The sequence below is a fragment of the Scomber japonicus genome, chromosome 12, assembly GCF_027409825.1.
Source record: "Scomber japonicus isolate fScoJap1 chromosome 12, fScoJap1.pri, whole genome shotgun sequence".
Lineage (NCBI taxonomy): Eukaryota > Metazoa > Chordata > Actinopteri > Scombriformes > Scombridae > Scomber > Scomber japonicus.
Window position 1 is genome coordinate 35,949,429 of NC_070589.1, and position 65,000 is coordinate 36,014,428.

Below are 65,000 nucleotides of genomic sequence, written 5' to 3' on the forward strand. Positions count from 1 at the left end.
ATTCTCACTTTTAGCCCTGTACTGGCCCTCTTTTTATTTCTCTTACACTGCTCAGTGAAAGAAACCCTAACCCTAACCCAGCGTAAAGACCTGTGACTCAGTGTGAATTAGGTTAACCTGGACAAACAGTGTCTCCTGTGTTTCCGGCTGCAGAGGTGAATGCACTCTCACTGTTGGCTCAGTTCTCTTTTTTGACTGATTATCAGACTGTCACTGCTCCTGTCACTCAGGTCAGACCTGTAATGAACTCAAAGTGTTTGTAGAGCTGATCTGATTTTAGGTTCACCTCCGTTCACTGGAAGACAATCATCAGGACATTTTGTCCCAATGATAGTTTCAGCATGTGAGACCTCGACACATTCATTTCAAATACCTTCAGTTAAATGACATGTATGTGACTGATTGATTAGCAGTTTGGAGACAATGAAGACATCCAAACACAGCAGAGAGAAACTGTATCATCAGCAGGAATTTACTTTGTTCAGACAAACATTTCACTAATTTAAATGGAACATAAAAGCTGCAATGCATGTTGGGTAAATCAGTCTAGCATCATCTTCATCTGGTCCAATCAGAGTTCATCCACAGTCCAGCAGCTGATGGTGGAGAAGAGAGAGAGAGACTTAGAAAGAGAGAGAGAGAGAGAGAGAGAGAGAGACTTAGAAAGAGAGAGAGAGAGAGAGAGAGAGAGAGAGACTTAGAAAGAGAGAGAGAGAGAGAGAGAGACAGAGAGAGAGAGAGAGAGAGAGAGAGAGACTTAGAAAGAGAGAGAGAGAGAGAGAGAGAGACAGAGAGAGAGACAGAGAGAGAGAGAGAGAGAGAGAGAGAGAGAGAGGATGTCAGGACGTGTCCAGGAACCAGTCAGCTATGAACCCTGTTCTGGTCTGTGAGGAACAACAACAATAATAATAATGATAAAAATGATTGTTAGTGATCAACCTGTTTAAAAATGTAAACTCTGGGTTCTTAGAGTCATTTCATTCATATTTGATAACCCAGTAAATACTGGTGTCTATCCCAGCATGCACCAGGTGAGAGGAAGTACAGGTCGCCAGCCAATCACAGTGTAGATGATGTGAGTGACAGCAGGTCTGCAGCTGTGACATCACTTTTATAAATGAGTAGTTATATTTGAGTATATTATTATATGTATACTATATATTATATATTATATCTATATATAATGTGAGTAGTTATATTTGAGTATATTATTATATGTATACTATATATTATATATTATATCTTTATATAATGTGAGTCGTTATATTTGAGTATATTATTATATGTATACTATATATTATATATTATATCTTTATATAATGTGAGTAGTTATATTTGAGTATATTATTATATGTATACTATATATTATATAATGTGAGTCGCTTCTGTACCCATAATGCATTGTGTTTGCTGTCACACACGCCTCAGCAGCTGTCTTTGTGTTTCTTAAATCAACTTATCGACTCAGCAATGAGTTTGTAGGTCAGTGAACAAACAGAGCGTTGCCGTGCCAACCGGTTCTGGCTGTCCCGGTTCTCCTCCGGCATCGTTGGCCGCGCGGTCCGGCTCCGGCAGCCAATCAGAGGGCAGAAGTGGAGGAGCCTATCAGTCCAGTTTTGAGCGGTGAACAAAGAACCGAGTGTCGGGTTTCTACATCACTGTCTCTCTTTGAAGACCCTAACCCTAACCCTCACTTAAAGACCCTAACCCTAACCCTAACTTAAAGACCCTAACCCTCACTTAAAGACCCTAACCCTCACTTAAAGACCCTAACCCTAACTTAAAGACCCTAACCCTAACCCTCACTTAAAGACCCTAACCCTAACCCTAACTTAAAGACCCTAACCCTCACTTAAAGACCCTAACCCTAACTTAAAGACCCTAACCCTAACCCTAACTTAAAGACCCTAACCCTAACCCTAACCCTAACTTAAAGACCCTAACCCTAACTTAAAGACCCTAACCCTGGGTTGGAGTTCAAATGGACAACAGTGAAGTTAAAGGGACAAATACAAATAAATAGTCTGTTGGAAACATTTCATGTATTTTTTATTACAATGAAGAAATGACCCAAACAAGTTTCTTTCTTTCAGCAGCAAATAATTTAACATGGTTCGTTACACACGGCTCGTTAACACTTCAGAGTCGACTGTTAGTTACACACGGCTCGTTAACACTTCAGAGTCGACTGTTAGTTACACACGGCTCGTTAACACTTCAGAGTCGACTGTTAGTTACACACGGCTCGTTAACACTTCAGAGTCGACTGTTAGTTACACACGGCTCGTTAACACTTCAGAGTCGACTGTTAGTTACACACGGCTCGTTAACACTTCAGAGTCGACTGTTAGTTACACACGGCTCGTTAACACTTCAGAGTCGACTGTTAGTTACACACGGCTCGTTAACAGAGTCGACTGTTAGTTACACACGGCTCGTTAACACTTCAGAGTCGACTGTTAGTTACACACGGCTCGTTAACACTTCAGAGTCGACTGTTAGTTACACACGGCTCGTTAACACTTCAGAGTCGACTGTTAGTTACACACGGCTCGTTAACACTTCAGAGTCGACTGTTAGTTACACACGGCTCGTTAACACTTCAGAGTCCACTGTTAGTTACACACGGCTCGTTAACAGAGTCGACTGTTAGTTACACACGGCTCGTTAACAGAGTCGACTGTTAGTTACACACGGCTCGTTAACAGAGTCGACTGTTAGTTACACACGGCTCGTTAACACTTCAGAGTCGACTGTTAGTTACACACGGCTCGTTAACACTTCAGAGTCGACTGTTAGTTACACACAGCTCGTTAACAGAGTCGACTGTTAGTTACACACGGCTCGTTAACACTTCAGAGTCGACTGTTAGTTACACACGGCTCGTTAACACTTCAGAGTCGACTGTTAGTTACACACGGCTCGTTAACACTTCAGAGTCGACTGTTAGTTACACACGGCTCGTTAACACTTCAGAGTCGACTGTTAGTTACACACGGCTCGTTAACACTTCAGAGTCGACTGTTAGTTACACACGGCTCGTTAACACTTCAGAGTCGACTGTTAGTTACACACGGCTCGTTAACAGAGTCGACTGTTAGTTACACACGGCTCGTTAACACTTCAGAGTCGACTGTTAGTTACACACGGCTCGTTAACAGAGTCGACTGTTAGTTACACACGGCTCGTTAACACTTCAGAGTCGACTGTTAGTTACACACGGCTCGTTAACACTTCAGAGTCGACTGTTAGTTACACACGGCTCGTTAACACTTCAGAGTCGACTGTTAGTTACGCACGGCTCGTTAACACTTCAGAGTCGACTGTTAGTTACACACGGCTCGTTAACACTTCAGAGTCGACTGTTAGTTACACACGGTTCGTTAACACTTCAGAGTCGACTGTCTTTGGCTGAATCTCAATCTGCTGAACTGCAAGGAACCTCGGTTACTGTACACATATCAATATTTTCCTTCTTTAATTATAATAATAATATTATTAATAATAATATAATAATAATAATAATAATAATAATTATAATAATAATATAATTATAATAATAATAATAATAATAATAATAATAATATAATAATAATAATAATAATAATAATAATAATAATATAATTATAATATAATAATATAAATATAATAATATAATAATAATATAATAATAATAATAATATAATAATATAATTGATAAAGTTTGGCTCCTGCTGCTAGAACACGTTTAGCAGACATTTTGACACTAAGTTTGAACCTTCAGTAAACAGTAGACATGTTTTACAAATGAAAACAAATGAAAACAGACAGATGAAGAAAGTTTGACATTAAAATATTAAAGGACATCTATTGCATAGTATTCTCAGGCCGTTCCAATGTGGAAAAGAGTCTGTCCCTGCAAGAAATACAATGCTTTGTCCACTAAACATAAATATGTTATCCAGCTCTTCTCTTCCAGGGAAAGTGCTGAAGTCCTGTTTCCCTGCAGGAAGCAGGTCCAGGAGGAGTTCCTGATGTTCAGCGTTTATAAGCAGCAGTTTATGAGCAGCCGCACTCGTCCACGATCATGTTCTGGATGTCTTTCTTGATGATCTTCTGCTCCTCGTTGTAGTAGAGCATGGACATAGCGCGCAGCCTCGTGGGCACGCAGCAGGACCGCATGTTCTGAAACGGACCGTAGCCTCGGATCCGGAACTGATTGATGACGGTTGAATGGAAGGACAGGGACGAGCCGCCGATGCTCGCCATGTGATCCGGACAGTCGCCTTCACAGTAGTTGGCATGGTAACCAGACGGCGCTATAATCCAATCGCTCCAGCCGATGTCTTTGAAGTTAACGTAAAACTGCCGTTTGCAACAGACGTGGATTTTACCGTCACATTCCAGACTTCGTTTGACCCTCTGCTGAGCCTCCGCGGCTCGCAGCGCCACCATGAGGAACGGCCAGTGAGATTGTTCCCGCTCTTTAGCTCGCTCGCCGGTCGGAGGCGTCAGGATAGGCACGACTCCCGCCTCAGCGCACAGCGGACAGGACACCCGCAGGCTGAGCGATCTGCCGCCACGGTCCAACAGAGTCTGGACGCTGCGCGGGACGGCGAGCGTGTGCCAGCCGCTGCGACGAGTGTCCACCATCTTCTCTGAAACAGACTCGTCATCCTCGTCGTGAAGCTGAAGCAACACTTTGCTTTTCACCCGGTTCCCATTCGACAACTTCAGAAAGAGCCAGATGTTAGCTTGTTCCACCACCGCAGAGCTGCTGCCCTCTTTTGAAAGGTCAAAGGTCACGGTGTTTGGAGAATGTCCTGCAGAACAAAACAGACAGAGAGCATGTTAGCATGTTAGCATGTTAGCATGTTAGCATGTTAGCATGTTAGCTTGAATGATCCTGAGAATGAACAGAGAAACGTTTCCTTTAAGTTTAAATGTAGGTCAGTTCGTCCTGTTGAAAACACTGTGACCCCCCCCCCCCCCCCACACACACACACACACACACACACACAGTGTCGTGTGAATGAATGGACAAAAGAAATGTCATTAACAATAAAAGCATGAATGGAGCCGCTGCCTCTAAATAAACTCAGCAGCAACATAAGCAGAGACGCCCCCCCCCCCCCCCCCCCCCAACCCCCCCCCCCCCAACTACCACCACCATGTTCCTCTCTGTCCCCTCCTGCAGAATAATTACTGAGGCCCATATTTGTCTGAATGAAGAGATTATTCACGGCCTGAGACCCCTCGGTATGCCCCCCCCTCCCCCCCCATCGTTACTGTGCCGAGTCTTTGAGGCTTTTTTAATTACAGACTATTTATAACACGAAGCCGTTACGAACATTTATGTAAGCAAACACGAGTTGGTTCAAACTTTGAAGAAGCTCCTCATGTATAACATATATAACATGTATAACGTGTATAACATATATAACATGTATAACATATATAACATGTATAACATGTATAACATGTATAACATATATAACATGTATAACATGTATAACATATATAACATGTATAACATGTATAACATATATAACATGTATAACATGTATAACATGTATAACATGTATAACATGTATAACATATATAACATGTATAACATGTATAACATATATAACATGTATAACATGTATAACATGTATAACATGTATAACATGTATAACATGTATAACATGTATAACATATATAACATATATAACATGTATAACGTGTATAACGTATATAACATGTATAACGTGTATAACATGTATAACATATATAACATGTATAACGTGTATAACGTATATAACATGTATAACGTGTATAACATGTATAACATGTATAACATGTATAACGTGTATAACATATATAACATGTATAACATGTATAACATATATAACATGTATAACATGTATAACATATATAACATGTATAACATGTATAACATGTATAACATGTATAACATGTATAACATGTATAACATGTATAACATGTATAACATATATAACATGTATAACATGTATAACATATATAACATGTATAACATGTATAACGTATATAACATGTATAACGTGTATAACATATATAACATGTATAACATGTATAACATATATAACATATATAACATATATAACATGTATAACATGTATAACGTGTATAACATATATAACATGTATAACATGTATAACATATATAACATATATAACATGTATAACATGTATAACATGTATAACATGTATAACATATATAACATATATAACATGTATAACGTGTATAACGTATATAACATGTATAACGTGTATAACATGTATAACATGTATAACATGTATAACGTGTATAACATATATAACATGTATAACATGTATAACATATATAACATGTATAACATGTATAACATGTATAACATGTATAACATGTATAACATATATAACATGTATAACATGTATAACATGTATAACATGTATAACATGTATAACATATATAACATGTATAACATGTATAACATGTATAACATGTATAACATGTATAACATGTATAACATATATAACATATATAACATGTATAACATGTATAACATGTATAACATGTATAACATGTATAACATATATAACATATATAACATGTATAACATGTATAACATGTATAACATATATAACATATATAACATGTATAACATGTATAACATATATAACGTGTATAACATGTATAACATGTATAACATATATAACATATATAACATGTATAACATATATAACATATATAACATGTATAACGTGTATAACATGTATAACATATATAACATGTATAACATGTATAACATATATAACATATATAACGTGTATAACATGTATAACATATATAACATGTATAACATGTATAACATGTATAACATATATAACATGTATAACATATATAACATATATAACATGTATAACATATATAACATGTATAACATGTATAACATGTATAACATATATAACATATATAACATATATAACATGTATAACATATATAACATGTATAACATGTATAACATGTATAACATGTATAACATATATAACGTGTATAACATGTATAACATGTATAACATGTATAACATGTATAACATATATAACATGTATAACATGTATAACATGTATAACATATATAACATATATAACATATATAACATGTATAACATGTATAACATGTATAACATGTATAACATGTATAACATGTATAACATGTATAACATATATAACGTGTATAACATGTATAACATATATAACGTGTATAACATGTATAACATGTATAACATGTATAACATGTATAACATATATAACGTGTATAACATGTATAACATATATAACATGTATAACATGTATAACATATATAACATGTATAACATGTATAACATGTATAACATGTATAACGTGTATAACATGTATAACATATATAACATATATAACATATATAACATATATAACATGTATAACGTGTATAACATGTATAACATGTATAACATGTATAACGTGTATAACATGTATAACATGTATAACATGTATAACATGTATAACATGTATAACATATATAACATATATAACATATATAACATGTATAACATATATAACATATATAACATATATAACATATATAACATGTATAACATGTATAACATGTATAACATGTATAACATGTATAACATGTATAACATATATAACATGTATAACATGTATAACATATATAACATGTATAACATGTATAACATGTATAACATGTATAACGTGTATAACATGTATAACATATATAACATATATAACATATATAACATATATAACATGTATAACGTGTATAACATGTATAACGTGTATAACATGTATAACATGTATAACATGTATAACATATATAACATGTATAACATATATAACATATATAACATATATAACATGTATAACATATATAACATGTATAACATATATAACATATATAACATATATAACATATATAACATATATAACATGTATAACATGTATAACATGTATAACATGTATAACGTGTATAACATGTATAACATATATAACATGTATAACATGTATAACATATATAACATGTATAACATATATAACATATATAACATATATAACATGTATAACGTGTATAACATGTATAACGTGTATAACATGTATAACATGTATAACATATATAACATGTATAACATATATAACATATATAACATGTATAACATGTATAACATATATAACATATATAACATATATAACATATATAACATGTATAACGTGTATAACATGTATAACGTGTATAACATATATAACATATATAACATGTATAACATGTATAACATATATAACATATATAACATATATAACATGTATAACATATATAAAATTTATAACGTGTATAACATGTATAACGTGTATAACATGTATAACATGTATAACATGTATAACATGTATAACGTGTATAACGTGTATAACATGTATAACGTGTATAACATGTATAACATATATAACATATATAACATGTATAACATATATAACATGTATAACATGTATAACATATATAACATATATAACATGTATAACATGTATAACATGTATAACATATATAACATATATAACATGTATAACATGTATAACATATATAAAATTTATAACGTGTATAACATGTATAACGTGTATAACATGTATAACATGTATAACATATATAACGTGTATAACATGTATAACATGTATAACATGTATAACATGTATAACATGTATAACATGTATAACATGTATAACATATATAACATATATAACATGTATAACATGTATAACATGTATAACATATATAACATATATAACATGTATAACATGTATAACATATATAAAATTTATAACGTGTATAACATGTATAACGTGTATAACATGTATAACATGTATAACATGTATAACGTGTATAACGTGTATAACATGTATAACATGTATAACATGTATAACGTGTATAACATGTATAACATGTATAACATGTATAACATATATAACATGTATAACATGTATAACATGTATAACATGTATAACATATATAACATATATAACATATATAACATGTATAACATATATAACATGTATAACATGTATAACATATATAACATATATAACATGTATAACATGTATAACATATATAACATATATAACATATATAACATGTATAACATGTATAACATGTATAACATATATAACATGTATAACATGTATAACATGTATAACATGTATAACATATATAACATATATAACATATATAACATGTATAACATATATAACATATATAACATATATAACATGTATAACGTGTATAACATGTATAACATGTATAACATGTATAACGTGTATAACATATATAACATATATAACATGTATAACATATATAACATATATAACATATATAACATGTATAACGTGTATAACATGTATAACGTGTATAACATGTATAACATGTATAACATATATAACATGTATAACATATATAACATATATAACATGTATAACATGTATAACATATATAACATATATAACATATATAACATATATAACATGTATAACGTGTATAACATGTATAACGTGTATAACATATATAACATATATAACATGTATAACATGTATAACATATATAACATATATAACATATATAACATGTATAACATATATAAAATTTATAACGTGTATAACATGTATAACGTGTATAACATGTATAACATGTATAACATGTATAACATGTATAACATGTATAACATGTATAACGTGTATAACGTGTATAACATGTATAACATGTATAACATGTATAACATGTATAACATGTATAACATGTATAACATGTATAACATGTATAACATATATAACATGTATAACATGTATAACATGTATAACATATATAACATATATAACATGTATAACATGTATAACATATATAAAATTTATAACGTGTATAACATGTATAACGTGTATAACATGTATAACATGTATAACATGTATAACGTGTATAACGTGTATAACATGTATAACATGTATAACATGTATAACGTGTATAACATGTATAACATGTATAACATGTATAACATATATAACATATATAACATGTATAACATATATAACATATATAACATATATAACATATATAACATATATAACATGTATAACGTGTATAACATGTATAACGTGTATAACATGTATAACATGTATAACATATATAACATATATAACATATATAACATGTATAACATATATAACATATATAACATATATAACATGTATAACGTGTATAACATGTATAACATGTATAACATGTATAACGTGTATAACATATATAACATGTATAACATATATAACATGTATAACATATATAACATGTATAACATATATAACATGTATAACATATATAACATGTATAACATATATAACATGTATAACATATATAACATATATAACATATATAACATGTATAACGTGTATAACATATATAACATGTATAACATATATAACATATATAACATATATAACATGTATAACATATATAACATGTATAACATATATAACATGTATAACATATATAACATGTATAACATATATAACATATATAACATGTATAACGTGTATAACATGTATAACGTGTATAACATGTATAACATGTATAACATGTATAACGTGTATAACATATATAACATATATAACATGTATAACGTGTATAACATGTATAACGTGTATAACATATATAACATATATAACATGTATAACGTGTATAACATGTATAACGTGTATAACATATATAACATGTATAACATATATAACATGTATAACGTGTATAACATATATAACATGTATAACATATATAACATATATAACATATATAACATGTATAACATGTATAACATGTATAACATGTATAACATATATAACATATATAACATGTATAACATATATAACATATATAACATGTATAACATGTATAACATGTATAACATGTATAACATGTATAACGTGTATAACATGTATAACGTGTATAACATGTATAACGTGTATAACGTGTATAACATGTATAACGTGTATAACATGTATAACATATATAACATATATAACATGTATAACATGTATAACATATATAACATATATAACATGTATAACGTGTATAACATGTATAACGTGTATAACATGTATAACATGTATAACATATATAACATATATAACATGTATAACATATATAACATATATAACATGTATAACGTGTATAACATGTATAACGTGTATAACATGTATAACATGTATAACGTGTATAACATGTATAACGTGTATAACATGTATAACGTGTATAACATGTATAACATGTATAACATGTATAACATGTATAACATGTATAACGTGTATAACATGTATAACATGTTATACACGTTATACATGTTATACATGTTATACATGTATAACATGTATAACATGTATAACATGTTATACATGTTATACATGTATAACATATATAACATGTTATACATGTATAACATGTATAACATGTATAACGTGTATAACATGTTATACATGTTATACATGTATAACATATATAACATGTATAACATGTTCATCATCACTGAGATATAAACACATAAAGACCTCAGCGTGATAGAAACTTTAGTTCTGTTATATATTTATAATTTACTTTATTAACCAGCTTACTGATGCTTTCATTCAATAATAAAATAAATCTGTCATTCATCTGAACCCCACACACACACACACACACACACACACACACACACACACACACACACACACACACACACACACACACACACACACACACACACACACACACACACACACACACAGACACACACACATATACACACACACACACACACACACACACACAGACACACACATACACACACACACAGAGCTCCAGCTGGTTTCACATTGTTCCATATACATATTATATTATATTATATTATATCTTATATATATTATATACATATTATATTATATTATATATTATATTATATCTTTATCTCTTATATACATATTATATTATATTATATTATATTATATTATATTCATTATATATTATATCTTATATATCTTATAAACATATTATATTATATTATATCTTATATATCTTATAAACATATTATATTATATTATATCTTATATATATTATAAACATATTATATTAAATGTTTTTGTGATAAACATTTACGAGCAGTGCTCTGAGTAAGAACAGAAGTGAAGGGTTAGGGTTCGGTGAGAAAGGAAGAAGATCGATTTATTTATCTGACTGTAAACAAACTTTGAACTTTTGGGATTTTTCTGAATGAACTGATAACAGAGCGGCGCCTGAAACCCTGCGGTCAGAGGCAGTCGAGTGTGACTCTACTGTCTCTAACACTAACCCTAACCCTGAACACACCATGAACACACCTGAAGACACCTGAACACACCTGAACACACCTGAACACACCTGAACACACCTGAACACACCCAGAGGCGGTCCTGGCCAGTTTTGCGCCCTGGGCGGACCGACTATCGGCGCCCCTCCCCACAAATCCTTCATCACACAAAAAATAAGATAAATAAATGTAATATAGTATATAAACACCAAAGTAAATTACACACATCCGTCATCATACAAATGAATAAAATAAAATAAATAAATGAAAAATACTAATAATTAACATAATCTGACTTTCACCCTTTTTACAACTGGCATTAAAATGTTTTCTGGGTGATTAGATTGCTATCAGGGAGTTCTTAACCACATGAAAGTGCAGGTGTATAGTTATTTATTTATTGCATTTTCACATAACCCAATAACTTACATGTAGCTATAACAGGTCTGTATTAATTTTATAAATGTATTATTATTTATTTGGAAGCAGCAGTTTGTGTTGTGTGGCCTGGGATCATAATCATCACAGGTCAGTCTATCCCCCGCCCCCCTCCCCCCTTTGCTTTTCCGCTGAGAGTGAGACTCACAACCACAACCTGCTCATAGCCTCTGCACTCGCAAGTTGAGGGCGCGCTTTTCTTTTTTTTGAGGACGGACTTTTTTTTCCTTTTTTTTTTTTTTTTTTGAGGGCGCTCGTGCGCCCCCAAGTAGATTGCGCCCTGGGCGGTTGCCCACATTGCCCATAGCAAAAACCGCCACTGAACACACCTGAACACACCATGAACACACCTGAACAGACCTGAAGACACCATGAACACACCTGAACACACCTGAACACACCTGAACACCTGAACACCTGAACACCTGAACACACCTGAACACACCTGAACACACCTGAAGACACCTGAACACACCTGAACACACCATGAACACACCTGAACACACCATGAACACACCTGAATACACCTGAACACACCATGAACACACCTGAACACACCATGAACACACCTGAACACACCTGAACACACCTGAACACACCTGAACACACCATGAACACACCTGAACACACCATGAACACACCTGAACACACCTGAAGACACCTGAACACACCATGAACACACCTGAACACACCTGAACACACCTGAACAGACCTGAACACACCATGAACACACCTGAACACACCATGAACACACCTGAACACACCATGAACACACCTGAACACACCATGAACACACCATGAACACACCTGAACACACCTGAACACACCATGAACACCTGAACACACCTGAACACACCATGAACACACCTGAACACACCTGAACACATGAACACACCTGAACACACCATGAACACACCTGAACACACCTGAACACACCTGAACACACCATGAACACACCATGAACACACCTGAACACACCTGAACACACCATGAACACACCATGAACACACCTGAACACACCTGAACACACCATGAACACACCATGAACACACCTGAACACACCTGAACACACCTGAACACACCTGAACACACCATGAACACACCTGAACACACCTGAACACACCATGAACACACCTGAACACACCTGAACACACCATGAACACACCTGAACACCTGAACACACCTGAACACACCTGAACACACCTGAACACACCTGAACACACCTGAACACACCTGAACACCTGAACACACCATGAACACACCTGAACACACCATGAACACACATGAACACACCTGAACACCTGAACACACCTGAACACACCTGAAGACACCTGAACACACCTGAACACACCTGAACACACCATGAACACACCTGAACACACCATGAACACACCTGAACACACCTGAACACACCTGAACACACCATGAACACCTGAACACCTGAACACACCTGAACACACCTGAACACACCTGAACACCTGAACACACCTGAACACACCTGAACACACCTGAACACACCTGAACACACCATGAACACACCTGAACACACCATGAACACACCTGAACACACCTGAAGACACCTGAACACACCATGAACACACCTGAACACACCTGAACACACCTGAACAGACCTGAACACACCATGAACACACCTGAACACACCATGAACACACATGAACACACCTGAACACCTGAACACACCATGAACACACCATGAACACACCTGAACACACATGAACAGACCTGAACACACCTGAACACACCTGAACACCTGAACACACCATGAACACCTGAACACACCTGAACACACCTGAACACACCTGAACACACCATGAACACACCTGAACACACCTGAACACACCATGAACACACCTGAAGACACCATGAACACCTGAACACACCTGAACACACCTGAACACACCTGAACACACCTGAACACACCTGAACACACCATGAACACACCTGAACACACCTGAACACATCTGAAGACATGATGATGTCACAGACTTACCTGGTTCTGCAAAGGTGATGATTTCAGATGGTGGCTCAGGTGGCATCGGGGCCCCGGGACCCCGGCCCTCCTCCTGGATCTCCACACTGCCGTCCTCGGCCACGCGGCCCACATGAAGCTTCTTGAGGGCGTTGAGCAGCGCAGGTCGAGGAACCGGCTGCGTGATGTTGGGCCGGGCGCTCAGATGCAGCATGTTGAGAATGTGATGCTTCACCGCCTCCACCATGTCGGTCTGTCCTGACGAAGAGGAAGAGTTCTTCCTCATCAGTGCCACAGAGCAAGACGGACACTCAGAGGACAGCGCCTCCTCCTGGAGCCCCGCGGGCGCGGTGAAAGACACCGTCGGAGACGCGTCAACCTGAAAACCGACAGCCAGACAGAAGAACACGGTGAGCAGAGACGCCGAAGACATGACGGCGTCTGAGAGTCTGTGATGCTGCTTCTGATCCGGTTTCTGTAGAATCTGTCTCTGATGTCTCAGCTGAGTCAGCAAGTGTAACAAAAACACATCAAAGTTATTAATCCTCACAGAGGAGCACTGAGTAGGCTGGTTCTCTGGTTCTCTGGTTCCTCTCTGGTTCCTCTCTGGTTCTCTGGTTCCTCTCTGGTTCTCTGGTTCCTCTCTGATTCTCTGGTTCCTCTCTGGTTCTCTGGTTCCTCTCTGGTTCCTCTCTGGTTCCTCTCTGGTTCTCTGGTTCCTCTCTGGTTCTCTGCGTCTCTGGGTCTCTGGTTCCTCTCTAGTTCTCTGGGTCTCTAGATCTCTGGGTCTCTGGTTCTCTGGTTTTCAGTGTGGTCCTGATGTAGTGCAGGTGATCTGGTTCTGTCAGGTCCTCCAGGCTTGATTAACGGGGGCCTCTCGGGTCTCTCTGCTTCCCTCTCGGCTCTCTTACTGTAATTATACCTCCTGCCTGTTTAATCCCTCCCTCCATCCACAGAGGTATTCCCTGTGACTCACTGATATCACACACACACACACACACACACACACACACACACACACACACACACACACACAAAAACTAAAATACACACACACACATTCACATACATACAAACACACTCACATACTCACACACACACACACACTCACCTACACACTCACACACACACACACACACTCACACACACACACACACACACACACACACACACACACACACACACACACTCACATACAAAGAAACTCACATACACACGTGCACACTCACAGTGAGTAAAGTCCTCTCAGAATATCTCAGGACTGTTTGTGGTGTTTCCTCCTGAACGAACGTCACGACAGAGGAGGAGGTGGAAGGAGGGAAGAGGAGGAAGAGTGTGTCCCTGATTCATTCCTACCACACACACACACACACACACACACACACACACACACACACAAACACACACACACACACACACACACACACATACACACACTGAGTCAGCACAGCATCATCACCTCACGTGGAGGAGAGACTCTGTCGGTGTGAAATTAATTTTTAAGCTAAAAAAAAGATTTGTTGTTACAACCAGTCCTGCGTAGAGCAGATGGAGTGCACTCAGACTGCTGTCACACACACACATGCACACACACACATGCACACATTGCCACATCACACCAGCACACCATGCCCCCTGCTGGTGGGATTCAGGTGTAACAGCGTCCTCCTCACCTGAGCTGTGGCCTCTGGTTCAGCTGTCAGTGAACTTTCTCCATCATCAAAATCTAAATAACTTTCACATAATAATGCAGAATATTAAATATTAAAGGGTAATATATAAATATATACATATAAATATATATAAATATATGTATATATATATACATATATATATATATATATATGTATATATATATATATATATATATATGTATATATATATATATATATACATATATATATATATATATATATGTATATATATATACATATATATATATATATATATACATATATATATATATATATATGTATATATATACATATATATATATATATATATATATACATATATATAATTATACAAGTAAAATGTTTAAAAGAAGAGTTAAAGCAGCATAAGCATCCATTTCCTGTCTCTTATCCGGGTCTCATCAGGCTGAGCAGTGAAACCCAGAACTCCTTCTCCCCAGCTCTGCTCATCAGCTCCTCCTGGAGGATCCAAGCTGTTCCCAGACCAGCAGAGATATGTAATCCCTCCAGTGTGTTCTGGGTCTCCTCCCAGCTGGACCTGGAACTCCTCTAAAGGGGGGAGTCCAGGAGGATCCTGACCAGGAGCCCAAACCACCTCAGCTGCCTCCTTTCCATGTGAAGGAGCAGCGGCTCTACTCCTAGCCTCCCTCGGATGTCTGAACTCCTGACCCGATCTCTAAGGCTGAGCCCAGACTCTCTCTGCCTGGATCCAGCATCTCATTGTTTGGGTCACTACCCAAAGCTGGTGAGCAGAGGTGAGGGTTGGGACGTAGACTGACTGCTGAACTGGGACCTGCACCTTCAGGCTCAGCTCTTCCTCCACCAGAACGGTCCGGTACAACACCCGCACCTCCAGATACTTAAATTCCTCTACTTGGGGCAGCAACCCACCCCCCACCCCCCACCAACCCTGAGGGGGCAGTCCACCTCTTTCCAGCAGAGTACCATGGTCTCAGATTTGGAGGTGCTGACTCTCATCCTGACCACTTCACCTGTAGAGTCCAACAGAACAACATCAACCACAAAAAGTAGAGATGTGATTCTGAGGTCCCCAAACTGGACTCTCTCCCCCCGGCTGCACCTTGAGACTCTGTCCATGAAGATCACAAACAGGATCAGAGACCAGGGACAGCCCTGATGGAGCCCAACACCCACTGAGACCAGGTCTGACTTACTGCAGAGGATGTGAACACAGCTCTCACAGCGGTTGTATAGGGACCCAATGGCTGGCAGCAGAGACCCTGGTACCCCAAACTCCCACAAGGTCCCCCGAGGGATACGGTCCTAAGACTCCAGGTCCTGGGCTGAGCCCTGCTTCCCCTTCCTGAGTCTCCTGACAGTTTGTCAGAAATTCTTTGAGGCTGACTGAAAGTCCTTCTCCATGTTCTTCCTGAACTCCTCCCACACCCGTCACCCAGCCAGGCCCTAAAGGCTCCTTCGCCGCTCTGAGCAGCCACCTCCTGAACATGGTCCACTCTGAACCCCCCTCCCACTACTGGTTTAGGTTTCCCAGGTCTGTCCGGCAGCTTTCCCCCCCAACTGATATACCTCAGCACCAGGTGGTGATCAGCTGACAGCTCTGCTCCTCTCTTCACCAGAGTGTCCGAGACATACGGCCACAGGTCTAATGACACCACTACAAAGTGGATCATGGACCTTTGTCCTAAGGTGTTCTGGTAGCAGGTCCACTTCTGACCCTCCTGATGCTGGATCCTGGTGTTGTTATGATCCATGGCTAGCACACAAGTCCAACAACAATAAACCACTCAGGTTCAGATGGGGCAGGGTTAGATAAGACCACTTACACCGTGAACACCCCGAAGAGCGGTGAAAAGTGGACTCTCTATTTTAACTTGTGCCGAAGTGCAGCGAGAGGAAACCTGCAGCCAATCAATACACAGACTCATCTGACGTGTCGAGGTATGTTTCAAGAAATGTTTCCCGCCCGAAACACATTTAATAATGGAAGAGTTAGGGTTAGGGTTAACCCTTCATGTGACTGGGTTAGGGTTAGGGTTAACCCTTCATGTGACTGGGTTAGGGTTAACCCTTCATGTGACTGGGTTAGGGTTAACCCTTCATGTGACTGGGTTAGGGTTAGGGTTAACCCTTCATGTGACTGGGTTAGGGTTAACCCTTCATGTGACTGGGTTAGGGTTAGGGTTAACCCTTCATGTGACTGGGTTAGGGTTAGGGTTAACCCTTCATGTGACTGGGTTAGGGTTAACCCTTCATGTGACTACTGTACAACACGTTGGACAGTTTAGAGATACAGAAACAGAAGCCGTATCTGCTCTGAGATGTTATTATAATCACATGTGGGTCAATATTCAAACCCAGCTCACACACAGACGGGCAGAGCAGCCACGTATCACTCCACGGTGTTTAATCTCTTATCAAGCATATTATTTAGAAGAATTCCTTTTCCATTGAAAACATAAAGTTTAGTGGGATGAGAGGGTTAGGGTTAGTGGGATTTGGCAATTTATCTCACTTTACAGAACATCAGATATGTCAGCAATGTTTTTGGTTCACATCGGTAGTTTATTACTGCAGCGCTATTCTGAGTATCAGTATCATTATAATTATAATTATTAGTATATTTATCAGTATCATTATAATTATTAGTATATTTATCAGTATCATTATCAGTAGGAACCTTTTGAGGTGAAACTGAAAAAAACGAAAACTTATTTCAACAGATTAAATTTGTTTATTTGAATGTTTTTAAACACAGACTGAAGTAATGATTTATTTAAACATTAAAATTAAAATGTCAGGTTTAAGTTATTTGAAGAAACGTTCCTGCTGTTATCATCAGTTTACATCACTTCCTGTTGTTTAGTCAACATTTCAGGAAAAAAGTCCAAAAATAGCTTCTGAATAATCTGATCAGCTGATCAGCTGATCAGCTGAGACAGTAAACAGCCTCCAGCATGACGTCATATGTTTAATATATATATATATATATATATGTTAAATGTGTTTATAGTTGAACTCTTTCAATTAGAAGAAAAACATGAAAACAGAGGATTGAAAGGATTCAATCAGCTGACTGAGTGAGCCCCGCCCCCTGCGCACACACACACACACACACACACACACACACACACACACACACTCCTCCCCCTCCTCGGCTCTCTCTCGGTGTTAATCCGCCTCTCTCTCTCTCTGCAGTCATCATGGCGGAAATTAAAACGGGAATCTTCGCTAAGAATGTTCAGAAAAGACTGAACCGCGCTCAGGAGAAGGTAAGAGGAGCTGCTGATGAAGCTGAGGGTGAAGATGATGATGATGATGATGATGAAGCTGAGGGTGAAGCTGAGGGTGAAGATGATGGTGGTGGTGATGGGGGAGGACAGATGGAGGAGTAACGGAGGATGAGCAGGCCGCTGCTTTTCTCTTTTCCTCTTATTGCTTTATTTATGATTATCAGAGCCGGTGACGTCATGATCTTGCCAAAAATCATCACATAAAAACACCAAAATCATTAGATAGTGACGCAGCGCTCTGATTGGCTGACGCATAACGACGGTGGATTAACGTTGACTGTAACACCTCGACATGACGTCATGTGTGCGGTGAAACAGGTCGCGTGTCTTTCACTTTTTAAAACAACATGACGCCAAGGTCGCGAGGGGGGGGGGGGGGGCGGGGATACCCCCTCTGCGGCTTCATGACGTCATTTCTGACGCCTGCCAGTTATTCTTAGGAGAAGCCTTCTGGACTATAGATTATATATATACTCTCTATATATACATTAATTTATATATATATATACTCATATATATATATATATATATATATATATATATATGCTGTCCATGGTGCTGAAACATTAGCTGGTTCTGTTAGAACAGTGAGAGCTGTCCATGGTGCTGAAACATTAGCTGGTTCTGTTAGAACAGTGAGAGCTGTCCAAGGTGCTGAAACATTAGCTGGTTCTGTTAGAACAGTGAGAGCTGTCCATGGTGCTGAAACATTAGCTGGTTCTGTTAGAACAGTGAGAGCTGTCCATGGTGCTGAAACATTAGCTGGTTCTGTTAAAAGAGCAGAAGATTGGATCAATCTGTTGTGTTAATAAAGTAAAAAACAGCTCCAGGTTTTTGTTAAAGTTTCGTCTTCATAATAAAAACATGCTCATGTTGATGTTCAGGAACATTCAGTCACAGTCTGCTTAAGTACAACGTTTTATGAAAAACTGTAAATGTAAATGTACAAAGGAGAAACATGTCATCAGTTATAAATGAATGTTATTTTCAGGTGCTGCAGAAGCTGGGTAAAGCAGATGAGACCAAAGATGAGCAGTTTGAACAAGTGGTTGTTAACTTCAGGAGGCAGGAGGTGAGAGAACACAGCATCACACATTTAAACCTGACTCACTGGAGCAGGTTCGGCTTAGATCAGCACTGACACATTCACATGCTGACCAGGTGATGATGGCACTGGATGAAGATTCAAAGTTCTGACAATTTATCCTAAAGGGAGATGAATATCTGAACCAAATTATATAGCAATATATAATATATGACCATCTGATAGTTGATGAGATCAGTCTGAAGCAGCTAACTAGCTGCTAGCTGCTAGCATGATCCTGCTGACAGGTCCAAACACTTGTTAGTTTAGTTTCTTTTTAACTGAGTCAGTTTACAGTGATGTTTCACTAGTCAGTCCACTTTTAGGTGAGAAGACTTAATGTTACATCTTTAACCAAAAATCAACATGAAACTCCTCCAGTAACCATTAATGTGTTGCTTCTCTGTCAGTCTGAAGGCTCGCGGTTGCAAAGAGAGATGAAGTCCTACATGTCTTCAATTAAAGGTGAGACTTTATTAAAACACATGCACATACATCATATATATATGTATATATACACACACACACATATATATATATATATATGAACATATACACATATTAACGTGTATTTACATTATATATATATATATATACACATATTAACGTGTATTTACATTATATATATATATATATATACACATTAGGGCTGTCAAAGTTAACGCGTTACCTTTAACACCGTTCTAAATACACACGTATTATTATATGATATTATTATATTATTATATTATTATATTATTATATTATTATATTATATTATTATATTATATAATTATAACAGCGTCCACTCGTCCATCAGACGCAGACGATGTGAAGTTTTCATTCAGCTGCTCGGCCACAGAAACTCATCCCATGAAGCTCCGGCTCAGTTTCTGTGCTCATGTTAATGTCAGAGGAAGTTTGAACTCCGTTACTTTACCCACAATGCACCTCACTGACCCTCTCTGTGACTTTACGTGGTCTGTAGTTCCTGAACGCCTCATTAACACCACAAACAGCTGACTGTGGATATATACACATATTTGTAGCTAATATTTGATTTATTAACATGTGGCTGTCCTTATAGTTGCCATGACAACGTCCATCGGTACACTTTGTTGTTGCAGGGATGCAGCAGGCCTCCATCAACCTGACACAGTCTCTGCATGAAGTCTATGAACCAGACTGGCACGGCAAAGATGACGTCATGACCATTGGGAAGGTGAGAGTCACAGGATGACACCTGAATGCATCACACAAACGTAACAGGACACCTGAACACAGCACCGTGTGTTTAATGTTAGTAAATGATTGATTGGATGTCATGAGCTCGCCTGGAGAAGTAACATCAATGAAGGAAAAATAAATGAGATGTGAAGGAACGCCAGCTGTGATGTCACCTCTCAGGATCATTGGAAACTGTTAAATTGGTAAAATGTTATTTTCTATGTACTGTAAGAAGGGGTTAGTGCTGGAAACTCACTTCCTGTTGCTGTAGGCAATACTACACATTAAATATGAGACATCTGGACAGCCTCTAAATCTAAGTGTGATGATGTTTGTCACATACTGCTGACCATTTTTAGGGGTGCCAGAGTACCCCTAAAAATGGTCTAAAATAGCCCCTGCTGCTGACTTCCTGTTGCCAGTCATTAAAGCAGTAATACTTTAGTGAAGAATAAACATTTTTATAAAAATCAGATTTTGCACACAGAAGTTAAATGTCACTTCCTGCCTCCCAAATTTCGTAAATCTATGCCAAATTTAAAGGTGGGGGAGCGCCCTGGTGGTTGAGCGGTTTGAGGGCATGCTACATAATCACAGCGTCCCTGTTTTGAATCCACGGACCTTTGCTGCAGGTCACTCCCCTCTCTCTCCCTGTTTCCTGTCAGCCTCTATGACAGTTACTGTTTGAATAAAGGCAAAAAAGTCCAAAATAAATCTTTAAACATTTTTTTAAAATGTGAGCCGTCCTTGAGCCATTTTAACCCAAGACCCGTACCACATATCAAGTTACACCTCTGCTGATGCATGTGAAAAGTTCTGGGAGTCTTTGAGCACCCCTAGCACAAAACACTAAAAGTAATTATGGGGCGCTATAGTGTCAACTGGCCACACTCATGCCAATACTTGGTGAGTCTTTGCACATCTCAAAGGTCTCAAATGGATTCATAAGATCAGAATTGACAGACGAAAGCCACAATGGCTGACTTCCTGTCAGTACAAAACATTCATAATGTCCAAAGTGATGATGTGTAGAGAGGATGAGGAAGTGGAGGAAGGCCTTCCTGCCACTGATTGGTGGAGGCAGACACAGAACACACAATGCAGAGCGTGAGTTTTAGAAGTTTTGATGTGGTGTGTGTTTTCCTGCAGGACTGTGATGCATTGTGGGAAGATTTCCACAACAAACTGGTGGACTCGACACTGCTGAACCTGGACGAGTACCTGCTGCAGTTTCCAGACCTGAAGGTAACACACAGTTTGTCATTGGAACTGAAACTTTGACATGTTGATGGACCGAAAGCTCAAACAAAGTGACTTTTCAGACTCGCGTGGCCAAAAGAAGTCGGAAACTTATCGACTACGACAGCGCTCGGCATCATGTGGAAACTCTGCAGACTTCTGGGATGAAGAACGACCGAAAGATGATGAAGGTTAGTTGACTTGTCTTTGGTTAAAAGTGTTGAGTGTTGGAGCTCCATATGTTAAAGGCCCAGATGAATAAATGAACCGATTGCTTCTGTTGAACTGTTGAGTCAATCATCATGTGATGACTGCAGGCCTGGGTTAGGGTTAGGGTCAGGCCTGCAGAAAGACGCCTTATGTTGATTGATGAAGACAAATCGAGACAAATCTAACGAGAAGTGCCAAAACTAGACAAACCATCCACAGACCTAACGAGGGAACAGGTGTGAGGACGGGATGAGCAGGTGTGAAGGGAACAAATAAGGAAAACAGAGCAAACCAAAGACTCAAAGGACTAAACAGAAGTACCATGAGTCCCACAACTATGAGTCCAGTACAGATGCATGAGTGTACGTATATTTGATATAACCTTACATTATATTTAATATGACAACTTATTAATGGTATTTTTTATTACATCATCACACAGTCACTTATTCAGAGGAGGGAGTTTTAAGCTGCTGTTCAATGATCCAGTGGCTGTGGACACCTTATTCACAGAAACTGTGTAAAATATTTAGCTGTTTTAGGAGGCAGGTGTCACCTGTACAGGTGTATTATGTGACCTTGATGTGTGTGCAGGCAGAGGACGAGTTGAAAAAGGCCCAGAGAGTGTTTGACGAGCTGAATGTTGGTCTGCAGGATGAACTGCCAACTCTGTGGGACAGGTGAGTCGGATTATACACACACTGGATCTGTTATTGCTGGATATGAAAGATGCATGGGCAATGCACAGTTTGATTACATGTTGCTATGGAAACATGGCTCTTTGTGTTTGATGCTGAATGATTCAAACAGCCCTCTCTGACTAATCAGCTGACACCATGAAGTCATTACACATTTCTCAATAATTCATTGAAAGTCAAATGTAATAAATTACCTCTGTGCTGAAGCCGCGGAGGCCTCAGGTGCTCTCATCACTTCAGACTGTTCAGAGACTCAGTTAAGAATATTTTAAAGACGATGGGATCAGCAGCTCTAACACTTTGTCTTTCTGCAGCCGGGTCGGATTCTACATCAGCACTTACAAAAGTGTGACGAGTCTGGAGGCAAAGTTTCACCGTGAGATTTCTCTGGTGAGGAGGGGAAGGGGTCAAAAAGCTGTTTCTACACACTTTGTCATATAATTATTAACAGATGACAATGCTGCTGTGAGTTGAATATTAAATAATCCAGACATCAGCTGTTTACACAGTGTGAAGGTCATGTGACCGATGGACTGCAGTTTCATGTACAGCTCAATAAAAGTGAGAAAGTGTTTTCACTGATCAATCCTTGTAATCTGAATTAATCTGACCTTTTCTCCAGGTGTGTAGGCAGCTGTATGAGGTGATGACCAAACTTGCTGAGCAGCACTCTGACAAAATGTTCACCATCCAAGGAGCACCGAGGTCAGTACGAGCTTTCACTGCAGGCGTTAAAATATTTTAATTATAAATTTTAAATGAACAACATCCACACAGACCTACAGGTAGGAAAATCAATATATAGTCCACGAAACAGCTCGTCCACATCTAAAAGAACATGATGTGAACATGAGAGAAGTGTTCATACAGTTAGGTCTGTAAAGTTTTATTATTTGGCTGTTAACTAAAACTATATAATGAATCTAGGTTTCAGCTTTAAGTTCAGGGTATTCACATCCAAGTTGGAGAAAGGGTTTAGGAAGCTCTTTAATATGTACAACCCTCTTTTTGAGGGGACCATAAAGAATTGGACAACTGATTTAATAGTTGTTTCATGGACAGGTGTGGAGTTCCTTTATTTCATTATAAATTAAAGAAGTTGATTCCAGGTGTGTAGCTGTTCCTGTGGAGCTACAACAATCTAAAGAGCTCCCAATGCAGGTGAATCCCTAACCTTAACCCATCCAACCACCTGAGAGATCTGAAGAACATTAAGGACCCTAACCCTAACCCATCCAACCACCTGAGAGGTCTGAAGAACATTAAGGACCCTAACCCATCCAACCACCTGAGAGGTCTGAAGAACATTAAGGACCCTAACCCATCCAACCACCTGAGAGGTCTGAAGAACATTAAGGACCCTAACCCTAACCCATCCAAGCACCTGAGAGGTCTGAAGAACATTAAGGACCCTAACCCATCCAAGCACCTGAGAGGTCTGAAGAACATTAAGGACCCTAACCCATCCAACCACCTGAGAGGTCTGAAGAACATTAAGGACCCTAACCCTAACCCATCCAACCACCTGAGAGGTCTGAAGAACATTAAGGACCCTAACCCATCCAACCACCTGAGAGGTCTGAAGAACATTAAGGACCCTAACCCATCCAACCACCTGAGAGGTCTGAAGAACATTAAGGACCCTAACCCATCCAACCACCTGAGAGATCTGAAGAACATTAAGGACCCTAACCCATCCAACCACCTGAGAGGTCTGAAGAACATTAAGAACCCTAACCCTAACCCATCCAACCACCTGAGAGGTCTGAAGAACATTAAGGACCCTAACCCATCCAACCACCTGAGAGATCTGAAGAACATTAAGGACCCTAACCCATCCAACCACCTGAGAGGTCTGAAGAACATTAAGGACCCTAACCCTAACCCATCCAACCACCTGAGAGGTCTGAAGAACATTAAGGACCCTAACCCTAACCCATCCAACCACCTGAGAGGTCTGAAGAACATTAAGGACCCTAACCCATCCAACCACCTGAGAGGTCTGAAGAACATTAAGGACCCTAACCCATCCAACCACCTGAGAGGTCTGAAGAACATTAAGGACCCTAACCCATCCAACCACCTGAGAGGTCTGAAGAACATTAAGGACCCTAACCCATCCAACCACCTGAGAGATCTGAAGAACATTAAGGACCCTAACCCTAACCCATCCAACCACCTGAGAGGTCTGAAGAACATTAAGGACCCTAACCCTAACCCATCCAACCACCTGAGAGATCTGAAGAACATTAAGGACCCTAACCCTAACCCATCCAACCACCTGAGAGATCTGAAGAACATTAAGGACCCTAACCCATCCAACCACCTGAGAGATCTGAAGAACATTAAGGACCCTAACCCTAACCCATCCAACCACCTGAGAGGTCTGAAGAACATTAAGGACCCTAACCCTAGTCCTTTAATGTACAGGTTTTAGTAGAGAGAGACAGGAAACTGGAGGCAGAGAGGATGGAAAAACACGCAGGATAGGACCGCTCGGTGCGGGATTCGAACCGGGGTCGCCTTATTTTAACATTTTGAAACCATATTTTTGTCCAACCCTTTGAAGTAAAGCTGAATCGGTGTGCAGCAGCCTCGGAGGGTTCGGGAGTTTCTTTCTCCAACTAATAATTTCCTGACTTTCTGTATTCATTTGGTCTCTATCTGTCCCCTCAGTGATTCGGGACCTCTGCGGCTTGCTAGAACACCATCACCACCAGAAGACGAGAGTCCACCTGAGAGTCCAGATGCAAGCTCCAATCACATGCTCCGCCCCGTCTCACCTGGACCTCCACGGCCCAAATCCCCAATACAGGTAGATCTAACTCTGACCCGATCCAGATCCCCAATACAGGTAGATCTAACCCTGACCCGATCCAGATCCCCAATACAGGTAGATCTAACTCTGACCCGATCCAGATCCCCAATACAGGTAGATCTAACCCTGACCCGATCCAAATCCCCAATACAGGTAGATCTAACCCTGACCCGATCCAAATCCCCAATACAGGTAGATCTAACTCTGACCCAGTCCAGATCCCCAATACAGGTAGATCTAACCCTGACCCGATCCAAATCCCCAATACAGGTAGATCTAACCCTGACCCGATCCAGATCCCCAATACAGGTAGATCTAACCCTAATTGTCCATGGTCTGCATTTTTGAAGGGTCTCATTTTCAAACAGGAATGAAGCGGAAAGTTAAACCAGGACTAAAACCAGTCCTCCAGAAACACACAGTAACAATATCAAATATATATTTAAACTACAAGTCGGGACAAGGCTCAAACACAACGTGCGTGTGTTGCCGCTGTTAAAATGAATTTGTGTTATCGTGATCCTTGTCACTGTAGCTGTGGCAGTGTCAGATTGTAGCTCAGTGTCAGATTGTAGCTCAGTGTCAGATTGTAGTGAGCTCAGTGTCAGATTGTAGCTCAGTGTCAGATTGTAGCTCAGTGTCAGATTGTAGTTCAGTGTCAGATTGTAGCTCAGTGTCAGATTGTAGCTCAGTGTCAGATTGTAGCTCAGTGTCAGATTGTAGCTCAGTGTCAGATTGTAGCTCAGTGTCAGATTGTAGTGAGCTCTCTCACTCAAATAGCTTTTTCCATTGAAGTGTCTTTAAAAAGCATAGTTTATTTTTTATGTCATCAAACTGTTCATCAACTGGAAACTTCACAGTAACTTTCTGTGGCTGTTTTTCTTTGCTGCACACTTATGTCTGTTCATTGGTGAGTGAATATGTAACAGCAGTTTCTTGTCCTTTGTCTGTGTTACTGTATGTGTTGATTGAGTGAATATATAACACCAGGTCTGTGAAAGCAGAATATTGCCTTGTGTCTTCTGATCTTCAATAGCATTTACATGTTTGTCAAATGTATTTGGACAAATATGCGTCTATATGTGAAGACATACAGTTTTTTTCTAGAGCATTGGTTCCCAGTCAGTTCCATTTGTTGACAATTATATTAATATTAGATAACTGTTTATGATGAGTTGGACTAACTCCTGATTCTATAGTGAGTTAAAAATAACCAAATGACAGCAGTTAAAAATGTCAGTCTTCATAACACTGGAGCAGTTTATATGTGGCCAGTGGTGACAGACAGAGCAATATAGTTCAACCATGTTTTATGAGTCTACTGTATCCAAACAACCAGAAGAGAGACTATCAGCATTCGCTCTAAAGTCCACTGGATTCGGCTGCATCAAGACTGTTGGACCCTCTGCTGTGTCCAATGTTAACTACAGCACAGCAGAGGACCCAGGTGTTCAAGAAGGACTTTATTGGCAAACAGCAGGAGCTTGGGGAATGGCCAGGCAAGGCTCTGTGAGGAGGTGCAGTAGAACCAGAGTCCAGGACAGATGGAGGACCGTGGGGGGGGGGGGGGGAGGGGGGACTGAGCAAGCTGCGTCTTGGCAGTCTGGATGTGACAGTGCTGAAGTTCAGTTGGAAGGCTTGATTGTAGGAGTGGATGCAGCTGCTCCGTCTCCAGCACATCGGTCTTATATCGGATAATCACGAACAGGGAGAGGTAGAAAAACAGTTAACATGCGTCACAAGTGGACAGCAGCAAATATAAGTGTAAAGGATCACCGAGACGCATTGCGATCCAATCACTCTAACCACTTGCTGAGGTGGTGTGGGAGGCACCACATATCTTTTGTAGTGTAAACAGTAACGGTCCTGATGCGTCCTAGACCAGGTCGTAACAAGAAAATACGTTATCAGTACAGGACGTGGTGGTTGTTCTGGTTGCAACGTACCAGCGGTTGATGTGATGTAGTCAGCAATAAAATCTGGACAAAGGTGATCAGCTGGAGACGCATAACAGATACAGATGTGAACAGAAATGTGTCTCAGCTGTTCACCTGTGATCAGATCACCTGAGACGCAGGTTAATGACTGTTTTAAACAGATATAAATGTAGACTGGTGTAACCAGTTCAGAAACCATTTCAAAAGGTGCTGATGCCATGAGCTGAACAGGACTTAACTGAAAGTGAACCAATGACAGTCAGCTGGTTGAGTTGGAAATGAGAAAAGAAAAAGAGCGATGAATATGTAAATCAATAGAGAAAGCATTAAGCTAGTGTTCACTTCATCTGACCCAACCTGCCACAGCATGCCTCACTGTAATGCCGATCGAGTGATTATTTAATGATCACAATATTATTACAAGTTTAGAGATATATTAACATTTCAAATCTGTGATCACAAGAAAAACTTGTCCTCTCAAGTCTACTTTCACGCAGCACAATGACGATATAGATAGAAGAGTTTCACAGTGCTTAAAGTATTGATAACTGTCTTAATCAGCTGCAGACGGGTTGTCAATATTCTTTTACAGTACAAACTGCAAACTACAGTATAGAAGTGTCTGCTTTGCTTCTAAAAGAGTTAATTGGACAAATGTGATGAACAGGACAGAGTCCTGATGGAGTCCTAACGCAGCCAGGTCCAGTGGACAGAAACTGTTTGAACAGCTGGACTCCATCTTGGGAACCAGTGTTGTAGAATATATCATCCTCCATCATGTTGTAGTTGTATATGTTGAAGACCATCAAACAAAACTCTGATGCTTCCTGGAAGCATCTCCAGCCTGTTGTAACACTGACCTGTCATGTGTCTCCGTCCTGCTCGTGTCTGGTGCGGTGTCATGGTAAGTAACCACGTCACAGTTGACTGGCGGTGGTGAACCTCTGCAGCAGACTTAGATTTATGAGATTTATTTAGTCTTGGTTGGCTAAGACATTTTTAGTGGATTAGTGATGTTTTATTAAAGTGCACAATTAGAAACTATTTTTGATAACTAATTGTGATAATTATTATAATTTGATCAATAATTTCCATCAATTATAAAAACATGTTACTCACCAACTTCATCGCTGGTGACATCACAGCGACGACAGAGGAGGAATTACCTGAGTTAAAAGTCTTAATAACCACAAAGTCACAACAAAATGTACATTCATGACAGTTTTAGTAAAATGTTTATAGCACCTAACAATCTGCTCATGTCATAGTGATGTCATCATAGCTGCTGATGTCAGCAATGAAATTGTTGAGTATGAATTTGCTCATAATAACGACTGGTTGATTATCTGCAGCCAAGTTTTCATTAGAGAAGTACCGGATGTAAAGAAGTCTCCTGAATCTAGTTCATTGATTAGTTGATGAAATCTATCAACATTAGTCCACTAAGAATTTCTTGAGTCAGTAGTATTGATTAGCTGACTGATTTTTTTCTAGTTGTCAAATAAATAGTTCATTAATAGAAATATATATGTATATATGTATATATATATATATATATATATATATAGTATGTTCATAGAAAAAGGTCAAGGAAAAATACATTGGAAATAAAGCCATTGAGAGTTATCATGTTTCTAAAGTGAACACATACAGTTGTGGTTTAATAATGATATACTGGAACATGGTTGTACAGTATGAGACATGTCTCCTTTAAGATAACATGTTGTATCATTGTCTACATGCTCTTTGATGGAGAGCACAACCAGTGAAATGATCAGAAAAGCTGATTACATCTGCTCATGGTTGTGTTTTGGCAGCTTAAAAAGGGACCCCCTGTGCCCCCCCCACCAAAGGCCACCCCCACCAAGGAGGTGGCAGAGGAACAGATCATTGACCTGTTTGGAGGAGAATTCTTACCAGCACCTTCACCATCGCAGGTCTGTGAACAATAACAAGTTCCAACAGCTAACAGCTTGTTCTAGCCCTAACCCTAACCCTAACCCTGCTTACCTATCAACCATTTGTGTTATGCTTTTGTCCACAGCCCAATGAAAGACCAGGAGAATCTCTTCTCGACATGGACTTTGACGCTTTTCAGCCTGATGAAAGTGTCTCACCGATACCACAGGTACTGTTCTTTGATTCATTCTGAAACCTACATTTTCTAAGCTTTCTGTCCCTGTTATTACCACCAGGGACTGTAGGATCGTATCTGTATAAACTTTTCTTGACCATACTAACCATATTATCAACGTGTGTTCTGGCCTGCAGACAGCTGTGCCTTGGGATATGTGGTCGGTGAGTACTGTCCTCTGTCTTGATCAAAAAAAGCTGTTTAATAATTAGTTTAATAATTTTACACTATTGGTCACGATCATCCTCCAAATTTACACCCAAACTATAATGGTAAAACCCTCTTTATGGGGTGAATGGGGAATTCAAAAAAATGTGTTTTAAATTAAACACTTAGTGTCTGCACGTTTGAAGCATTTTAAATGTCTTTCTGTTTATTTTTCAAGGCAAATGCCCAACCAGCGGAGCCTGTAAGTCAACACTGTTACATGTCATCATCACTATTTGTTTCACTGGTGAAGAGTGAGTGCTGTGTTTTAGTTCAGTCTGCAGGACATTGATGATTCACTTCATTTATACAGCTGAACTGGCTGCACAGAGATAACACTGGTCATGAGATGAGTGTTTGCTTTTGATTTCAAAATATATTTGAATGACTTAAATACATTCACAAGTAGATGCACATCTTTTTTTTCTTTTGTAGTTCTGTTGGTCATATTTTTCATTTTTAGCCACGTTTTACTTAACCAGGAATTTACATTGAACAGGTCCTCCTGGAAGCACGTACCTTCACTCTGTTAATTAATCTAAGCGCAGGTCAAAGTCTGTCTTTGTACATCAGTCTCTGTTTTCTTAAACCATTCATATTAACTACACAAAAATACTTCATGCACTGGCCTTCCAGTCGAATTCCTTATTGTGGGTTTGGAGTCGGGGGTTGTCAAACTTTAATTCCCTGAATCTTCCAAACAGGCTGCAGACACTGGCTTTGTCGCTGACTGGTCTGCTGACTTTGGCTCAGTAACAGCAAACGGAGATGCTGCCTCAGGAGCTGAGGCCCCTGCTGCCCCTGGGGCCTCTGCTGCAGGGCCAGAGGGGGCGGAGGGCGAGGCACAGAGTGGGGCTCAGGGCTGGCCCCAGGGAGATGCCTGCCAGCCAGGTGGAGACGCAACTACACCTCCTCAACCGGAGGACAGTGAGGCAGCCATAGCACCTGAAGATGAGGTTAGCAGCTGGGACCTCAATCCTGTAACTTACCCCAACCTCCATCCCTCTGCAGTCGGAGGTGATGAAGCTGAGACAGAGCAGGCAGATTCAGGGGGAGACATAGCAGGGCAGGAAGACCGCAGGAAGTCCACACCAGGACTTATTTTCACCAACGAGTACGGTGAACAGATTCAGGACAGCACTGAGGATAGAGTGGAGAAGTTGTCCAGGTCTCCAGATGGGTCTGGGTCTGAGTATGAGACTGCTGAGGAATGGGGTGATGGAGGTCAGGGGGGGGGCTGGACAAGTGCTGATGATGAACTTTCATATGAAGATCCTCCCCATTGGGAGGATGCTACAAAAGGTAGAACTGATGGTGAGGCATCAGATCAGCCACAAACCGTATCAGCAGACATGACAAATCCCCCCGAAACACAGGGAGGTACGTTTGATTCTGACCCCTTTGCTGAAACACAGGGAGGTACGTTTGATTCTGACCCCTTTGCTGAAACACAGGGAGGAGGTGCGTTTGATTCTGACCCCTTTGCTGAAACACAGGGAGGTACGTTTGATTCTGACCCCTTTGCTGAAACACAGGGAGGTACGTTTGATTCTGACCCCTTTGCTGAAACACAGGGAGGTACGTTTGATTCTGACCCCTTTGCTGAAACACAGGGAGGAGGTACGTTTGATTCTGACCCCTTTGCTGAAACACAGGGAGGAGGTGCGTTTGATTCTGACCCCTTTGCTGAAACACAGGGAGGAGGTACGTTTGATTCTGACCCCTTTGCTGAAACACAGGGAGGAGGTGCGTTTGATTCTGACCCCTTTGCTGAAACACAGGGAGGAGGTGCGTTTGATTCTGACCCCTTTGCTGAAACACAGGGAGGAGGTGCGTTTGATTCTGACCCCTTTGCTGAAACACAGTTTGGAGACAGAGTGGGTGGTGTTAAATGTGATCCATTTTCTGAGACCTCAGGAGAAGGTGATCTTGTGTCCACCAGTGATGGAGGAACTGGGTGGGATACAGATCCGTTTGCCAACAGTCTCCCAGCAGCGTCTGCAGATACTGAGGGTCCTGCCACAAACACCACGTCTTGGCAGGAAGTCAGTAATGATATTGGCTTCAACTCTTCTGTCACTCAAGAAAACTCTGCGTCCTTCTCTGGCACAGCAGCACAAGGAGTTAAAGATGTAAACGTTCCCAGAATTCCCAAAGAACCAGAAAATTCAGACATGTCCGAAGATGAGGCTGCAAACCGGAGATTTGGAAAGTTGTACCAAGAGCTAGATACAGAAAAGGAAGAGGTACTTAACTTCCTCCCCTTCTCAGTGTGATATATTAGCATAGAGTAGACTAGAAATCTGTATTTACCCTCCCACAGATTGAGCAACCCTACCTGGATCCCAACCTGAGCTCCTCCAGCCTCTCCTCTTGCTTGCTTGTTCATCCCATAAACCATTTTCACATCAAATCAAATCCATCCATTTCAGACTCGTCTTACCTTCGGGACTCTAATACTAATTTGTGTCTTTGCAATTTAATTTAGGTGAACAAAGAATTTAACGGATTTTCACAGGTAATTGTTTCATTTCATCTAAAAAGTTTTTGCAGAGTTGTTTGGTATTTATTGTGGTTTAGCTCAATACTTCTAATCAAAGCCAGGGCAGAGATTTTTATCGTCACAGTCACTTTCAGTTTTTTCCAGCTGCAAGTTTCAAACAATCTTTCAAATCTAACTCTTACTGACCAAGACTGCAAGTCGGACTTTTTACTTACAGTTTTACTTTTGAGCAGAACAAAGACAGAATGGACAGAGAAACAAATACATCACTGTGCTAAATAAGCTTAGAACTGTCATTACTATATATATTCAGTTTCTTAAGTGTTAGAAACCCAAAGCTGTGGAGGTGACGTCACTCTCCATCACCAACTTTAATAATGAATTGGATGACTTTTCCAATGACTCATTTCAGGCTTTACTATTCTAGTAATTTCTGAATAAGACTGAATATGAAAGATCTGTTAGTAAGTAACCCTAACCCTAACCCTAACCCAGTTTTGAGTTTTAATTTTATAGTTTTATGTGAAGTTTATCAGCATACAGTCTGAAATGTACTCTCACCTTCCAAAGTCTATGAGAAATTCTGCCCCATGTGATAATTTCAGAAAAATTACAGCATAGGTCAAAAATTCAGCCAGCGAAACGATCTGTTGGGTTGTGCATGATGCAATCGACCTGTTCAATCATTTCATTATTAGGATGTGTTGGCTAATTTAGGACAGAGTTGTGGTTTCATTTGGTCCTGTGTATCTAAACATATTCAGTCACTGATGAGGTTTTAGGTGCTGAAACATACCGGCACTCACTGCATCATTATATCATCAAACATCAAAAGTTCTGGCTTTAATTATTTTCCTTCTCTTCTGTAAATAATTGTGTTTTTAGGTCTTGATTGCCAGTTCTGACTCTTCTCTATTTTTAATACATGCACACTGAAGGATGCAGCTGCCCCATCCTTTTTTGCTGATTTTGATAAGATGGTAAGTTAATTTTCTTAATGAAGTGCATATCATGTCACATTAAAGTTATATGATGTTGGATGGTGTTTTCATGTTTTTTTCTGTTGAGCAGTTCTATCCATTAATCTCATACTTGTGTAAAGATTTTTAAACATTTCTGTTCAGTGTACTTCTTTCAGTTTGATCTGCATTTTTTAACTAAAACAACTAAATATAACTTTCCTCTGATTGTACCAAACTAATATATGTATATTCTACTTGCTCATCCTTTATAAATGTGACTGTCCTCCCAATAAAAGCAACACAACAGGTCATCATGTAAGTCACCCAAAAATGATGTATAGCTGTATAGTTATGTCTGAGTGACAACTGCCGTCTAGTAGTGGTGCAGTTCAGATGATAAAAAGTGGAGAAATGTCCTCATTCAGAGATGGGGGGTGAACGGAGGCATTAACCCAACAGGTGCCAGATTAAAAGGTTCTCCTACACGTATTGTACTGGAGGTCAAATTACCTGTTTCAGTTGTTTTAATTTGGAGGACTTGTTGCTATAAATGTTCTGTAATAATGTAAATCTAATTCTGATATCAGCTCTGTTTCATTCTGCTGTGAGTTCTTTGTTGTGTCATTTTCCATCTGGTATCAGTTTGTATCAGACACTGCTGTCAACATGTTTGTACCATGTGGGAGAAACTAGCTGAAAAAAGCTTCATCAGTGGTTGATGTAGACAAGTGACAGCTCGTGTCATGAAATCAGAGCCTGTAACTGAATTTAATGCAAATGTCAGTGTCAGCCGACCAACTATATAACTGTTAAAAGGACTGATCGCTGTCTTTGTTTGCACATTTGGCAAAAGAACGAAGCCTCTGAGACACGAGCTACTGCTCTAACAGAGCCTGCGGCGCAACAACAGGAGTCTGCAGCTCCGCCTCCTGGAGAGGTGGAGGAGCCTGCAGCTCCCCGTGCTGAAGAGGTGGAGGAGCCTGCAGCTCCTTCTGCTGAAGAGGCAACTGAACAGGTGGAAGAGCCTGCGGCTCCCCCTGCTGGAGAGGTGGAGGAGCCTGCGGCTCCCCCTGCTGGAGAGGTGGAGGAACCTGCGGCTCCCCCTGCTGGAGAGGTGGAGGAGCCTGCGGCTCCCCCTGCTGGAGAGGTGGAGGAACCTGCGGCTCCCCCTGCTGGAGAGGTGGAGGAGCCTGCGGCTCCCCCTGCTGGAGAGGAAGACACTGCAAAAAGCTGTATTAGTCCAAAGGAGGAAAAGTTTGCTGTGAGTTTTTGATCACAATACCTCATTGCATCATCATCATCATCATCATCACCATCATCATCACCATCATCATCATCATCATCACCACCACCATCATCATCACCATCATCATCATCACCACCATCATCACCATCATCACCATCATCACCATCATCATCATCATCATCACCACCACCATCATCATCACCATCATCATCATCATCATCATCATCATCATCACCATCATCACCATCATCACCATCATCATCATCATCATCATCATCATCATCACCATCATCACCACCATCATCATCATCATCATCATCATCATCATCACCATCATCACCACCATCATCATCACCATCATCATCATCATCACCATCATCACCACCATCATCATCATCATCATCACCACCATCATCATCATCATCATCATCACCATCATCATCACCATCATCATCACCACCATCATCACCACCATCATCATTATCACCATCATCACCATCATCATCATCATCACCACCATCATCATCACCACCATCATCACCACCATCATCACCATCATCATCATCATCACCACCATCATCATCATCACCACCATCATCACCATCACCATCATCATCATCACCATCATCATCACCACCATCATCACCACCATCATCACCATCATCATCACCACCATCATCATCATCACCACCATCATCACCATCACCATCATCATCATCATCACCATCAGATCATGTTACCAGTAGCTTTAATGAACGTTTAGATGTTTTTAGGTATTTTTGAGTAAAATGTTCTGTAGGGTTAGGGTACCAGAGGGTTAGGGTTAGGGTACCAGAGGGTTAGGGTTAGGGTTAGGGTACCAGAGGGTTAGGGTTAGGGTACCAGAGGGTTAGGGTTGGGGTACCAGAGGGTTGGGGTACCAGAGGGTTAGGGTTGGGGTACCAGAGGGTTAGGGTTAGGGTACCAGAGGGTTAGGGTACCAGAGGGTTAGGGTACCAGAGGGTTAGGGTTGGGGTACCAGAGGGTTGGGGTACCAGAGGGTTAGGGTTGGGGTACCAGAGGGTTGGGGTACCAGAGGGTTAGGGTTGGGGTACCAGAGGGTTAGGGTACCAGAGGGTTAGGGTTGGGGTACCAGAGGGTTGGGGTACCAGAGGGTTAGGGTTGGGGTACCAGAGGGTAGGGTTAGGGTTTGTCACCAGTAATTGAACAATTGAATTAGAATGATAAAAGTCCCATTGCAAATAAAATATATATATTTTAGATTTAATTCTATGAACAACATTTGTATTACTCCATCTGTTGTTTGGGCTTTCTGAGGAGCTCGTGGATATTTTCTGGTTAATTTGAGAATATATTTTACACTATTTATACTAAACTAATATATATATATATATATATATATATATATATATATATATATATATATATATATCTGTTTAACAAAGGGTTAGGGTTAGGTTAGCTTCACAGATACCAGCAGCAGTGTAACTGATTATGTTTGAATTACCTGGTCATCATGTTGTGACACTGACTATAAAGGTTTCAGTATTTGAGCAGCATTTTAACAGTCAAAACAAATTTAACAGCACTGAATGATTTAAGTTTTGGTCCAAGTCAACATGCTTTGATTTCATGAAATCCATTTTCATTGGAGTAAATATGTTTCATCAGTAGATTAAAAAGAATAACTCCACATTAAAAAGATCATGGTTTAATGTAATTAATGATGTGTAAATGCTAAGTTTAGTCCTTGTTGAAAAAGTCATCATTGTTACCCTCAGATGCCCAAAATGTAGTCGACATATATTTAATCTGTAAAAATAATCAGTGCCCTAACCCGAACCCTATTTTCTTTCTGTCTGCACACAGACTCCTTCAGCTGAAGAGGCCAAAACATCTCCAGCTGAGGCTGCTCCATCGGTAAATATCACCAAGCATTCATCAAAGACCATAAATGATAATTATTTAGTTATTAAATCAGATAATATTCTGGCTAGATTAGCACTGACTAATAGATATAATTGATCATAGTAGTGATTTTAATTGTAGTCCTTCATATATGAATGTGAATGAGTAACAACTGGATCATATCAAAATGCTTCCTGTAGTGAATTATTACATTTTAGAAAGAGTCAGACCAGATATGTAATCTAACAAATGTTGTATACTTGTTTTGTGTACGCAGGAATCAGCTCCAGAGGAAAGGAAGGAGAGTCCTGTGGATGAAGCTTCGGTAAATATGCACATGATATAGATACTGTAAAACGGTAAAAAGGTGAATATGTGTAAAAGGTTTTGTGAAAATGACCAGAAGTGATGATACAATCAATAAATACTAATTTATTGATTGTATCATCACTTCTGGTGGTCGAGTGGTTGGAGTCTGCCCTTCTCCCTGTTTCAGTATCTCTGCCAGTTATTGTCTAAATAAAGGCAAAAAGGTTCATATTCAGGATCATCAAACACAAACTAACTTCTTTGAACCTCAGTTATTTCTGCATCAGTTTACTGAGAGCTGCTTGATTGTATGTTTCAAACTAGTTTGCTTATTTTGGGCTCCAGTTTTACTTTTATTGCTTCTTTTTGTGCAGAGGCTGCAAGCTTAATGTTTCAACTGTAAATTTCTTATTCTAGAGTTTTGTTGTTAATAGACCTACAGTACTGATGTATCAGCAAGTTATTTATCATTGGATAACCCCTCTATCCGTTTCATCTTTTGTTCATAGATTATTGAATAATATATCAAATGTGAGCACAAAATTGTTGTAAATGTAAAACTGCTATTATCATATTAATCCTAAAGGAATATTCTTTTTTGTATTAAAGAGAGAAAGTGAAGGTTATTAACATGAGGGCTAAAGGCTGTTTGTCTTCTGTAGGAAAAGATGCCAATCCCATCTGTGGTAATTGAGCCTGCTTCCAGTAATGAAGGTGATGATGACCGTGATGCTGACATCATCTCTCCCACCGCCATCAGTGATAACGGTGTGACTGCTACAAACCAAACCATCAAACACATGAGCCCATCAGGTGGAGTCTCAGGACTTCCTGACGACTTTCTGTACAAGGTGGGACCTTCTTGAGATAACTCATGGTGGCACACTTGATAAATGTGTTTTTGATTAAATGCTTAACTCTTTGCTCAAGAGGGATGCAATTTGCATTCAATGTCACAATCTCAAAATCCTAACTCTGTCAAAACAGAATGTGCCGTTGATCTTTTTACAGCTTCAGCTTACAGTATCCACACCTGTGTGTCAGCAGGGCTGATGAAACTTCATGTAAACACAGAAAATGTAACATTACAAAGTCAGAATGATCAAACACATTGATCCTTGCTGGCTGATACAAGACATCACAGTCAGCACATCAATCAGAGTGATCAAATACATTAAAATCAGTACATGTTGGGACATAAGGACTCAGAATATCCAATCAACTTCCCTGACAATATTTTCATTTCATTCACATATTATAATGTATCATTCATTCATAGATGGAGATTTCTGAATAGTCTAATTTGTCCCAAACTAACCCTAATTTAAAAAGGGTTGGTATGTCCACTGTGTTGTTGGTGCAGTGCTGATAGTGTTCTTCTTCCTGTAGGTGGAGACGGTCCATGACTTTGAGGCTGCAAATTCTGATGAGCTAGAATTGAAGAAAGGTGATGTGGTGTTGGTGGTTCCCACTGCTTCAGTAGAAGATCAGGTAAGCAAAGTCACTGACATATTATTGTCACTAATGTAAGGCCGCCGCCATCCTGGAAAGCCAGAGTTAAAAGAGCAGTTGTTAACACAACAGATCTATGACCATGAGTGTATGGTACCAGTGTTGCAATAGTTGTGATCCAACACTACATTCAATGAGGTCAGTGACGTGAACTCAGGCAGGTAATCATGTGTTTTTCTTTTGCTGCTGTTGCAGGATGCTGGCTGGCTCACAGGGATCAAAGAAAATGACTGGTTAACACTGGGGGCTAGCGCTGAAAAAGGACTTTTCCCAGATAACTTTACGCAGCGCTTGGACTAAGAAGACTCTTCAGCTGGTGGGAAAAATAAGCATAAGTGAGAGACATGGGTGCACAAGTCATCCAGTTAGCATGTAGCCAACCCCTTTTTCTGAAAAAACAAACCTGAACCTGCTGCAGTGGTCTGTTGGACAACGATAGGCTTCCTCTGGTAGAGATAAAACTTTTCCGTCTACAGAAACTAATTAACACTCGTACTATTCCCAGCATTACAGAAAATGAATAAGCATGATGTGATAGTATGGTCTACCCTTATCTGAAAATAAGATGTTTTTTTGAAAGCAAATAAAATATGATGTTTGGTTTATAGGGAATATTCCAATTTGTACATGTTCACACCTACAAAAGCAGGAACTTGTTTCTGAAGAAAAAAAACAGCAAAAAAAGAAACAACTGTACCTTCTGTAAGTGTGTTGTGCTGATTTTGTTGCTCTGCTGTGGAATATACCAGAATTTCTAGTGCTGTGGTCTGTTTGAATGTTATTGACTATAACATAAAACTCTTGAGTTTGTTCGTTTTTTCAGATGTGTTATCACTGTTATCACTATTTGTGTGTTTCTGTAAATCATGAGTGTGTGTGGGAAGTTTTGTTTGGCATATGTGGTGAAGAAATAAGTAATTGATGGGTGTTGCTGTGGTTTTGCCAAAAGAAATATTGACATGTGTTATCTTATCATTGGGGCACAAACTGTGCATGTCAAGCATGAAAATCTAAAATATTTATAATAGTAAAAGTTTCAAGACAAGCAAATAAAGTATTTCCCTGCTATTGAAAATATCTTTCTGTAACTAATATGTCATATAAAATCTTATTTTCAAGACGCCAAGCCATCCAGAGGCGGTTTAATCTTATCAGCTATTTATTTTGGAATGCACAATGACAGAGAAGGTATTAACAAATCCAATATGCAATCTATGTTGTTGGCATATATCAGGTCTCTGTATTACAACAGTTTGTAAATCAGCAAGTATGATGTAATTTTTTAAAATAGTGAAGTTAAACCTCAGTGTAGACTGTTTTTTGATGTACATACCATAAGCATTTATGTGACAGTCAATAAATAAGAGTTCATAAGTTAACATTTGTCAGTTTTGTTAAGCCAGATGTAGCTGTGACTTGGAAATCATCACTGATCTGGTCCAAAAAAGTACGTCAGTACCTGACGAGGAGTCCTGCTACACGATTCTTTAAGTTGCTTTTCACAAAGCAGATGAGAGGAACTTAATAAAAGAATAAGGGAGGAAAAGCATCTGAAGGTGAGTGTTAGGCAAATAACTTTTTCTAGATGTTGGAGACTTGGAAGTAGGTTCAGGAGGTAATTACCCATCAACCGGCAGACCTTTCCTGCATATCACATCTCTCTCTCTTCTTGTGTCTACTGTCAATAAAGTGCCAGAAAAAAATCTTGAAAAAAAAAAAATTACTCACAAAAGTTTATTTCAAACCAACACACACACATTACTACACAAAACCAGTTGTGACCCCAAACACACTTTCACTGTTTTCAAGAGCAGGGGAAAAGAACCCAGTCTGATGGCGCTTCACACCGAACCCTAACCCTAACCCAGTCTGATGGCGCTTCACACCGAACCCTAACCCTAACCCTAACCCAGTCTGATGGCGCTTCACACCGAACCCGAACCCTAACCCATCAAACACAGTTTACTTTATGTACATCTTTATGAATCACACATTTAGAGGGAAAAAGAAAGACAATAATACACATAGGACAGGAAACAAGCATCCTTCTTTTTTAATCTAATTTTTGTTACAATCCTTTTCTTTTCCGAGGGGAAGGTGAATGACAGCAACAAGCTAACACAACTTCAATTTCGGACAAATAAGATTTAAAACTGTTTTACCTAACCCTTTAATTTCCATCTGATGCAGCGACTCAAACAGCTGCTGTTCACATGTTAATCTTTATGTTTTAATTATGAGAATATTCAGTAGAATTAGAAACAGCTTTATTAGCATTGATCAAAAGCAACAAACTGCAAATGAAATTAAAATACAAACATGAAAATAAAAAGAAAGCAAAATGTAAAGAGAGAAGATCCAGATGTGTGTGATGTCACACATGTATTGATCCCATCCAGACATACAGTCTGCTGCACATAGACATCAATGTAAATCCTGCACACAGTCATAGATGGTGCTGTGATGCTCCGTCACTGACTTCACTACAGCACTTTAATGATTTATACATTTATTTATTGATTTATCAAGTTTACAGAACAAAACTCATTTTATTACATGTTCTGCATCAGTTGGACTAAACTCTGCTCTCTCTTACTTTGCAACTTTGCAGTTCAGGTTACTCTGCTTTCCCGCACTTTCCAAGATGAAGACCCTCTTACAGTCAGGCAGAGGAGGAAATGTACCCTGACCGTTATAAATTTTCTTTATCTTGAATACTTCGTAGGGGGGGATGAGCACTTCTTTGTTGTTAAATACTTCATAATGCTTCAGGAAGGCTCCTAAACAGGTCGTGATTTGAAAGCAGGTCTCTCTACCATATTTTACAATGGTATTATCGAAAGAGCTGGAGGCAAACGTACCAAACCGAATAAAGCTGTTGACTTTGCCGGTGAACACAGATTTGGTTCTTCTAAAAGTAGTGTGACAGGGTTGATGGTCTTTCAGGATTTGTATGGCAGAAGTCAGCCAGTAATGTAAAGAGTGGAATTTGAAAGAGCTGCTGTAGGTATTCTTACTGGTTCTGACTGCTAAATTGAATTCTTTATAAATGATTTTAGATGAATAAGCACAGATTGCATGCATGTGGTTTTTGTTGAGAGCCTTATCCACTGCGTCTGGTTTCTGGTGGGAACACTTTTCTGCATTTATCCAGGCCTGTTTAAATATTCCATTATACTCTTTTTTGAAGTATTTTTTGTTGACCTTGTTTGCCATTTCCTTCTTGCATCCACGGTACATGTCATCAATAGATTCAGGAACCATGTCCAGTGGAACTGATTGAGAGGCCTGGAGGGCAGAAGAAGAAAGACCAGGTGATGTTACACAAAGATTTTATGATTTATCAAAGTAACTTGTAGAAATGATAGTCATATAAAGTGCAGCAGTAAATCCAGGTTGAAGTGTGAATGTTTTCTGCTGCTACTGAACGTGTTTCATTGTTTAGCGGTCTGATATCTGCTGCTAGTCACACTCACGCTTTCCTGACTGGGCTTTTTGGAGCCTGGTTAAAGTCAGAGAAAGATCCTGGAGTGTGTTTAATCCAGAGAAACAGTTGATGAACATTGAAGTGAAAGCAGCATGTTTGACTAACTGTAAGCAAACACTGAACACAGGCCCCTCCCCTTTCCTCCTCACAGGCCCCTCCCCTTCCTCCTCACAGTCCCCCCCTTCCTCCTCACAGGCCCCTCCCCTTCCTCCTCACAGGCCCCTCCCCTTTCCTCCACACAGGCCCCTCCCCTTCCTCCTCACAGACCCCTTCCTCCTCACAGCCCCCCCTTCCTCCTCACAGGCCCCTCCCCTTCCTCCACACAGGCCCCTCCCCCTTTCCATGTTTGACTAACTGTAAGCAAACACTGAACACAGGACTGAGGATGTGAACTGTGCACGTTGAGCTGTGCTTTAACACTTTGTGTGTGTTTATCCTCCTGCTCGGAAACATCATTACGTTTGTTTCCACCGTGACTAAACTCTTTAGTAGTAAATTGTAGTATCTGTTGTATAAAGACAATAAGACTGAACGTTAAGACTTGACTGCGACTGCAGCAGAAGGTGCTACTCACCACAAGCTGCAGGAATCCTACAGCAACAAGGCAGACGGTGACGAAGATTAGGCAGGAACGATCCATCTCTGCAGTCAGGAGAACAGCTGGACAACATGAACACACACAAATCAAACGTCAGGCTGAAGAAAGGTTCAGTAATATTTCTACTGGACAACATAACATCTAAAATATAGCCTATCATTTAAAAGATGATCTTATAAAGATCCAGGGTCCGTCAAATGATTGTATTTCTTATCTTTTCTGTTCAGCTCTTGTAAAACCCTGCAGATGAAGGTGTAAGGGTGACAAACTCAGGATTATCAGACACTGTGTCAATGGGTTAAATCTTATTTCCTGTGTGCAGTTTGTGGAGATGACAGATTAGAAGTTGAGCATACTGTTGTAGTGAACTTTCTTAAAATGTACTTTATATGATAAAATGATTTGTGCAAACCTATATCCTGAGAATATTGATCACATCCATATCTAATGTTACAGTTTATTTGGTCATGAAGAACCTACATTAGTTATCCTGTAAAACCAGCCTTTTGTGAACTATAAACTTAAAGTAAAATGTTTTTAAAAAGTGAGCCTGGATTCAGAAGGTAAAAGCTGGAACTCTGGAAGGATAATGTCTTTCATGATAAACTGCTTGTGATGTTTTTTGGGGGATGAGTGTCTTATAAACCCCGTCATTTTTATAGCAGTCTGTTCCAGATGAGCTGTAATACCATTTCTTATAACTCCGTCCAATACTGCATAGTAAAATACAACACGAACGTCTGCTCGGCTCCACAGACTCGATGAAATAGTTGTCAGGCTGGATTCTTGTACAATAACTTGAGTTGTTAACTGGTTCTAATGACTCCAGAAATCTAACTAAAGGTGAATGTGGAGCCTCGTCTACGACTCCCGGACGGGTCGCTCCTAATGGTGGAAGAGACCCTGCCCAACCATGACAGTGTCTGCTCCCTGCATTAACACTCATAGGCTGCTCCCTCTCTTTACAACACACATTAGAGGTTTAAGATTTCAGAGAATAGTTCAGAAGAATGTATTTTTACCGTGTCTTCAGATGAGAGCTCTCGGACAGGATCAGGAAGGTTGGTCCAAAAAAGATGAGTAGTCTTGTCTTTTCAGTGGATCCAATGGATCTACTTAAATTTTAATTTTAGCACAAAAACAAAGTCTAATATTCTCAAAAAAGAGCTAAACTCTGAAAAAAATCCAAAGGCAACAAGACAACAAATGTAAACTCTGCTAAAATCTGCAAAGTCTTCTTTCTTCGTCTGTACAAGAGACTTTATAGTCCTGAATGATGGGAGGTCTTTAATCTCATTCTATCAAAAGAGTCCACAAATTTGCATATTTTAAGACAAGACATCTTATTGGTGAAACAGTCACATCATCACGTTTATTAGAATTTCAGGCAGCAACGCTCAGAGTCTGATGTCCAAATAAGGTAACATGATAGTTAGAGCTGATGTGAATTAAAGTTGAACCAAAGGTGAAGGTGCTCAGGAAAAATGTCAGTTCTGCTTTTAGATGGACACAACATGTCTTTCATAAGAGATGCTCTTATACAACTTCTGCTTTTAGATGGACACAACATGTCTTTCATAAGAGATGCCGTTATACAACTTCTGCTTTTGGGAGAGGCCCCAACATGTCTTTAGCTGTGAAGATACGCCAGTATATCCAGCACAGTGAGCTGTAAAAGCACTGTTAAATATGTTTCATGTAACTCTGCTGTCTATTGCATCTTCAGTCCCGTCGCTTCTGTCATCCGTCTCACTGAATCAATCATGTCTCACCGAGCTGCGCTTGTGGCTCCATCTCCTCTCGAACTGGAATGGTATCTCTTTCTTTTACGATGACCAGCTGACCAACTCCCTTGACATTCAGCTCTACACTGATGCTGCTCCCTCTGCCGGTTTTGGGGGTTTCTACAATGGTAGATGGTTAGCATCAGAATGGCCCCCAGAGCTCACGAACAATTGCGAGGTCGCTTCATCCGCCCTCTTCGAAATCTACCCCATAGTAGCCACCGGCGACACGAATGGTCCAGTACATCCATCCTCATACACTCAGATAATCTTTCAGTAGTCGATATCATTAACAAAGGTCGTTCCAACTCCATTTCAATCATGCCATCATCAGATCACCACTCGGTCCTGGTTTCATCAACACTTACGCCAAATACTCTCATTATCCGGTTTATCGCCTACGCATTACTCTGGGCACTCTTTTTGGATCGGTGCTGCTACTTCAGCTTCCCGTAACGGCATACCCGAGCACTTCATTCAAATTATGAGCCATTGGGCCTCGTTAACGTATAACCGATATATCCGCTCAGACCTCAACAATCTAAGATCCACACAAGCACGTCTCAAATGATTGGAGGTTTTTGGGGGTTCGTCGCTCCCCGGGCGCAGCAGCAGATCCTTCATCCGACCTCCCCACACCGCATCCAGAATCTCTGTATCAAGACCACTCCTCATCAATTATACACAATTCATTCTATTCTGTCAATAAATCTGTTAAATCGTATCTCATCGGTGATGTGTTCCTTGCTCGTGAAATGATTCAGGGACTTCAAAATGGATTCATCTTTAATTTTTTTGTGTTCTTGTTCTAATCTTTTAATGTTTTCTTCTAATTCAGATCGTGTTTTCTCATGTTCTTTTTTCAGTCTGGAAGATAGAGATATTGTTCTCCCTCTACAGCCTTAGCTGCATCCCATAATGTAGATACGGAAACCTCTCTGTTATCGTTATGGTCCTTTATACTTTGTACTATCGCTGGGTTGTTTAACAGTGAAACATTCAACGTCCATTGTTTAGTTGGTTTTCCTGGGGTTAAGCTGATTGACAAAATAACCAGCTATTGGTCTGAGACGGTTGTGGGTTCGATATGGCAGTTGATTACTTTATAAGCATCTTGTTTTGAGACACAAAAGAAATCTATTCTGGAGTAACTTTCATGTACTCCTGAGAAATGTGTATAGTCTCTCTCTGTATTGTGTTTTAGGCACCATATGTCCACAAGTCCCAATTCCACCATCATACTGCATAATGACTTGGATTTTAGTGTTTGAGCCCTTTGTTTGAATGGACTTTCATCTACTTTTGAATTTACAACACAGTTGAAATCCCCTCCCACTAAGTTTCAGCGCTGTCCTGAAAAACTCTGTTATGAAGGTTGTTGTGGTTGCCTGAAGAGAATGTTACCAAGCCACTGGAAGTCTACCAGATGAAAGTTCATTTTTTTGGTGCCATATCATCTCCAAGCATTGCCAACTTTGCCTTGTAGCTAACAGGCAATTATGTTTCAGTCAAGTACAACATGGAGGTACTTGACACAATGAAGCATAGCTTCTATGTTGATGATTGTCTCAAGTCTGTGGCCTCTGTGAGCCAAGCGATCAAACTGACAAAGTAACTCAGGGAGACATGCTCTCAAGGAGGCTTTACTCTTAGCAAATGGGTGAGCAACAGCCACAAAGTACTCACAATTGTTCCTGAGTCACAGAACCAAACTGGTGAAGCAGCTTGATTTGGACAAAGACAAACCATCTCTTGAAAGTCTGCCAGGTATCCAGTGGAGCATCCAAAAGGACACATTTACCTTCAAGCTTCCTGTCAAAGGCAGAGAGGAGTTATTCTTCAGTTCCACCTATGACACACTGGGTTTTCTTTCACCATTTATTCTCAAAGCCAAGCAAATCCTACAGAGGCTGTGCATGCGGATGGGATGATATTATTCCAGAGGAGCTTTCAAGGCTGTGACAAAAAGGATCACGGAGCTGGATCAGCTGAACGGATTTGAAGTGGACAGGTGCATGAAGCCACAATGTTTTGGACCTGTATGGACTGCTGAGCTGCATCATTTCTGTGACATGAGTGAGTCAGTATATGGCACTGTAAGCTACTTGAGACTCGTAAATAACATGGGAGATGTTCATGTTACCTTTGTACTGGGGAAATCCAGAGTAACTCCTCTGAAACTGATCACAATCCAAAGGCTCAAGCTTGCAGCTCCAACACTTGCTGTGAAGGTGGACACAATGCTACAAAAGGAGCTAATATGGAGCTGCAGGACTCTACTTTTCTTCACACTGCTGATGTGAAGACAAGTTGAACCAGAGGTGAAGGCGCCTGGGACAAATGTCACTTCTGTTTTTAGATGGACACAATATGTCTTTCATAAGAGATGGCCTAATATCACTTCTGTTTTTAGATGGACACAATATGTCTTTCATAAGAGATGGCCTAATATCACTTCTGTTTTTAGATGGACACAACATATCTAGGTGTGAAGAAACTGTACTGAAAGCTGTAAACGGTCACTTGAGGGTCAGAGCAGATGCTGCTTCCTGTTTTCCTCACAGTGGAAAGTCTCTAACATACACAGTAAAAGTTTTTATCAATATCTCTAAAAAAGCTTACTATTAAAAACGGTATCAAATAGATTATACCAGTAAAAATCATTACTTCCCAAGCATTTCACTTTTACTTTCACAGCACTCATATAAATGCAACAACTTATGCAAATGACAGTTTGAAGACAGTTCTCTGAGAGTGACATGACCAAAGAGTGTCTTAGAAACCCTGACACCTTCTACTCTTCCTCCCAGTGTACAGAAGGTATAGCTTAAAGAGAACTGTGGAGCTCACACAGCCCTGAGCGGCTTCATAAGCGTTTCTCCGCTTTACTCTGGCATCGCTCAGTAGGTACACCTCTTAATCCCGAAATTCAGGCGTTTATTTCAGACTTATTTACACAGGTGTATAAAACCAAGCCCCTAGCCATGCAGTTTGCATTACAAACATTAGTGAAAGTCATTCTGAAGAGCTCAGTGAATTCAAGTGTGGTACGGTCATAGGATGCCATCTTTGTAATAAATCATTTCCTAAAATGTCTTTCTCTGCTAGGGGACATGTTAACATTATGTGTTTGGTTAGTAATATACAGTGGGGGAAGCACTCAAAGCCTTTATCTAGATCAACTGGTGTGACTTTCTGGCCCAGTAATAAACCGGTTTGAGCCCTACTTAAAGGACAGGGACGACTTTGTGTCAATAGCATTAGGGGAGCAGGCAATGTTTTAGGAGTGTATCCCTTTTAGAGAGAGAAGGCGCATTGTGATGACATCAGAGTGTGTGTGCAGCTGAAGCGGGAGAGACAAGTATGGAGTAGTTAGCAGACAAAGAGTGTAAATATTCAGCTTATGTTTCCATAAATAAATATACAGCATCATACGCCTGAAGTGTCCGTCTACTGTTTATTCCACGGCTGTGTGGTTTACCTGGGTCATTGAACGTGAAGAGAACATTAATTGTTTCAGCCCTGGAAGATAACAGAGTATCTTCCCCTATGCTCCTTGACTACGGTTGGGGAGCCGTAGTCCTGTTTAAGCAATTTGCCAATAGTCTACCTACTATATTGCCCCATTCATAGTCATTTTGTCTCATTCTGAAGAGTGTGAATTCAACTGAAATATGAGTATAACTGCATCCTGGCCCTGAAATCTTCAGGATTAAAGTTAATCTCAACCTTCTTAACTTTTTCTAGCTTGTTTAACAAAACTCCTCTCTTTCTTATGTGAAGCATATTGAATAACAAAACCCCTCAGTGTAGCTTTCAGGCCTTCCCAGGTTCATTCAAATTATTGTTTTACTCAACAATGCTGTAAATGACTTTAATAACTCAGTGTATTCTCAAGTTTAAATAAATGTCACAGGGTGAGTAGTAAAGGTGTGTGTGTCTGCCTGACTTGATTGATACACCTCCCCCCTGATTGAAGGTATGTGTGTAATTAGGCCACAGGTGTGGGTGGTGGAGGCGTTTTCCCTTTTCATTTAAGAGCAGGCAGGAGAGCAGGTGAGAGGGCAGTTGAGCTGACGGTGAGAGAAATGCTGTTGTAGAAAGCGCTAGTCGGACAACTGTCCCAGCAGAGAGGGTGCCTGTTCCAAAGTTGGGGGGTTAGGGTTAGGGCTAACCCCCTAACCCTAACCCTGCCATTATCATTGGGAAACCAGATTCAGACTGTTGAACTCTTTTATACTGATCATCTGGAGTATCTTTTTATCCATTGTTTTAACACTGTTTTTGTAATCAAGAAGTGTTTTATGTCATATCCTCTCTGGGTTTTGTTGTTTGATGTGGCTGCTCCTCAACAGAATAAAAGGTGGTGTTACACACTGTCAGGGTCACTCCACTCAGTGACATACAGCTTGAAGGAAGGAAGGAATGGATGAATGAATATTGATGGCCAATACTATGATTACAATAAAGCATAACAGACAAAACCTTTATTCTAACCCTGTTAACAACAGTCAGCGTTTGTGTATTTGTATTTTATCATTAACCAAGCAAACACAAAAATTAACATTTTTATATCACATGTATTGATCCCATCCAGACATACAGTCTGCTGCACATAGACATCAATGTAAATCCTTCAGTCATAGATGGTGCTGTGATGCTCCGTCACTGACTTCACTACAGCACTTTAATGATTTATACATTTATTTATTGATTTATCAAGTTTACACAACTAAACTCATTTTATTACATGTTCTGCATCAGTTGGACAAAACGAAAAGAACGGGACGATTTACAGTAGAAAAATAAACCCAGTCTGATGGCGCTTCACACCGAACCCGAACCCTAACCCAGTCTGATGGCGCTTCACACCGAACCCGAACCCTAACCCTAACCCAGTCTGATGGCGCTTCACACCGAACCCTAACCCTAACCCAGTCTGATGGCGCTTCACACCGAACCCGAACCCTAACCCTAACCCAGTCTGATGGCGCTTCACACCGAACCCTAACCCTAACCCAGTCTGATGGCGCTTCACACCGAACCCTAACCCTAACCCAGTCTGATGGCGCTTCACACCGAACCCGAACCCTAACCCAGTCTGATGGTGCTTCACACCGAACCCTAACCCTAACCCTAACCCAGTCTGATGGCGCTTCACACCGAACCCTAACCCTAACCCAGTCTGATGGCGCTTCACACCGAACCCTAAGCCTAACCCAGTCTGATGGCGCTTCACACCGAACCCTAACCCTAACCCAGTCTGATGGCGCTTCACACCGAACCCTAACCCTAACCCAGTCTGATGGCGCCTCACACCGAACCCTAACCCTAACCCAGTCTGATGGGGCTTCACACCGAACCCTAACCCTAACCCAGTCTGATGGCGCTTCACACCGATCCCTAACCCTAACCCAGTCTGATGGCGCTTCACACCGAACCCTAACCCTAACCCAGTCTGATGGTGCTTCACACCGAACCCGAACCCTAACCCAGTCTGATGGCGCTTCATACCGAACCCTAACCCTAACCCAGTCTGATGGCGCTTCACACCGAACCCTAACCCTAACCCAGTCTGATGGCGCTTCACACCGAACCCTAACCCATCAAACACAGTTTACTTTACATACATCTTTATGAATCACACATTTAGAGGGAAAAAGAAAGACAATAATACACATAGGACAGGAAACAAGCATCCTTCTTTTTTAATCTAATTTTTGTTACAATCCTTTTCTTTTCCGAGGGGAAGGTGAATGACAGCAACAAGCTAACACAACTTCAATTTAGGACAAATAAGATTTAAAACTGTTTTACCTAACCCTTTAATTTCCATCTGATGCAGCGACTCAAACAGCTGCTGTTCACATGTTAATCTTTATGTTTTAATTATGAGAATATTCAGTAGAATCAGAAACAGCTTTATTATCATTGATCAAAAGCAACAAACTGCAACATCATCAAACGTTCAAATGAAATAAAAATACAAACATGAACATAAAAAGAAAGCAAAATGTAAAGAGAGAAGATCCAGATGTTTGTGATGTTACATAATATGTAACATCACAAACATCTGGATACATAATACATATTATGTATTGATCCCATCCAGACAGACAGTCTGCTGCACATAGACATCAATGTAAATCCTGCACACAGTCATAGATGGTGCTGTGATGCTCCGTCACTGACTCCACTACAGCACTTTAATGATTTATACATTTATTTATTGATTTATCAAGTTTACACAACTGAACTCATTTTATTACATGTTCTGCATCAGTTGGACTAAACTCTGCTCTCTCTTACTTTGCAACTTTGCAGTTAAGGTTACTCTGCTTTCCCGCACTCTCCAAGATGAAGACCCTCTTACAGTCAGGCAGAGGAGGAAATGTACCCTGACCGTTATAAATTTTCTTTATCTTGAATATTTCATAGGGGGGGATGAGCACTTCTTGCTCCGTTGTTTGAAAGATTGGATAATGCTTCAGGTAGGCTCCTAAACAGGTCCTAACTTGAAAGCAGGTCTCTCTACCAAAGGCATAAAGGTCTCTTCTGAAAGAGCTGGAGGCAAACGTACCAAACCGAATCAAGCTGTTAACTTTGCCGGTGAACACTATTCCAGTTCTTCTAAAAGTAGTGTGACAGCCTTGATGGTCTTTCAGGATTTGTATGGCAGAAGTCAGCCAGTAATGTAAAGAGTGGAATTTGAAAGAGCTGCTGTAGGTTTTCTTACTGGTTCGGACTGCTTTATTGAATTGTGAATAAATGTCGTTAGATGAATAAGCACAGATTGCTCGTAAGTGGTTTTTGTCGAGAGCCTTATCCACTGCGTCTTTAGGTTTGTTTGAACACTTTTCTGCATTTATCCAGGCCTGTTTAAATGCTCCGTTAAACTCTTTTTTGAAGTATTTTTTGTTGACCTTGTTTGCCATTTCCTTCTTGCATCCACGGTACATGTCGTCAACAGCTTCAGGAACCATGTCCAGTGGAACTGATTGAGAGGCCTGGAGGGCAGAAGAAGAAAGAACAGGTGATGTTACACAACAAAGATTTTATGATTTATCAAAGTAACGTGTAGAAATGACAGTAAAGTAGTAAATCCAGGTTGAAGTGTGAATGTTTTCTGCTGCTACTGAACGTGTTTCATTGTTTAGCGGTCTGATATCTGCTGCTAGTCACACTCACGCTTTCCTGACTGGGCTTTTTGGAGCCTGGTTAAAGTCAGAGAAAGATCCTGGAGTGTGTTTAATCCAGAGAAACAGTTGATGAACATTGAAGTGAAAGCAGCATGTTTGACTAACTGTAAGCAAACACTGAACACAGGCCCCTCCCCTTTCCTCCTCACAGGCCCCTCCCCTTCCTCCTCACAGCCCCCTCCCCTTCCTCCACACAGGCCCCTCCCCTTCCTCCTCACAGACCCCTTCCTCCTCACAGCCCCCCCTTCCTCCTCACAGGCCCCTCCCCTTTCCTCCTCACAGGCCCCTCCCCCTTTCCATGTTTGACTAACTGTAAGCAAACACTGAACACAGGACTGAGGATGTGAACTGTGCACGTTGAGCCGTGCTTTAACACTTTGTGTGTGTTTATCCTCCTGCTCGGAAACATCATTACGTTTGTTTCCACCGTGACTAAACTCTTTAGTAGTAAATTGTAGTATCTGTTGTATAAAGACAATAAGACTGAACGTTAAGACTTGACTGCGACTGCAGCAGAAGGTGCTACTCACCACAAGCTGCAGGAATCCTACAGCAACAAGGCCGACGGTGACGAAGATTAGGCAGGAACGATCCATCTCTGCAGTCAGGAGAACAGCTGGACCACATGAACACACACAAATCAAACGTCAGGCTGAAGAAAGGTTCAGTAATATTTCTACTGGACAACATAACATCTAAAATATAGCCTATCATTTAAAAGATGATCTTATAAAGATCCAGGGTCCGTCAAATGATTGTATTTCTTATCTTTTCTGTTCAGCTCTTGTAAAACCCTGCAGATGAAGGTGTAAGGGTGACAAACTCAGGATTATCAGACACTGTGTCAATGGGTTAAATCTTATTTCCTGTGTGCAGTTTGTGGAGATGACAGATTAGAAGTTGAGCATACTGTTGTAGTGAACTTTCTTAAAATGTACTTTATATGATAAAATGATTTGTGCAAACCTATTTCCTGAGAATATTGATCACATCCATATCTAATGTTACAGTTTATTTGGTCATGAAGAACCTACATTAGTTATCCTGTAAAACCAGCCTTTTGTGAACTATAAACTTAAAGTAAAATGTTTTTAAAAAGTGAGCCTGGATTCAGAAGGTAAAAGCTGGAACTCTGGAAGGATAATGTCTTTCATGATAAACTGCTTGTGATGTTTTTTGGGGGATGAGTGTCTTATAAACCCCGTCATTTTTATAGCAGTCTGTTCCAGATGAGCTGTAATACCATTTCTTATAACTCCGTCCAATACTGCATAGTAAAATACAACACGAACGTCTGCTCGGCTCCACAGACTCGATGAAATAGTTGTCAGGCTGGATTCTTGTACAATAACTTGAGTTGTTAACTGGTTCTAATGACTCCAGAAATCTAACTAAAGGTGAATGTGGAGCCTCGTCTACGACTCCCGGACGGGTCGCTCCTAATGGTGGAAGAGACCCTGCCCAACCATGACAGTGTCTGCTCCCTGCATTAACACTCATAGGCTGCTCCCTCTCTTTACAACACACATTAAGATTTCAGAGAATAGTTCAGAAGAATGTATTATTACCGTGTCTCAGATGAGGGCTCTCGGACAGGATCAGGAAGGTTGGTCCAAAAAAGATGAGTAGTCTTGTCTTTTCAGTGAATCCAATGGATCTACTTAGATTTTAATTTTAGCACAAAAACAAAGTCTAATATTCTCAAAAAAGAGCTAAACTCTGAAAAAAATCCAAAGACAACAAGACAACAAATGTAAACTCTGCTAAAATCTGCAAAGTCTTCTTTCTTCGTCTGTACAAGAGACTTTATTGTCCTGAATGATGGGAGGTCTTTAATCTCATTCTATCAAAAGAGTCCACAAATTTGCATATTTTAAGACAAGACATCTTATTGGTGAAACAGTCACATCATCACGTTTATTAGAATTTCAGGCAGCAACGCTCAGAGTCTGATGTCCAAATAAGGTAACATGATAGTTAGAGCTGATGTGAATTAAAGTTGAACCAAAGGTGAAGGTGCTCAGGAAAAATGTCAGTTCTGCTTTTAGATGGACACAACATGTCTTTCATAAGAGATGCTCTTATACAACTTCTTCTTTTAGATGGACACAACATGTCTTTCATAAGAGATGCCGTTATACAACTTCTTCTTTTAGATGGCCCCAACATGTCTTTCATAAGAGATGCTCTTATACAACTTCTTCTTTTAGATGGACACAACATGTCTTTAGGTGTGAAGATACACTAGTATATCCAGCACAGTGAGCTGTAAAAGCACTGTTAAATATGTTTCATCTGACATCTTCAGGGGGCCAAGTCTGTTGTCCATCTGTTTTTTTTTATTGACTTGTCCTAACCCAACCCCGATCAGCTGAAGGCTCTGGACCCCATGGTGGTTAAGGTGGCAGATGGGGCAGAGAGCTGGTTGGCAGAAGAGGATCGGAGAGTTCGGGACGGTGTGTAGATGTGAATAAGTTCAGAGAGATATGATGGAGCCAGGTTGGGAAGGGTTAGGGTTGGGGGAGGGGGTGATGGAGCCAGGTTGTGAAGGGTCTTGAACGTGAGGAGTAGAATCTTAAAGTCAAAGCAGGATTTGATAGTGTCGTGGAAATTCTGTGCTCTTGGTGAAGAATGAAATAGAGACTTCTGCCGGCCGACAAGGTTTCATTTTCTTTGGTCAATCAACAAGCGAGCAGTTTCAGAATGAAGAGAGACCCCGAGCATGGGGAAACTTGAACATTTATACCTGAGGGAAAGGCCCACCTCTGGGGTGTGTTTAATGTCCTATGTCTGCTGTGGGGTCGGCCTCTTACCTACGGTGTGATTCCACACTCTTTCGTCTTTTGCAGGTATCGGCACCGACCCCCTGAAGTGTGAAATTAAGAGGTCTAGGCAACATAATATAAAATACACAAGGGTTTGAATGGGTGTCTCAGGTAGTAGAAATGCAAAGGAATTGAATTTACAATTACATTTAAAAGTGTGATATCTTGGTGAGAAGGTGGGAGGTTGGGTATTTTACAAAGGAGTTGAAATTACTATTTCAATAGGGAGCCAGTGAAGCTGCTGCAGGACGCCCCGCCCCCCCGGATCCCCATTGCCTTAAATTTGTTTTTTTTTAAATTTTATTTTGTATTATTATGAATTATTATATTTTTATTTTCCATAAGTGTGACTTAGCCTTTGTTAGGGTTAGGTTTGTTTAGTTCTTAGTCTATTTCAGATTTTGGTGCACTGGCCTGGGAGCGTGCAGTCCATTGCTTGCCCCCCCCCCCCTCCACCTCTCTGGAAAATAAAGGTTAAAAGAACAAGTTTCTGTTTTTTGTTATTTTTGGGTTTTTAAATAAAGTTGTTTTTTCCCCCAAAAAAGTGAAGATCACTGAAGTCCACCAAAAACCTGTGCAATATGTCATGACTTGTTATTTGTTGTTTGTGTGTAAGGGTTAGGGTTAGGGGTAGAGTTAGGGGTAGAGTTAGGGTTAGGGTAACCCTAACCCTAACCCTACCATGGACCAGACACAGATGCAGCTCAGGATAAACCTTGTGAAGTGATATTCGGTATACAGTTTGTAATTGACCTTTAATTAAGTACAAATATCATAATGATGCAGATGTTTGTGTTTTAGTCTTTTATTTTTATTTGTTAAATTTTAGGTGATGTTGTGTGGAGGTTGATCTGTTGACTGGACTGTGTAAAAAAAGAGTTATGGTTAGTGGGAGGAAAAATTATTCATGAAAAAAACAAGATGAAAGTCTGTAAATGAGTTTTCTTGCTCCAGATTCTCTCCACTCTCCCCCCCAGGACAGGGATCCGGATGCGGCCTGTGGTTATACTTAAGGTGAGTAATTGCATTATTGGGGTGGAGTGTAGGTGACAGTAGGGTCCGAGGTCCACCTTCCCCAATGCTGCACTCTTTGTATGTATATGGCCTTATGTATAGCTGTTGTCCTTTGTGTATTCGATGTGTGGTGACTTAATTGAAGTTGTATTATTGTTCTTTAGATATGTGGAGAGGGTTGGGTATCAAGCAGGAACTCAAATAGAGGCTTTTATTAAAACGGTAATGAACAAAAGGCGCCTCAATCGAGGGGAAAAAAGCAGGAGAAAAGGTGAACTAATCTTAGGAGCTCTGATAAACTAAATAGCAAAAAGTCAAACAAAAATCACTCTTCCGAGGAATAAACACATAACCTAAACTATGAACAATGACTAACTATGACAGGACGCTTGTTCTCTGGACGACGGACAAGACACACTCGCACAGGACAAAGGGAGACGCAGACTATAAGCACACATGGAGGGAAATGGGGAACAGGTGAACACAATCAGGAATCAGGGAAGACAATCAGACAGGTGACACATGAGGAAGGGCAAGGCACCTGAAACGAGAGGAGAGTTAATACCAAAATAAAACAGGAAGTCACAAAACAAACATGGAGACAGGACAAAAACTCAACTTAACATTACTGGTGTAACATTGGGGTTAGAGTCTGGCACTGGCCTACTGTCCTGAGTGTGAAAGAGGTCTTGGGTCCCAGGCAGAGTGAAGAGGGCGGCATGGAGGAGGTCACCACACGGTCTAAAATATATTTAAAAAATAAAATAAAATTATTACATTTTTAAAAAAAGAATAAAAACGGATAGTTAGAAACGGGGGGAGGGGGAAGTGGTCCAGACGATATGGATAAATGAATATTTAAAACACATGAATAATTAAATAAATACATACATAAATAAATAAATAGATAAAATCATGAACATAAGTTGAAAAATTCATAAAAAGTGAAATATATAAATAAAAAAAAAAAAAAAAAAAAAAAAAAAAAAAAATATATATATATATATATATATATATATATATATATATATATATATATATATATATATATATATCATAAATATATGAAAAATATAATCAATCAATTTTTATTTATAAATCCCAGCAGAGTCATGTGAAGGCTCTTTCCACATAGAACCCTAACCCTCAGAACCAGACTCAGAGTGGGAGAACATCTTTTAACAGGAAGAACCCTCAGAACCAGACTCAGAGTGGGAGAACATCTTTTAACAGGAAGAACCCTCAGAACCAGACTCAGAGTGGGAGAACATCTTTTAACAGGAAGAACCCTCAGAACCAGACTCAGAGTGGGAGAACATCTTTTAACAGGAAGAACCCTCAGAACCAGACTCAGAGTGGGAGAACATCTTTTAACAGGAAGAACCCTCAGAACCAGACTCAGAGTGGGAGAACGTCTTTTAACAGGAAGAACCCTCAGAACCAGACTCAGAGTGGGAGAACGTCTTTTAACAGGAAGAACCCTCAGAACCAGACTCAGAGTGGGAGAACGTCTTTTAACAGGAAGAACCCTCAGAACCAGACTCAGAGTGGGAGAACGTCTTTTAACAGGAAGAACCCTCAGAACCAGACTCAGAGTGGGAGAACATCTTTTAACAGGAAGAACCCTCAGAACCAGACTCAGAGTGGGAGAACATCCTTTAACAGGAAGAACCCTCAGAACCAGACTCAGAGTGGGAGAACATCCTTTAACAGGAAGAACCCTCAGAACCAGACTCAGAGTGGGAGAACATCTTTTAACAGGAAGAACCCTCAGAACCAGACTCAGAGTGGGAGAACATCTTTTAACAGGAAGAACCCTCAGAACCAGACTCAGAGTGGGAGAACATCTTTTAACAAGAAGAACCCTCAGAACCAGACTCAGAGTGGGAGAACATCTTTTAACAGGAAGAACCCTCAGAACCAGACTCAGAGTGGGAGAACATCTTTTAACAGGAAGAACCCTCAGAACCAGACTCAGAGTGGGAGAACGTCTTTTAACAGGAAGAACCCTCAGAACCAGACTCAGAGTGGGAGAACGTCTTTTAACAGGAAGAACCCTCAGAACCAGACTCAGAGTGGGAGAACGTCTTTTAACAGGAAGAACCCTCAGAACCAGACTCAGAGTGGGAGAATGTCTTTTAACAGGAAGAACCCTCAGAACCAGACTCAGAGTGGGAGAACATCTTTTAACAGGAAGAACCCTCAGAACCAGACTCAGAGTGGGAGAACATCCTTTAACAGGAAGAACCCTCAGAACCAGACTCAGAGTGGGAGAACGTCTTTTAACAGGAAGAACCCCTCAGAACCAGACTCAGAGTGGGAGAACGTCTGCCTGGACCGGTTGGAGTAGAGAGGAGAGAGAGGAAGGAGAGGAGAGAGAAGCACATTGAAGGTCCGGGACTGGAATCTGTCATCCGGACGTCTACAATAAATACAAAATGTGTAAAACAGTCAAGTCAGTAACTGACCACACAAAGACTAAAACACTGATTCAAACATGCAGTAAGACCAGGCATAGTTCATATTCTTGTCTGGACTACCGGGAGGGATAAAATTCATGTGGGGTAAGGGAGGGGAGAAGGGTAAAATAATATTAAAAGAGTAATAAAATAATATATTTATTAATAAAACCAAGCACAATTTTATTATATAAAAAAAATATATATATGTGGTAACTAAAAGATAATAAAATGATTTTGAAGAAAAGGAAGACCATGTGGTGACCAACAGATGTCATTAGCCTGTGTGTCCATATCCTTTCCGCCCTCTTCCTCTGCCCACAAGTCCAAATATTATTTACCTCCAAACCGGAGATGATGAGGCAAGGCAGTTTTATTTATATAGCGCATTTCATACACAATGGCAACTCAATGTGCTTTATATAAAACAGAAAAACATGTAATTTAAGAAACATTAAAACATACAACATATAATTCTGTTTAACAGAATGGTGCACGCTTTTCATGCGGTGCGAATAAGTGGTTATAGAAGGAATACGGGGTGTTGGTGGGGTTGGTTGGGAATGGATCTGGGACAACCGTGGGATAGGGAGAGGGATACAGACCCAGGTTCGGGTAGGGGTTAGGATGGATAATAGGGTCTAGGATGGGATGGAGGTTGGGGTTAGGGTTAGGGGTTAGGTAAGTGAAAAGAAACCGTGTCCCACCAAGGTGGATACCCGGGAGTGCACGGTCCATCTACCCCCGTTGGTCTGTCCCCCTGATCACCTTTGCCTTTTTTATACCTTATTTGTTGTTACATCCATGTCTGTGTGCTCCTAGTGTCTCCTCCCTTCCTCCCTGTGTCTCCTCCCCTCCCTGTGTCTCCTCCCCTCCCTGCGTCTCCTCCCCTCCTCCCTGTGTCTCCTCCCTTCCTCCCTGTGTCTCCTCCCCTCCCTGTGTCTCCTCCCCTCCCTGTGTCTCTCCCTCCTTCCTGGGGGCGGGCCCCAGACGCAGGCTGCTGCTGCTGCAGGATACACACCTGAGGCTCATCTGCTCATCACCCCACTGCTCAAAGACACCAGCCCTCCACTCATTCATCACCAGATCTTTACAGTTCACCACTTGGTAACTTTGTCAGGGTCAGGGTTCCTCACGGCTTCTTACTCGTGATCTCAAGTATTCAGTGTCCTCTAGTCTCCTGTGTATTTGTCCCCAGCCTTTTTCACTCCTCCGTGTTTTTTGCTCCTGTGTCTCCTGCCTCGTTTTGACCCGGACTCCCTTTGCTCCCAGATTCCCTGCCCTGCCAGCAAGCAGCTGCTCTGGACCCTCCCCGGACCTTCTCCTCCACCACATCACCGTGTCCTTGCCTGCCTGCCCTCCTGTGTCCTCCAGCTCCCTCTCCTGCTCTCCAGCCTCTAACCTCCCCTGTGGATTCAATGAAGTCCGTATTGTGAGTTTACTCAGTGTCTGCCTTCTTGGTCCACCAGCCACCTGTTGGCACAGTTTTAGTAGCTGTCCTGATGTTCCCTTCGTGACTACATATTCTGTGAAATCTCAAAAGAAAAACATTTATTAATTGGAAACAAAAACATTAGCTAATTGGGAACTCTGAAATTAGACCTAGACGTTTTTACATGTTGCCAAAAATCCATAAGGACCCAGCTTAGTGGAGCAAGCCATTTGTAATCCCCCCTGGTAGACCAATAGTCTCTGATTGCAGCAGTGAAACCTACAGAACTGCAGAGTACTTGGACTTTTCTTTTAATCCCCTATCCACAATGCACCCGAGTTAGTTAAAAGATAAACATGATGTCATTGATAAGTTAAAAGTTTACATATTCTGGCAGATTCGATCGTCTTTACTATCGACATTGATCGTCTCTACACAAATAGACACCAGAGAGGACATTCAAGCTGTGGAAAACATTTAAAAAAAGACCAGACAAAGAATTATTCTAATTTTTAGAAATTAGCTGAACTAAAAATAATTTTGAATTCAATGGTGAGTATTTTTTACAAATTAAGGGGACAGCTATGGGCAATAATACGCCCCTGCTTATGCCAATATTTTTATTGGTCATTGGGAAGCAGGCGCCTCTCTGTAATAAAAGACCCTTATTATCGTTATTTAGACAACGTGTGGGGCATCTGGACACATTCAGAAGAGGATTTCCAGTTATTTCTGAACACTTAATAACTTCAATTCATCTATAAGATTAAAACACACCTTAAGCCACAATTAAACTGACTTTCTGGACACAACATTCAAAGGACCCAAATTTAATGAGACTAATAGACTGGATATTAAAGAACCTGACACACATGCTTTACTCCACAAATCCAGCTTTCACCACAAACACACATTTGCAGGTCTGATTAAATCACAGTTACTTATGTTCCATAGGATCAGCACACTGCATTCAGACCTCCTCCAGGCCTCTAGGGTGCTCTTCTCTGCACTATCTAGCAGAGGGGACTCTAGGACCGTCCTTAGAGACCGTTCCAAAACGTTCCTCCAAATGAAACCCATTCAGGTGTCCACCATCATTCCTTTGGTCACCACATATTCTGCCCCCACAGTGAAGCTGGTTAGAGATATCAGAAATAACTTTGAAACTCTCATAAAAGGAAAGAGACTTCTCAGTGATTGTAGGATCATTGCTGCATTCAGAAGGAACAAAAACTTAAAGGATCACCTGGTGAGAGCCACAATTAAACCAATCCAAATTCCCAAAAAGAAGCACATGAATGATTTCTTTAAACAGCTGAGGTGGGTATCAAACAGACACAATAAAAACATCTTCAAAGTTTACAATCAGAGAAATATCAAATCCAAACATTGTGTGTGTCAGTTGTAAACAATGTGGCCTTCAATATGTTGGAGAGACAGGAAACACAATCCATACCAGATTCACACAACACAGATATAACATGTTGAGAAAGAAAGACTCCCACACTCAGCTGGTTAAACACTTTATTCAGCACGATTGGTCTACAGAGCCTCTGCCCTCGAATCAAACCCAAACCCTGGCCCAGAGGCAGAGAGCAGAACGAACATGGATTCATAAAATGAACACCAGATTCCCAAAGGGCTTAAATGAAAAGTAAACGAGGGATAAAGGATGAGCTGTTGCAGGTCCGGATGGAGCATGCATAAGAAAACTTTTCAGCGACCGCAGCGCGGTCGCGGAAAATTTTTGCCTAATCCTAACCCTAACCCTAACCCTAACCCTAACACTAACCCTAATTGATAACCCTAACCCTAACCCTAATTGATAACCCTAACACTAACCCTAATTGATAACCCTAACCCTAATTGATAACCCTAATTGATAACCCTAACCGATAACCCTAATTGATAACCCTAACCCAAACCCTAACCCTAATTGATAACCCTAACCCTAACCCAAACTTCCTAACCGTAACACCTAAATGATTAGGTTTATCAATTAGGGCTAGGGTTAGGGCTAGGGCTAGGTTAGGGCTAGGGCTAGGGCTAGGGCTAGGGCTAGGGTTAGGGCTAGGGCTAGGGTTAGGGTTAGGGTTAGGGTTAGGGTTAGGGTTAGGGTTAGGGTTAGGGTTAGGGTTAGGGTTAGGGTTAGGGTTAGGGTTAGGGTTAGGGTTAGGGTTAGGGTTAGGGTTAGGGTTAGGGTTAGGGTTAGGGTTAGGGTTAGGGTTAGGGTTAGGGTTAGGGTTAGGGTTAGGGTTAGGGTTAGGGTTAGGGTTAGGGTTAGGGTTAGGGTTAGGGTTAGGGTTAGGGTTAGGGTTAGGGTTAGGGTTAGGGTTAGGGTTAGGGTTAGGGTTAGGGTTAGGGTTAGGGTTAGGGTTAGGGTTAGGGTTAGGGTTAGGGTTAGGGTTAGGGTTAGGGTTAGGGTTAGGGTTAGGGTTAGGGTTAGGGTTAGGGTTAGGGTTAGGGTTAGGGTTAGGGTTAGGGTTAGGGTTAGGGTTAGGGTTAGGGTTAGGGTTAGGGTTAGGGTTAGGGTTAGGGTTAGGGTTAGGGTTAGGGTTAGGGTTAGGGTTAGGGTTAGGGTTAGGGTTAGGGTTAGGGTTAGGGTTAGGGTTAGGGTTAGGGTTAGGGTTAGGGTTAGGGTTAGGGTTAGGGTTAGGGTTAGGGTTAGGGTTAGGGTTAGGGTTAGGGTTAGGGTTAGGGTTAGGGTTAGGGTTAGGGTTAGGGTTAGGGTTAGGGTTAGGGTTAGGGTTAGGGTTAGGGTTAGGGTTAGGGTTAGGGTTAGGGTTAGGGTTAGGGTTAGGGTTAGGGTTAGGGTTAGGGTTAGGGTTAGGGTTAGGGTTAGGGTTAGGGTTAGGGTTAGGGTTAGGGTTAGGGTTAGGGTTAGGGTTAGGGTTAGGGTTAGGGTTAGGGTTAGGGTTAGGGTTAGGGTTAGGGTTAGGGTTAGGGTTAGGGTTAGGGTTAGGGTTAGGGTTAGGGTTAGGGTTAGGGTTAGGGTTAGGGTTAGGGTTAGGGTTAGGGTTAGGGTTAGGGTTAGGGTTAGGGTTAGGGTTAGGGTTAGGGTTAGGGTTAGGGTTAGGGTTAGGGTTAGGGTTAGGGTTAGGGTTAGGGTTAGGGTTAGGGTTAGGGTTAGGGTTAGGGTTAGGGTTAGGGTTAGGGTTAGGGTTAGGGTTAGGGTTAGGGTTAGGGTTAGGGTTAGGGTTAGGGTTAGGGTTAGGGTTAGGGTTAGGGTTAGGGTTAGGGTTAGGGTTAGGGTTAGGGTTAGGGTTAGGGTTAGGGTTAGGGTTAGGGTTAGGGTTAGGGTTAGGGTTAGGGTTAGGGTTAGGGTTAGGGTTAGGGTTAGGGTTAGGGTTAGGGTTAGGGTTAGGGTTAGGGTTAGGGTTAGGGTTAGGGTTAGGGTTAGGGTTAGGGTTAGGGTTAGGGTTAGGGTTAGGGTTAGGGTTAGGGTTAGGGTTAGGGTTAGGGTTAGGGTTAGGGTTAGGGTTAGGGTTAGGGTTAGGGTTAGGGTTAGGGTTAGGGTTAGGGTTAGGGTTAGGGTTAGGGTTAGGGTTAGGGTTAGGGTTAGGGTTAGGGTTAGGGTTAGGGTTAGGGTTAGGGTTAGGGTTAGGGTTAGGGTTAGGGTTAGGGTTAGGGTTAGGGTTAGGGTTAGGGTTAGGGTTAGGGTTAGGGTTAGGGTTAGGGTTAGGGTTAGGGTTAGGGTTAGGGTTAGGGTTAGGGTTAGGGTTAGGGTTAGGGTTAGGGTTAGGGTTAGGGTTAGGGTTAGGGTTAGGGTTAGGGTTAGGGTTAGGGTTAGGGTTAGGGTTAGGGTTAGGGTTAGGGTTAGGGTTAGGGTTAGGGTTAGGGTTAGGGTTAGGGTTAGGGTTAGGGTTAGGGTTAGGGTTAGGGTTAGGGTTAGGGTTAGGGTTAGGGTTAGGGTTAGGGTTAGGGTTAGGGTTAGGGTTAGGGTTAGGGTTAGGGTTAGGGTTAGGGTTAGGGTTAGGGTTAGGGTTAGGGTTAGGGTTAGGGTTAGGGTTAGGGTTAGGGTTAGGGTTAGGGTTAGGGTTAGGGTTAGGGTTAGGGTTAGGGTTAGGGTTAGGGTTAGGGTTAGGGTTAGGGTTAGGGTTAGGGTTAGGGTTAGGGTTAGGGTTAGGGTTAGGGTTAGGGTTAGGGTTAGGGTTAGGGTTAGGGTTAGGGTTAGGGTTAGGGTTAGGGTTAGGGTTAGGGTTAGGGTTAGGGTTAGGGTTAGGGTTAGGGTTAGGGTTAGGGTTAGGGTTAGGGTTAGGGTTAGGGTTAGGGTTAGGGTTAGGGTTAGGGTTAGGGTTAGGGTTAGGGTTAGGGTTAGGGTTAGGGTTAGGGTTAGGGTTAGGGTTAGGGTTAGGGTTAGGGTTAGGGTTAGGGTTAGGGTTAGGGTTAGGGTTAGGGTTAGGGTTAGGGTTAGGGTTAGGGTTAGGGTTAGGGTTAGGGTTAGGGTTAGGGTTAG

The 65,000-nt window shown here is 40.4% G+C and overlaps 4 protein-coding genes across 4 annotated transcripts; 1 reads left to right on the top strand and 3 right to left on the bottom strand.

The window, feature by feature from the left end:
• Positions 1-3,789: 3,789 nt before the first annotated feature.
• On the bottom strand, positions 3,790-15,762 carry inhbab (inhibin subunit beta Ab). Its single transcript, XM_053329737.1, has 4 exons — positions 15,586-15,762; positions 15,517-15,542; positions 14,829-15,467; positions 3,790-4,802 (listed from the first exon to the last, which is right to left on the bottom strand). Coding segments are annotated over exons 1-4 (1,431 nt in total). The 5' UTR covers positions 15,588-15,762; the 3' UTR covers positions 3,790-4,038.
• A 2,525-nt stretch (positions 15,763-18,287) lies between these two features.
• On the top strand, positions 18,288-40,897 carry amph (amphiphysin). Its single transcript, XM_053330920.1, has 23 exons — positions 18,288-18,421; positions 19,679-19,752; positions 20,765-20,845; positions 21,268-21,322; positions 21,964-22,058; positions 23,213-23,308; positions 23,386-23,493; positions 24,107-24,192; positions 24,525-24,600; positions 24,833-24,915; positions 26,887-27,025; positions 30,783-30,902; positions 31,010-31,093; positions 31,237-31,310; positions 31,770-31,821; positions 32,011-33,552; positions 33,795-33,824; positions 34,748-34,789; positions 37,887-37,937; positions 38,203-38,250; positions 38,897-39,085; positions 39,624-39,725; positions 39,942-40,897. Exons 2-23 carry the CDS (start codon positions 19,684-19,686, stop codon positions 40,044-40,046), a joined length of 3,327 nt encoding a protein of 1,108 aa, XP_053186895.1. The 5' UTR covers positions 18,288-18,421; positions 19,679-19,683; the 3' UTR covers positions 40,047-40,897.
• A 1,188-nt stretch (positions 40,898-42,085) lies between these two features.
• LOC128369851 (ecto-ADP-ribosyltransferase 4-like) lies at positions 42,086-46,290 on the bottom strand. Its single transcript, XM_053330921.1, has 4 exons — positions 46,176-46,290; positions 45,604-45,735; positions 43,808-43,893; positions 42,086-43,034 (listed from the first exon to the last, which is right to left on the bottom strand). The coding sequence occupies exons 1-4, from the start codon at positions 46,288-46,290 to the stop codon at positions 42,339-42,341; spliced, it is 1,029 nt and encodes a 342-aa protein (XP_053186896.1). The 3' UTR covers positions 42,086-42,338.
• Positions 46,291-51,745: 5,455 nt separating this feature from the next.
• Positions 51,746-53,410, bottom strand: LOC128369853 (T-cell ecto-ADP-ribosyltransferase 1-like). The gene is made up of 2 exons (XM_053330922.1): positions 53,345-53,410; positions 51,746-52,622 (listed from the first exon to the last, which is right to left on the bottom strand). The coding sequence occupies exons 1-2, from the start codon at positions 53,408-53,410 to the stop codon at positions 51,921-51,923; spliced, it is 768 nt and encodes a 255-aa protein (XP_053186897.1). The 3' UTR covers positions 51,746-51,920.
• Positions 53,411-65,000: the final 11,590 nt, after the last annotated feature.

Excerpts from the sequence above, each read along its gene's own strand:
- inhbab (XM_053329737.1), bottom strand. Across the intron at positions 15,468-15,516 it reads AACCAGAGAGGAACCAGAGA|GGAACCAGAGAATCAGAGAG; the intron begins ACCAGAGAGGAA and ends GAGAACCAGAGA. Across the intron at positions 4,803-14,828 it reads CATCACCTTTGCAGAACCAG|GACATTCTCCAAACACCGTG; the intron begins GTAAGTCTGTGA and ends TTTGTTCTGCAG.
- amph (XM_053330920.1), top strand. The coding sequence starts at position 19,684 with ATGGCGGAAATTAAAACGGGAATCTTCGCTAAGAATGTTCAGAAAAGA. Across the intron at positions 22,059-23,212 it reads ACGTCATGACCATTGGGAAG|GACTGTGATGCATTGTGGGA; the intron begins GTGAGAGTCACA and ends GTTTTCCTGCAG. Across the intron at positions 39,086-39,623 it reads CTGACGACTTTCTGTACAAG|GTGGAGACGGTCCATGACTT; the intron begins GTGGGACCTTCT and ends TTCTTCCTGTAG.
- LOC128369851 (XM_053330921.1), bottom strand. The coding sequence starts at position 46,290 with ATGAGGAGTGGTCTTGATACAGAGATTCTGGATGCGGTGTGGGGAGGT. Across the intron at positions 45,736-46,175 it reads AACCTCCAATCATTTGAGAC|AAACCCCCAAAACCGGCAGA; the intron begins GTGCTTGTGTGG and ends CTACCATTGTAG. Across the intron at positions 43,894-45,603 it reads GGAGCCACAAGCGCAGCTCG|CTGTTCTCCTGACTGCAGAG; the intron begins GTGAGACATGAT and ends CATGTTGTCCAG.
- LOC128369853 (XM_053330922.1), bottom strand. The coding sequence starts at position 53,410 with ATGGATCGTTCCTGCCTAATCTTCGTCACCGTCGGCCTTGTTGCTGTA. Across the intron at positions 52,623-53,344 it reads TAGGATTCCTGCAGCTTGTG|GCCTCTCAATCAGTTCCACT; the intron begins GTGAGTAGCACC and ends TCTGCCCTCCAG.